This window comes from Rosa rugosa, chromosome 2, assembly GCF_958449725.1.
Source record: "Rosa rugosa chromosome 2, drRosRugo1.1, whole genome shotgun sequence".
NCBI classification, from domain to species: domain Eukaryota; kingdom Viridiplantae; phylum Streptophyta; class Magnoliopsida; order Rosales; family Rosaceae; genus Rosa; species Rosa rugosa.
Window position 1 is genome coordinate 14,834,845 of NC_084821.1, and position 54,164 is coordinate 14,889,008.

A 54,164-nucleotide genomic window follows, 5' to 3' on the forward strand; every position below is an offset into this window, starting at 1 on the left:
CGAAATTGGAGTTGGCTATGAGAACTTAGGCCACGTTTGATTCCGGAAAGTAAGCATCAGGAAAGGAAATTTTTTCCTTTCCTGCGTTTGGAATGCAAAAGGAAAGAAAATCATTTGCTGAAGAAAGGGAAAATAAGAGGGAAAGTGGTTCCTTCCAAATCCCAAATAAATCACTTTCCCCCATTATTTCCTTTCATTTATTACTCACAACATATTATTTTATTACATTATTTACAAACTTTTTAACAACTTTCCTGATAACTTTCACCAAACATCGGAATAGAAAGTTGTTCGGAAATTTCATTTCCCTTTTTATGAGAAAGACGAAGGAATTACTTTCCTTTCCGTGAACCAAACGAGACCTTATTGTCACTCTCAAGATTCGTTTTCTCACAATGTAGTCCGAGTAATTTATCGACTTTAAGTGGTAGAGATTGGCTAAAATGAGGATTTGATTTTAAAGTGTTGAAGAAAAAGGGGAAAGTGGAATAAGTGGTTCACCTGGCGCAACGGCCCTGGTGGCTGGTGCCCTAATTATATGTTTTTGTTTGCTGTCCTAGTATTGATGCTTAAAAAGAAAAAATCTTCTGTCCAACCATCTTAAGATGGCTTCCAAATATAGGTCGTAAGAGTGCAAGACTCGAATTCCATAATCGTTGTTGTCAACATGGTCGGCATCAATTATGCTCATCATCATCTTATGCTGTAATAGTCAGCCATATTTAATATTTATCTCCCATGTAATTTGCTCAATAATTATATTAAACTATAGGTGGCTGTCTGTGTATATTTTTCTCTAACATGTGTTATATAGTAACATACCTTTCTTTTCTTTCTCTCTTAAAAAAAAAAACCTTTCTTTTCTTTCTTACATGGATTGATTAATTATAGTACTTGGCAGGAGACAGCATTATGAGGGACATCGATGTGGGTAGGGTGAATCGATGTGGGTAGTTGCTTGTAATATGGAGAAGATGGAAGAGGTGTAAATTAGGTTTGTTTCTGTCCTTGGTTTTTGAGGGACATCGATCGATGTGTCGTGTTTTGTTGGTTTTGGTTTAGACAAGGAAACTCATAATTGTTGCTTACGAAGTTACCTTGTCCCTCCAAATAGTTTAAAATTCATAGGAAGTGTGTGAGTTACAATGAGTTTGTTATGTTTTGGAGAGATGATTGTCTAAAGAATACACATTTTCTTGATAACTTTTTGATCCTCACTAATGTTTATGGTTTATCTATCTATACTATCATAAGAGAAGTGGTTTTGCTAGCCAAAATTTAAAATTTTGACAAAAATAACTCTAAAAAATTAAATTACTTTGAGAATAAATTAAATCACAAGAGTAAATACGACAGTTACAAAATAAATTTTTCTTAAAAAAATAAAAAGAAATTATCTCACAGCCCACTTTTCTCTCTCATTATCTCTCTACAATAATTGTTTTATTAAATTCTATTCTTTTTTATTTTCTCAAATAAATAAAAAACTATAACACATGCCGACATGCAGAGCATGTATGGAGAAGAGAAAAGGATTTGTTAGCCAAAATCAAAAATTTTGACATAAATGACTCTAAAAGATTAAAAAAAATTGAGAATTAATTAAATCACATGGGTGATTATGACAATTATAAATTATATTTCTATTAAGAAAAATAAACAAAATAAATCTCACAACCCACTTTTCTCTCCTACTAACTTCTTTAAGCAATAATTGTTTTCTTCCATTATCTTTTCTTTTTTATCTTCTGAAAATATAATACTTACACATGCAGAGCATGCGTGAAATAAGGCTAGTTAATTATTTAAGTCATGTAAAAAAAATTACATGTAATCACTTTGGGTAAAATTGAAATTGCTAGGGTTCGCATCATTCATTCATTATATATATACCTATATAAAATTTATCACGTTAAATGTGCAAAAAGTATGAATGTTATTATTTTTTAATTCATCGTACAAGTGTAACAGTTAATGATAAGTGTATTTGTGACTCTAAAAGCTTTTCTGGTACTATGAATTGAAATGTTCACCGTATATGTTAAGTAATTGAAAAAGAAAAAAAACTATAACTATCGACCAAAATGTTAAGTAATTGCAAAAAGTACGAATGTTATTATTTTTTAATTCATCGTATAAGTATAAGTGTAACAATTAATGATAAGTGTATTTGTAACTCTAAAAAACTTTTTGGTATTATGAATTGAAATATTCACCGTTTATGTTAAGTAATTGAAAACAAAAAAACAAAACAAAACCAAACCCTATAACTATCGACCAAAAGGAAGAACTAACTAGATTTTATATGTTTTGGAAAGGAAAGGAATAAATACTAAATACTATGGGATGCTCATTGGTTCGCATGCATTTCTAGAAGATGTGGACTGCGGGACAAAATTGTGGATATTGACATGGTTAGGCTCCCAGGTGACCAATCATTTTGACCTTTTCAAACCATATAATTCCTCTTAAGCCCCTGTCTGAAGGGGCCCCACCCTCTGCCGTACTAACTAAGCAACAAAAATTTGCAGTCGCGCTCGTGATCCACTCCGACTCCTTCTCATATAACGACAATAGGCTCTCATTCCAAAACACAAGAATACAACATAATCGCACCAAAAATATTAATATTAAACCAACCCCACTATTTTAGCAAAATACTATAGAGCTCGAGAGCATCACAGTAGTTTCATTTTAGAGAAAGACCTGCGTGGGGTGGTGCGGCAGACTAATCACTTTCCAGCAGGGGTCTTTTGAGTATTGTATATTTAAGAAGCAGGGGCAGTTTCAGAAAAGAGGAAAAATTTTCTTTCTTCTAATTGGATGGCCCTAAAGCCATGTGGTGGGAAAACCCCTAAACCTAAGAATTTCTCTTCATTTTAATGAGTTATGTTTATATGAGATGCCTTTTATTATTTATTATATTTTTTACGAGAAGTAGTTTCTATGTAATACAAAATTCAGATTATATATTTCTTGTTACATAGATATGTTCGAAAGCATTGAAACTTCATAATTGAAAGTCGATATTAGTTTATAGAGAGGTTAATTTTGTTGCAAACAAGCTTACTGATCTGGGTCATGATTTGTCCAATACTTCAGCTTGGTTTAACTGTCTTCCCCTCTCTGTGTCCCCAACGTACGGTTGGATCAGCTGGGAAGGGAATGTGTTCTAGTTTTATTTTTTTTTGTATAAAAAAGAAGAAGTCAAAATTAGTTATTTTCTATTGTAGTACTTATCTATGGACTCATAATTTAAAAATTTTAATATTTTAGAGCATTCTAATACCCTTGGCCGCGTTTGTTACACAGGACTGTCATTGCCCACCTTAATTTCTATAAGAGTCCAGGACTCCTCTAGCCTGGCTTATGCTATTCTAGTACTTGACTCATGTTTGGTGATGACAGGGCTATCATTGATACTTCCTCTTCAATGCTGCAAACTTCTTCGAGAGTTTAATCATCTCCAGATGAGCGTTCTTGTGAAGTTCCTCAAAATCTTGGTGAAGTTCCACTCCGGAAGCGAAGAAAGACTCTCCGACTCCATCGAAACCCTTCCCCAGGATCGCAATCATCTCAGATTTGGTCTGAATCTGAGCTTCATCTTCGTCTTCATCTTCGTCTTGGTCTGAATATGCAAGTAGAAATACAATTAGTCAAGATAGTTGATAATTAGCATGGTAGCAGAGAGAAGAGTGAAGAGTTGGAGTGACTGACAGTATCAGGATGCTGGTCTGCTTTGTGCTTAGTGATGCTCTCAGAAACCCAGCTGCCATCGGGCTTGACGGAGATGAATCCTGACAAGTTCTTGACGGCTATCACCACTGCCTCCCTTAATTGTTATAGTAGATAATAGATATTAGTGAATTGGCCCAAATTGAAAAAGAAAAGAAGAATTTGGATTACCCTTTGAGAACCAAATCGATTTGCTTAGGGGAAGCGGTATCGGCGTCGGGGATCCGGAGGCCAACGGAGACCTTGTCGCCATCATAGAGCTTAGCGAGCCTGTCAGCGATGGCGAAGAGAGCAGTAGAATCAGAGGTCTCGACACCCAAGACGTCGTCGCCGTCAGAGAAGATCAACTTGTGCAGTTTGTAAATCACCAACCCGCAGATGATTTCGAACCCTAGAAAATTGGGGGTTGGACTGGCAGATGGAGATTGCGATTTGCCCAGTGGCTGATCCGAAATGAAATTGGGGGAGAGAGAGAGAGAGAGTGAGAATGATGAATAGTGGAGTAGAAGGAGGCTTGCACAATCCCATGGTTTTTGGTGGGTTTGTGGTAGAAGGTGTTGAGACTGCTGTTGGGATTAAAAATAGTCCTCCTTGCTGCCAAACATGGGATAACTGGGATTAGACTAGATAAAGATGTCCAATCCCATCTAATCCCATGTAACAAACACCACCTTAGCATATTTATTAAAAATTATATCATAAAACAATACGAAGCTAAATTGATAATGTTAATATTTGAGACACTATATAACACGCCGTTATTATTCTATTATTTGTTCGTTATTGTTTCTCCTTTCTCGTAACAATATGGCCGCCTAATTTTTCCAAATTCGTCACATTTAAATCAAAATTTCAACTCTTAACACCCAATCAGTTCCTCATTCTTGACTCTCTCTCCCTCTCTCTCTCTCTCTCATTCTCTCGGCAAAAACTTTTGGATGCGATGAAGTGTTTCCATTTCACCAACGGCGAGAGGCGCGACGACGACGACGCCGAGCCCGGCGTCGTTTCTCGCGCGCCGTCCAAGGTCTCCTGGGCGCGGTCCCTCAGCGTGGCCTCCAGCAGCTACGACAACACCAACTACAATCGCCGCTCCGAGTTCGACTCCGACTCCCGCGACATGTCCGACTCGGCGGCCTTCTACGACTTGCTGAGTCAGCGCCGGGCCAATGATCTGAGGGTGTTCGCCTTCTCCGAGCTCAAATCGGCCAGCCGCGGGTTCAGTCGGGCCTTGCTGATCGGCGAGGGAGGGTTTGGGTGCGTTTTCCGAGGGATCGTTAACGACGACGGAGCTAAAATGGACGTCGCTATCAAACAGTTGAATCGTAGTGGCTTCCAGGCATGCCCTTTAATCCCTTTGATCTTCATTTTTTTTTTTTTTTTTGGACTCTGTTTTGGTCAACCTTTTTATTTGATTCGACCTTTTCCCTTTTTCTGGGTGATATTTTTAGAGCTTTATAGCACTGTAGTTTCATTTATGAAATCCATTTGTAATTTTTGTGAATTATTGTTTTCTCTTCTTTATTTTATTTTATTTTTCTGTAAATTTTTGAAGTATGTACCTGATTAGTTGTGATTAAGATTGTGTTTTTTTTTTTCAGGGTAATAATAGTTTTGTTAGTGTTTTTTTTTGAAAAGTTTAGAGGCTATGGAATTGGAATGTTGGTCTAAAAAGTATTTTGACATTCTAGTATTCAGGGGCATAAGGAGTGGATTAATGAGGTAAATTTTTTGGGGGTTGTCAAGCACCCGAATCTTGTGAAGCTAGTAGGATACTGTGCAGAAGATGATGAAAGGGGGATCCAACGTCTTTTGGTTTACGAACTTATGCATAATAGAAGCCTGGAGGACCATCTGTTGGTTCGGTGCCCATCACCGCTCCCATGGATGACGAGATTAAAAATTGCTCAGGATGCAGCGCGCGGGTTGGCGTACCTGCATGAAGAAATGGATTTCCAGGTACATTGTTATGTTTGAATCAAAATTACCATTGTTTTTGGTGCGTTTGAAACTTTGAATAAATACTTGTGCTCATCTTTTCGTTATTCTAGTCTTTTGTCTTGTACTTTGTGTGTGTCTTTTCAAATGGCGATTGATATCTGGAAGTAGATACCTCCCACCACTTATCTCATGTGCTCTGGCATATGTTTTTGTTTATGTTACTTGCTCAACTGCTTGATAGTCAAAATGATTTGGATCTGCCTTATATTGCTGCAGCTTATATTCCGCGATTTTAAACCGTCAAATGTTCTGCTAGATGAGGGCTACAATGCAAAGCTTTCAGACTTTGGACTCGCAAGGCAAGGACCTCTCCAGGGAATGACTCATGTATCAACCGCAGTAAGTTTTATTATCTTTTAAGCACAAATCCTTCTTTTAAAATGTATTGAGTTAGGCATATCAACGTCTTCAATTGTTTGTATTGAATCGTTGGCTCTACTAGGGAAATATTAATAGGAAAAGTACAGCTTATCTGAACATTTTAGGCCTCTTGCGAGTTTGAAAATTTCTAAGAGTTAATTCTTTGCCATTTATTTTGACATGCAACCTATTATATATGGTGTCTAACTTCTTTGCTTGTTGCTGTGAACCTTTTAACTGCTGTTACCTGGAATATATTACTTACAATGAACATGTTTCTTAGGTTGTTGGAACGGTAGGGTATGCAGCTCCAGAATATGTACAGACAGGGAAACTTACCGCTAAAAGTGATGTCTGGAGCTTTGGAGTGGTTCTCTACGAGCTCATCACAGGAAGGAGGGCGATGGAGAGAAATCTGCCCCGGAGTGAGCAAAAACTTTTGGAATGGGTCAGACCTTACGCTTCAGACTCAAAGAAATTCCACCTTATTGTAGACCCACGACTTGAAGGACAGTATTGCATCAAATCAGCTCAGAAGCTGGCATCATTAGCTAACAGGTGTCTATCAAAACAACCTAAGTCTCGCCCGAAAATGAGTGACGTGGTTGGGATTTTGGGAACTATCATCGATGAGCAAACATCTCAAGATGAAGTTGTCCCTCAACCTGTTATCGAAACTGACGAGGCAAGGGAAGAAACTTTGGAGGTGGCTGAGATTGAATCTACTACCAAACAAGGAACCAAGAATCTGAAAAAGGTTTTCGATATAAGAGATATGGTAAACTTTAGAAACAAATCTATCGGGAAGTTAGATTGGAGAAACTGGACCCCTGGGTTGATACGAACTTGGTGATAAATTGGCCAGCTTGCGGCAGAAAGTGTAGAGGAGGCTGAGACTGAATCTAGCAAACAAGAAAACAGATATCCAAAGAGGGTTTTCTATACTAAAGCAATGGTAAACTTTAGAATCAGATCTATTAAACTGGCTTGGTTCATAAAGCTATCGGCCAGCTTGTGGTAGAGAACGTCCATGTGCTTGGCTCCTTCCAGGAAATGGAACATGGACCCATATCTACCTTCGAATTGAAGACAGTATAGATTACTTGTCGTTCTTCAAGAGTTATGGAGGTACCGGGCTTTTCCCTTGTTTTCTTTTTTGCTTGATGACTGTAAATAATTATGGACTGGGAAGCTGCACATTGGAGGCATGCATCCCTTCTGTTGAATACACAAAATATGACGCAAAATTCATTTTCTCCATGTATGTAACTAGTATCAGTCTTGTCAAAATGTGTTCCATTATTTGGTGGTTTACAAATTGCAGAGCACTTAACAAATGACGAGCAAAATTGATGTTTATGCTTACAGCAGAAAGTTGTGCTCCATATTTGCTCTGGACGTTTGGGTGATGATGCTTATCCTAGTTCTTGGTGGCGCTCTAGTCCATGGTGCTGATGCATTATATCAATTTTCGTCTCTTCTGCTGGGTCAATTTCTGGATCTGGGCTGCAGTAATTAAGACCTTAAGATTATTTTAAGATTTCACAAGGCTTGTACAGTATTGAATTTTCACATTAGAGTTTTGCCGGGAAACCTGTGGAGAGAAAAGAACAGAAAGGCTTACCAGTGCCACAGATTCAATCATTCAAACTACTTCCTTCTCATAGATTCGACACACAATTAGGCTTTTCACCAGGAGCACCAAAAGAAAAACGAAACAGAGCCCTAACAGGTAATCTCTAAAAGCTCATTCAAAAAGCATAGTACAGCAAACCTATACTGATTAAGGAAGCCAAAGAACCCACTATATAAAAAATGAAACAAAATACAACCCCATCACGCAAGAGAAAAATGGATGGCCAATCAGTCGTACAGAACCACTTTGCATCCCTACTTTTCCAAGCTACTGTTACAATTTGGTGGTTTAGAAAACACAACATTCTGGGCATCGCTCATTTTACAGGCTCTGCTCATTTTACAAGCTCCGCTAGTAATTTGTCAGAGAGGGTTGAAAACATTAGCCAGAATAAACTATACAGTCACTGGATAAACAGTGGTATATTTCAGCTCTTGCTATTTTGTTCAACAAAGCAGCTCAAGCATATAGGGGCGAAGCAGATGGCCGAGGATAAGCAACAGTATTCCTTGCTTTGTTAGCTTCTTCTATAGATGCACGCCTTGCTTTGCTAGCGTCATCTGCACTTCGCCTGCGCATCCTGTGTGCATGGCTTTGATTGCTGGTGGGGACATTAGAATCCTGCAGTTGCTCCAGTGCTTTGACGACCTCATCCATGGTTGGCCTGAGCTTGGATTCTGTGGACAGGCATCGTAATGCGAGGGTAGCTACCTTATAAGCTCCATCCATTGAATACTGGCCTTCTAGACGGTTGTCTATGACGCGAAAGATCTTGCGCTTGTTTGCCAGGAAGGGTTTAGCCCACTCAACCAGATTGTGTTCCCCAGATGGCCGATTCTTGTCAACTGCTCTCCGGCCAGATAACATCTCCAATAAGACAACTCCAAAACTATAGATATCACTCTTGGCAGTAAGATGACCTTCAGATAGTGAAAAGTGGAGCCATTAAGAGATAGAGGCATCAATTCTGATATATGGTAATCAAGAATAAAGAGCGAAAGCAAAGGGTAAGACTCTTAAATTTAAGGGTTATTATCACAAATGGTACCTGAACTATACCTCAATTTTATTGATGGTACCTGAACTTCAATTTTGATCACAACCAGTACCCGAACTTTTCAATTTCATTTTAAATGGTACCTAGAGCCACCTCCGGTCACTATTCCAACTAAAAACGGCATGGAAGGCGATCATAGTGATGATTTTTGATGATTTCAAGGGTTGCGATCATATATAGTGATGATTTTTTGGTAATAGACTTGCCTTGAACTTGTTTTTTTGTTTTTTATTTTTTTAGATTTGAGTTTTTTGGCCGGAATAGTGACCGAAGGTGGCCTTAGGTACCATTTAAAATGAAATAAAAAAGTTCGGGTACTGGTTGTGATCAAAATTGAAGTTCAGGTACCATTGATAAAATAGAGGAAAAGTTCAGGTACCATTTGTGATAATAACCCTAAATTTAATGGTCAAAAGCAATTGGGAAAAGAAAATGTACAAAAGATAACCGGAGATTCCAAACAAGCATGAGCAATAGAATTCAAAGTAAAGTAAAATTATACCTGTGGCTAGATATTCTGGGGCTGCATATCCATATGTGCCCATCACCCTAGTAGAGACGTGGCTTTTATCACCTGTTGGCCCATCCTTGGCCAAGCCAAAATCTGACAGCTTTGCATTGTAGTTCTGGATGATACAAAAGGAATTCTCAGAATAGCTAACATGGAAGTCAGACGATCCCCTGATTCCTTTGAATAATTTAAAATAACAACATCGGTAGATTCATACCGAATCAAGCAGGATATTAGACGTCTTGAAGTCTCGATATATCACCATTGTTTCAGCACTATGCAAAAAGGCCAGCCCCTTTGCAGCACCAAGGGCAACCTTCATCCGGAGGGTCCAAGAAAGAGGTTGAAAATAAGAACCTCCTGGTACAACAGTTTAAAATTGTTAATAACATTACATAATCAAATCCATTCTGCTTCAAAGGTATCCAGAGATATCTCTCAAAGAACTTACTCCTGAACAAATGATTTTCCAGGCTGCCTCGAGGCATGAATTCATATACCAAAAGGCGCTGCTCATCTTCCAAGCAATAGCCAATTAGTTTCACAAGATTAGGATGATGGAACTGCCCCAAATAATTCACTTCTGCCTATCAAAAACAAACGAAAACACATTATATGTCAATCATGAACTGAAGAGTAATTGCAGTTTACATGAAAATGCTAAACTTAGATTTGCCAGAAGCAAATGCCAAAATGAAAGTACCATCTTAGAAGACTTGTTGAAACTTAAAGCACCAATGCCTTGATGTGGGCGTAACTCTACCTTAACCAACTACTAAGAGGTTCTCCATGAAAACAAAGATAAACAATCAAGTACAACAATGAGCTTGATGTATTTGCAGAAAAGAACTTACCAACCACTCCCTATGACCCTGGAAACTTTCTTGGTTAAGCCGTTTCACAGCCAAAACTATGCCAGTCCCAGGCTTTGCAGCTGTAAATGAATTTTCATCAATCCACCCTTTAAAAACAGAACCAAAGCCGCCTTCTCCCAACACACTATCAGGACGGAAATTCCTGGTGGCCAATTTGAGGTCAGAGAAACTGAAGCTCCTCAAATTGGTTGACTGCAAGATCTCACCCTCCGTCCGAGGAGTTGGAGGTGCTGAAAATGATGAGACCTTGCTGCTTGTACTGCCATCAGTACTAACAAACTTTGAACCTGCACAAGTACATGCATAATGTACATAAATTTTACAGTCACCACCAATGTATGGATCTAAGAATCCTCATGCTTGCTTAACTCAATCCCTCGTACCAGATTTGATAAAAAAGAAAAAATGTATTGAGAAGTTAACGGAATGCTAACATTTCCTCTTTTTATTTTTCTGTCTTTAAAGAACAGCAAAATCATCAGAGCAAAGGCAAAGGAAAGCAAACGAAACCCTTTTCCAATTTGTACAACTGAACCTAGTAGCAACTAAACAGAGAAAGAGGTAATTATGAAACAGAAAAAAAAAAAAAATTGAAGTTTGGGGGCAATAATTTCCAAAACAGGGTTGGAATGAAAATGATGCTACTATTCTCAAAAGACCACATCCACCCAGTAAAAGTAGTAAACAAATAAACAAATTATAACTGAAATTGCCATAATTAGATAGAATCCAAAATTCCCAAAAACTCATTCCCACCCAAAAGAGAAAAGCCATAAAGATCCATGAAATCAATTCATACTAATGGCCAGAGATATAAAAACAGAATGATCAGAAGCTGTGAAGTTTATGTACCTGTGTTTAACGGGCTCTCAGCTTTGATCTGAGCGCTCCAGCAGACCCCCATGAACACAAGAAAAGTAGAAACCAACAACCCTTTCTCTGAAATCTCTGCCTGCAGATCATAGATTGCCGCAGGTCACTAGGCTTGAAAAGTACTCACAAATTGAACAGTGAAACTTCAAACCAAAACAGATCTAGACCAATAACCTTTCTAGCAAAACCCAACAAAAGTTGGGTATCATCCACAAAAGATAAGCCTTTCAAATGAATCGGTTCCAATAAAGAAAGAAAAAGAAGTTGATTTTTATATCTAAACAAAGAATAAGCAGAAACCCATGAACGAGAGAACACAAAGAAATCGACAACCGACCTCTTTTTTCTGGTCGAATCAGAGAGAGACACAGGAGAGTGAGGTGGGTTTGTGCTTTTGGAGTTGGTCTAATAATGGCTGCTCACAATAAGCTCAAAGAGAAACAGAGCAAGTTGACTAAAAAGCTTTTGATTTGAGTTTGATACGTAAAAGATGGATAGTTTGGAGAGTGTTGGGTTATTGGAAAGGCAGAGAAGGAAGGTGGGAAAGAGAGTAGTGCATTAATGGCGGGTTGGTCCCGCTCTTGAGCTCAACGTTTTCACTAAAACAACACTGTTTACGGTTGTGTTCTCTTCTCTCTCTCTACAATTCTCAGTTAAGTTAGAGAGAGAGAGAGAGAGAGAGAAGGAGCAGATAAGCCTCCTCACGTTGTCTGCTATTATCTCATTGGAGCCGTTGGATTTGCTTCCAAAAGAAACCCATTCTTCTATGCGGATGCATGATTATCAGTATCTCGGGGTAATGGCTTGGCTTAGCAGCTTGGGAACTCTCAACTCTGATATTTAGTCATCTATGCACACGTACGATTTAGAATTATATAACTTTATCTTTAAAGACATTTCATGCAAAAGGATGAAAATTTCAAATTTGGGTTTGTCAATCATATGACTAAAGTATTGACACAATAAATCAATTCGATAAAGTGAGTAGTGACAGATTAATTTTATAACAAATTAGTTCACGATTATTCAAATTAGCCTACAATTACGAAATACTAATTTAGTAAGAGTACGAAATACTAATTTAGTAAGAGTAAGAATTGATCTGAATGTACTTTTTGAAAGAAAAAAATTATGAGAGAAATCAAATTATATATGGCTTGTAAGGAACAAAGAGATAAGCTTTACAATAGTCTTTTTATCACATGCAAAAGTACAGATAGTCCATAAATTCATATATATATATATATATGTAGAACATGTGCAAATTCTTCAACAATAATTAAAAAACTCCAAGCACACAATTCTTTAAGAGTTGTGGCTCAATGTGCAACTTCTAGAATTGCTTTGTACATCTTTTGTTTAAATTCCACACAACGAATCTAGGTAAAGTTATTTTTTCCAGTAATTAATCACATACAATGAATGTATGTAAAATAAAAAAATTATTAAAAAATAGTTGTAATAATAAAATGTGAGAAATGATATTACATATATCCGTCGAACAATAGAAATTTTCATGTCAATGACCAAACAAAAATAAAAAATGACTTCATTAAGACAAAACCCACAAAAGGATGCAGAAAACATTGCTGTCAAATATTCACAGGTACAATGACCCAAGCAAATGGAAAATTACTTGCATGGCTGTGATGAAAAGTGATGAAAACCATCCAAATTACGTGACTACATGTAGTTATCACATTTCAACTTTGTTTTTCAGAGATGGGAGCAATAAAGTTTCTTGTCTAGATGCTAGGGTTCAATTCCTTTTTCCTATAAGGCTAGAAGAGAAGAGCTAGGGGTTCATTTCCAAAGTGTTCTTCTACCGGTCAATAACTAAATGAGTGAAGTCCGTCAGTTAGTTATATAGTTAAATTTTGTGCTTTGTAACTATTTTTAAGGGGTAGTTGATTTGTTTTTTTTTTGGTTGATCTCAATTTTAAGTTGTTTGAAAAGTTTTTGTTCAATATTATCACTGCATGTATACAATTCAATCACATTTGGAGAGACAAACTTTATTGTGGATGCAATAACAATTATATAGGCCAAAATGTGGGAATGTCAGTTTGAAATAACTCTTTACCGTTATCAACTTATCAAGCCTATATATAATTAGCTTACTGTAGATTTTGTATGGAAAGGCTCTTAATTTTATGTTCCTTTTCTTGTAATCAAAGGGAAAAAAAAAAAACTAAATTTTATTAAAAAAAAAATTCATTATCTTTTTTTAAACACCTAATGTCTTGTAAAAAAAAAAAAAAAAAAAAAGAGGAGACTTTTGAAAATTCAAGTAAGAACAATTCAGACATTCCTTCCATATAATTAATTTTCATCTTATTAATTCTTCTGACCCGGACTTACAATAGTTATACTATATATTGATGGGAAGTTCATACTATATATAGTTGGTCATAGGTTAATAACAGTCCATCAAATTTACACAAACATGTTGGTGTCAGTCAGTCTATCAGAAAAAAAAAAAAAAAAAAAAAATCAGCTCGATCTTTCTTATCTTGGATAAAAAGTATGTTAGTACAATAAGATTCATTCATGGTGATCATGCCTGCATATATTACTATCATCATTATTAATTGACTCATATGAAACCCACTCTACATCTACGACTGATGGACTGGAATGACTAGGTCATCGCCATCTTTGGAAAGCAAGAAATAATTCCCAACCATGCATCACTTCCCGTGAAACCCTAGCCTTTGACAACCATTTACTGCACGCTTAATTAAATCCAAATTTTTACTTTTTCTCCTCCTGCCCTAGATGACGCACTACCGTTTGTGTGGCTTACGTCATCGCCCTTTGTCAGGCAATCGAATCACGGCCGTTGAATATGTTGACCTTTTCTTTTGACCTCATCTCACATGTTCCATGCCCCAGCAAACCTGAGCTGTGATCTTCAGCCCGCCACCCACCCTCTTCCGACTTTGGGTCCATAAAGTCTCGGGGATGGGACCCACTGGCCCCGCGCAAGGCATGTTTGCCAAGTGGCGTGCTGCCACCGATTCTAACGTGAAGAATTTAGCTCGGCTGTGGGGGGAAGTGAGCCGTTTGAGCCGGCTGTTGGAAACCCTTAACAAGAAAAGAAGGGATTGGAAACCCTTAACAAGAAAATAAGGGATCTCGCCCTCGCCCGTACCCAGTAGCCAGTAGGGTTAGGGTTCATCTCTTCATCGTCATTCTAGAGTAAAATATTAGGTTAGTTATTGGGAAAATGAGAGGTTGTTGGCATTTCCTGATTTTCAAAGTTTTATTTACAGATACAACTCTAATCCAAAGTCACTTTTTCATGTCATTTCACGTTATTTTATAATGAATAATATTTAGCTGATCATATATACTCAGTCACTCCTAACAAATCACTACGCGTCTCTCCTACATTGTAATATGTGTCTTTTTTTTTTTTCCAAAATTCTTTCTCTTTCTCTGACCATCAGATGTTTCAGATCCATTGAGAGAAAGAGAGGGCATGGAAGCATTGCAGAGTGAGATGTAAATTTCAAGTCTTAATGCTTTATCAATCTTCGAAGAAAATAAACAATAATTAAAAGCCGCGAATGCGAGATTCATTGAGAACTTTGTAACCAACTGAGCTACTAACATCTATCTCGCAATTATAGCAGAGAGACACAAATTCACATGTTGTGTTGTTATAGGAAACTCTTGTGAGTTTGTAAGTTAGAAAATTGTGAAAGGAAGAATTTGATATCGAGGGAGGAGTGAAGGTTGAAATTGAGCAGAGAGAGAAGGGCGTATTTTGATGATATGGATTTTAGGTAAAAATTGGGGGTCAGGGAAGAGAAGCAATGGCTGGATTTTTCTCGTTAGGCAGAGGAGGTGGTTGGAGCAGTCACAATCTAGAAAACCGGAATCAGAATCAACATGAATCAAGTGAAATTCCGCCAAAAATGTTTTGGTACAAGAATGAAGACGGCATATGCCATTCAAAGAAAAAGTGATACGTGTTTAGTTTTGGACTTCTGGGAGAGACACGATAGGCATGGTTAGAAATGGTTTACCATATATGGTAACTAAGTATTATCCCTTTATTATATAAGCAATCGTAATTCAAATGTTAATTTTTCAACATCATCAAATTAAATTTGCAACAAATCTCAAATTTTGGTACAAAATCTAAGACCTTTTTTATTTTTTTGTTGGAGAAGGTTGGTGAGGGTTACAAATTCTAATTTATGTGATACACACATTAAACTTGCCAATATCCTCTATAATTTAGCTATTGATTTTCAAACAACATGGCATTACAAACCTCATAATAATCTAAACCACTTCTCCAACAGGGTTGGGGGAGTTCAAAAATAATTTCATTTTCAATGGAGGGAGTGAGTTCCTTTTTTTTTTTGTCCTTTGATTCTGGACTGCAATTTTTTTTCCACCTCACCCCTAACATCAGTGAGATTTGAACTCATGATCTTCATGATATTAATTAAACTAACTAACCAAAAGGCCACAACTCACCAAGTGAGAGCGAGTTAGTTGAGAGAGAAGAAAATAAGAAAAGGAGTTAGAAGTAAAAAAGGAGTTTGATGAAAGGTACATCTTGGAAGATGAAGATGGATGGGGAATGCGAGATTGCGAGGAACTTGTCATAAATTTGTAGTACTCGTAAACGAGATTGACGGGGCAGTATAGCGATAGAGTCAAGATTCAGTACATTCTCACAACATATTTAAACTCCACTATCTTGTCCCTACCCCATCTAAATGTCACTATGCTGCTAATCTTATTATATATTATATTAGATAGTTATATATTTCGTAGTGGTTTTTATGCTTTGAATCTTCGATTGTTGCCAACCGCCACCAGCCCACCGCCATCAAATCTGATCACCGTCGAATTTTCCTCCTGTTATCCATAGCAATCAACTTGAATCAAATTTGGAACCAATTGAAATAGTTCCCAGTTCTTCTACCCAACAAATAAGTCACGCAATTCCTAAGTTTATATTTCCAATTGACACCCTCACCCCTTGATTTCTCGCTAATTCCTTCAGGAATGTATTTTCGACAACGATTTGAAGTTCTGGCAATCACTCATTCACTCTCCATTCATACTTTCAATCCAAATTTGAACCGTTTTGATTTATCTTTAATATGAGTTTAAGCCTGATAATTAATGTCATTTGAATGATAAGGAAAAAAATGAAAATGAAAATGAAAAAGAAAATAAAAATAAAAATAAAAATAAAAAGATGTATGAATAGTTACACTAGCCATATACACCGAAATTAATTAATGTCAAATTAGGCTTTTTTAAATGTTACTTTTAAGCCTGAGGAAGAAAAGGAAGCTTCCTGTGCATCCCTCTTTGACATCTAGTGAGCTAGGCTATCCAGCTGCCCTTTCATTGTTACATGTAGGCATAGCTAAGTGATGCCCCCAAAATAATTCTTATAGAAGTATAGAACTATAGGATCTAGTTTTTTTTTTTTTGAGGAGCACTATAGGATCTAGTTCTACCAAGTGGAACAAACACATGTGCTTTGAGTTGCTATTTTTGTTGGCCTAATTAAGCAGATGGAGGAGACCACTATCCACTTGGTGTTTGTTTGTGTTATTAGTAGTACTACTAGGACATTGACATTAGACCAAGGAGTCTCCCCCTTACTGTTGATGAGTTATTGATGAAAGTTACGATAATCTCCTTGTTTTCCGTGAACTTCAATTTCAATCTCAATCATGTTTGAAGTTCCGTAATTTTTTATTTCTATATAGGAGTAATGAAGTCTAGCTATTCAGTTCAACGATTAGTTGTATGAGGTATGCTTAAAATATCAATGATAATTTAAAAGATTAAATACTTGTTACTCCTCAAATTTTTGCCTGAAAAACAGTTTAGTCCCTCGCCTTTTAAATTAAACTGGATAGTCTTTATTCTCTCTAATTCTCACACAACAGGTCCCTAACAGGCCTAAAATGACTATTATACCCTCATTTCATCTTTTATTTAAATTTTTTTAATTTTTCTCTCTTTTTATTTTTATTTTTTATTTTTCCTACTTCTCTCTCTCTCCTCCTAAAAACAAAATCCCTAAAACTCTCTCTCTCTCTCTCGCCCCCCCCCCCCCAATATCCGGTGCAGATCACCGCCTTCGTCGCAATGAAGATCAAGGCCTTGCGTGTTGTTATCGGATCCAAGCGAGGAATTTGGGTTACCCGAGGAACTCATGGCCTAGTTTTTGCAGAAATCGAAGCTCACCGTCACGGGTAAATCTCTGAGTGATTTCAAAATCGTGCCGCAAAAGTGATTGAACGAGAGGTTGAGCATGCATGAGAGAGACTTGAGGTCGCTGAAATCCTCTAGCACCGATCCGGTGAAGCCGTTGTCGGAGAGGTATATTGCAGGAGATTTTCCATATCGAACCAAATTCCGGTCGGAATTTCAGAATTTCGCAAGTGAATTTGTTTCCAGCGAGTATCAGTCTCTGCAATTGCTTATAGTTTTCCAGACCTTTGTCTAAGGAACCAGAGAGGGAGTTGTTGGAGAGGTCGAGGTTATGGGTACAGTGGTGGGCTGGGTTCTGGATTAGGCACCAAGTCGGGTTCTTTGGCTTTAGGTTAGTGTTTGTTCCTGTCTAGCTTTCTGTAGAGGTGATAATGTGATGGATTGATGTTGATATAGCAATTGGAATTAGGATACAATTTGTTTTTTGAATCATATGATGGCGGAGGAGTCGCGGCTGACAAGGGATTGGGAGTGGTGAGGGGAGTCGACGGGGGTAGACTGAAAAGACGTGGTGGTCTTCTCGCCGTTGTGGGAGTCGCGGGAGGGGCTTTGGACGTAGTAGACTGAGGAACAGGGGAATTGGGTCGGGGACGATGGTTTGCACTAATGGCAGAGTATGCCTACACCAACTCTCAGAGAGAGAGAGAGAGAGTAAATAAAAAGAGAGAAAAATTAAAAATAGAGAGAGAAAAGGAAAAAAAAAAAAGAAGGAAGTGATGGTATAATAGTCATTTTAGGCCTGTTAGAGACCTGTTGTGTGAGAGTTAGAGAGAATAATGACTATCCAGTTTAATTTAAAAGGCGAGGGACTAAACTGTTTTTCAGGCAAAAGTTTGAGGAGTAACAAGTATTTAATCCTAATTTAAAATATTCATTTGACAATTAATTTGAAAGTTTGTTTTTATTCTAAAATTCTCATTGGAGAGACTTCTTTTAACCAATTTTTGCGAACTTGATCATTAACTTATTGAGAATAATAAATCCTCAAAAATCATACATCTCAACCAAAATTCTTTGTGAGATGGATGTTCAATTGTCTAGAATTGACGATTGTATACCTACCATACCTCGCCAACAATGCCGTCGATCAATCGTAGCATTACTTAACCTAAATTTTTCATTATCATCTTCTATTTGGTTCAACTCCTCTCAAATCGAACAACCAATTTTCAATTAAATCTGACTAGATGTAACTTATTTTGATCCAAGAGTCCCAAACAGTTTTTTTTTTTTTTTTTGGCAGAGGGACATTACAAAGAGAACAAGCAGACAAGGAAACAAACAAAAATAGAAACATAGGCAGAAAGACTAGAAAGCAAAGAAAAGCTGGAGACAAAGCTCCAGCAAGCACACCCGAAAAGGAGCAGAGCTAGGGGGGACCAGCTGCATCAAAGAGCAAGATGCGCATTAGGGAGGGAGGGGGATTGGAGTCCCAATCCACCTGGCACACTCTGCGTGAGGCCCAGGCTGCCACAAGATCAGCTGCAGCATTTGCCCTCCTACTGGACCAACGCTAGTTTACACGGTTAAAACGAGAGGTCTTTGTTCGGATGGACGAAACAATCTGAGAGGCTGACCAATCAACCGCAGATAAAGGGTTTTAAAAAGCTGAGATCAACACCAAAGAGTCTGATTCCAACTGAAAAGAAGAGAGAGGCATAGAGGAGGCAAGGTTGAGGCAAAGATTAATTGCCAGAGCTTCAGCTGCTAAGGAGGAAGAAGCAAAAATCGACCGGGCCAAACCTTTCACAAGAATCCCTGAAGAGTCACGCAGAATAGCTGAAAGACCACAAGAAAGAGTGGTTGAATCCCATGCTGCATCTGTGTTAATTTTCCAAGAGCCAACAGGAGGAGAAAGCCAATGAGAGGAATCCTCAGAACAACGGATGCAAAGAAGCTTGAGGCTTAAAATTGTAGGAATTGTCAGAAATTCCGATGAAGCCATAAAAGCCTTTTATGCCACCGAAAGAGAGTTCAGGGAGATATGGTTGAACACACAATTGCAACGCTCTTTCCAAATGAACCACAGTAAGAACACCACATGAGTTGGAAATTGAGAATTTGCCGGACTAAGACCACCATTAGAAATGAACAACTCAGCGAACCACCTGTCCAAAGATGTAATGTTTTGAGAGTCAATGCGATAAGAGAGTGGATGAGCAAACTAGGTCTGCCTGGCCCATGGGCATAACAAAAGAATGTGTTCTATAGTTTCAAGATGAGCCTGCAACAGAGGGCATAAAGGAGATTGAGCTAGGTGTCTTTTGTGACGATTATGATTTGTAGCCAAGACATTTGACAGAGCCCTCCAAAGGAAATGTTTCACTCTTGGAGTAGCTCGGACTTTTCATAACCAGATCCAGACTTTAGAATCAATAGAATGGGATTGATGAGGGTGAGAGGCAAAGTTTTGTGAGGTACCTGAGGCTTGAAATGTATAACCCGACTTAACAGAATAAATTCCCGAACTAGTGGGAGCCCAAATTAGCTTGTCATGGTCTTCCTGGGAACCAAAAGTGGTTGCTTAGATGGCATTCAAGGCCTCCATAGGGATGAAAGTAGAGATAGAATCTAGGTTCCAAGAGTTGGTTGATCTATCAATGACATGACAGACATTCATAAAGTTCATTATAGGAGCATCTTGGGCCCTGTATTAGAAGAGGTTACCAGTGGGGCATCTAGGGATCCAGTTATCCCTCCAAAAATCAATTTGAGTACCTGAACCAACCTGCCATATGCCTCCACCCGAGATGAGTTGCCTACCTTCAAGGAGACTAGACCAGGCCCAAGAAGGGGAAGAACCACGGGTTGCCTCAAGGAAAGTGGATCGAGGGAAATATCTGCATTTGAGAACTCTTACCCACAAAGCATTCGGACTTGAAAGGATGCGCCAACTTTGCTTTGCTAGCAAAGCAATATTGAAATTCGCTAAATTCCGGAAACCCAAACCACCGTCTGATTTTGAAATACTGAGAGAAGACCATTTTTTCCAATGCATTCCAGGGGATGAGGAGTTCCCCCACCAAAAGTCAGCCAGCGCCAATTTTATTTGATTTGAGAGATTTGCTTGAAACTTGAAAACAATCATTGGGTACATCGGAACTGCCATTGCAACAGATTTGATCAAAATCTCCTTGCCCGCTTGAGATTGAGTTGACTTAGATCAACATGTTATCTTCTGAAGGATGTTTTCTTTAACATAAGCCAAAGCAGAGAGCTTTGATCTACCCCAAACAGTAGGAAGACCCAAGTAATGGCCCAGATTTGGGACCGATTTCATGTCCAGAACCGAACTGATTAGATGAACTATCTCTGGTTGGGTGTTGTGGCTGAAGAACAAAGTGGACTTTTGCTTGTTGATAGATTGACCCGAAGCACAGCAATACTGATGAATTGTGTCAGACAAAACCTCACAATTGGACAAAGTGGCCTTGAGAAAGAAGATTGAGTCATCGGCAAAAAAGAGGTGGCTAACCAAAGGGTCGTTAGTGTTAAGCTTGATAGCATCTAAAAGACCTGCGTTATATATCTTTCTAATCATTGTAGATAACACATCATTGATGAACAGGAAGAGAAAGGGGGAGAGCTGGTCACATTGTCGTAAACCTCTTGTCGGTCTAAATTTCCTGCCTGGAGAGCCATTGATAAGGAGAGTCATTGAAGTCGATGTTACACAATTCATAACAAGGCGAACCCAGGTATGGTGGAACCCAAGTTTAAACAGCACCATCTCTAGAAAATTCCAATCCACTCGGTCATAAGCCTTGTTCATGTCGAGTTTAAGAGCAAATTCCCCTTCTGTACCGGATTTCAAGAGTTTGGGATGGTGGAACAACTCTTGGGCCACCAAGATATTGTCCTGAATTTGGCAACCAAATACAAAGGCTGACTGGTTTTTTGAAATAAACGCAGGCATGAAATGGCTCAACCTGTTGGAGATGATCTTAGTTAAAATCTTGTAAGCAAAATTGCACAGAGCAATAGGCCGGAACTATGAAGCTAGCTGGGGAGCTTCCACTTTAGGGATTAAAGCAATGAAAGTGTTGTTGAATTGCTTAAGAATGGTAGTCGATTCATAGGATTGGTGTGTCGCAGCAAAAACAACCTCCTTGATAATGTTCCAATATGTCTGGTAGAAAGAACCAGAGAAACCATCCGGGTCGGGGGCTTTGAGAGCTCCCAATTCAAAAACTGCTGCTTTAACCTCCTCTAGGGAGATGGTAGCCATAAGAGAAGCATTCATCTCATTAGTGACCAGCAGGTCAATGAAATCCAGAACTATTTGGACATGGTCAGTTGGTGTGGCTGTGTACATATCCCTAAAATAACTGTTGAGATGCTGGACAATCAAAGCCTCAGTGGTTAACCACTGGCCAAGATGGTTGTTTAACCGAAAGGATTTTGTTCCAGCTTCTGCGGAGTAAAGTGCTTTGATGAAAAAAATGAGTATTGAGATCCCCATGGGCTAGCTAAGAGATGCGGGATCTCTGCTTCCAGTAAACTTCCTCAAGGGACCAAAGAGTAGCAATGTGATTAGTGGCAGTAGAGATATCCCCCTGAATTTCTTCTTAATCAGATTCCAAAAAGGATTGGATTCGATTGAGGCTTGAGTTTACCTATTTCCTAAAGTTTGGGAAAGTGCTTTTGGCCCAAGAATCAAGGGAGGATTTGCAGCTTTGCAAATTTCTTGCCCAAGAAATGCAAGCCAAATGAGGAAGACAGGGCTTCCAATTTTCTTACACAATCTGATAGCTAGCAGGATGAAAAGTCCAGAGATGTTCAAAGCAAAAAAGAGGAGGATTCTTTATTTGAGCAGGAGCCGTGTCAACTAATATTGGTCGATGATCAGATCCCAGCAGAGGAAGATGGAACACCTGAGACCGAGATTGGTTAACCATCCAGGAGTTGTTGGCCAAAGCACGGTTCAACCTTTCCTTAATCACCACCTTCCCATGTTGAAAACAGTACCAGGTGAATTCAGGACCCTGAAAATGGAGATTCGTCAATTGTGAGTGATTTAAAAAGTCCTGGAAGAGTTTGATTCTCCACTGAGATTGAGGAAGACCACCCCATTTTTCGTGGAGCCAAAGGATCTCATTAAAGTCGCCCAAGCACAACCAAGGAGCAATATGTGGAGAAAGCAGTGTACAGAGAACGCCAGAATACATTTTTCTGATTAACATGGGGTTCCTCATACTTCCAAGAGAGATTACAAGAGAAAGCCTCCAAAACAAAAGTTACCGAAGTATTAATAAAATTAACTGAACCAGAAATACAAGTGACATGGATAGAGTTGTCCTAAAAGAGAGCCTAGCCGCCACCATTGTTAGCTGTTGGATTTACCACAAAAACGTGGTCAAAAAGCAGCTGTTTCTTCCAGAAATTAAGAACAGGCTCATGTTGTCGAGTTTTCATAAGAAAAAGCATCGAGGGGTTATGGTGTTTCTTCAACCACCTTAGGTTTTTCCCAGTCAAGGCTGCCCCCAAGCCCTGACAATTCTAGGATAGTAGTTTCATGGTGACCCCGTGGCTGCATCTGGCCAGCCACCGGTGCCATGATCAAAAGCTTAATTCGGATCAAAGTTTGTAGTCCCAAAGGTTGAAGGAGCAGAGGGATCCTGATCTTCAGACACATGTGTCAGGAAACAAATCGGAGTTATCGGGTCAGGGAGAATTTGCAGAGGAGTACGAGCCTGGTAGGGATTAACGAAGTGTTGCATAGAGGTCAACGTTGGAGGTGAAGGCGGGGGGACCAGGGCCTGATAAGAACTGAGACTCAGGTCCAAAGGAGGGATGGTTGCCTGGTATGTTTCAGCCAAAATGATTTGCACAGCAAAAAGTCCTTCAGGAGTAGAAAGAGTATCCCTGAGGATGGTTTCTGATAGATGTGTTGAAATAACAGAGGCTTCCATGGTTGCACGATTACGCCCTCGACCTCGTCCTCCTCGGCCTCTAGTACGGCCAAACCGGCCCCCGGCTTCGCACTCCGATCGAAGAGGAAGATGCTTGCTTTATAAGGGGGGCATCAGAAGCTGGATCAGGGAATGCTTCAACAGGGGAGTAAGGAGGAATAGGGACCCCCGGTAAGATTCCAACAGAAGTGGTGGAGGTGGAGCTTGATTTTGGCTTTTTGATCCGTCGGTCAGAAAGAAGAAAAGAGTCATCAGTCTGAACCTCGTAAGGAATGTGATGAGTGGAACAGCCAATTATTCATAAAAGTAAGTGCGGAAAAAGTCATAGCAAATAGGTGATGAAGAAGTCACTTATTGGTGCCATGACGCACGACCCAAAGACCTTTGTTTTAGTCTTCCATGGAAATTAATCTTTTGAGACCGTACTCAACCAGGTACTACATGGATTTTTGTCTATAAATGAATGAATGCTGGAGATGACTATAGAAGTCAACCCACAAAATGCCCCCAAGTCATTAAATCAATGGTTTTGTTATCAAGCAATACAAACAAAATAAACAAATAGTGTATACCATTTCCCTAGCAACTCATGTTATTTTCTATCATCGAAAAACCTCATTTTATTTTCATCAAAAGTAAATTTGGTAAATAGATTTGCTTCATTTGTTCATGTTTCCATGTTTCCAAACCAATTCTGTAATCCCCCAAAAAAAAAAAAAAAAAAAAAAATTTCATGTAGGGTTGCTTGTGAAACTCATATAACGAATAATCATTTCGAGATATGTGACTGTGAAATCCATATCAATCAATGAACAACTTAGCGATCATGAGCACCTGCATTGACAAAATTAAATAACCCACTGAGAGCGTGTGTGTGACTATGAGACTATATCAAATCTATGAACGACTTGAAATTGTGGGTATGACTAGCACTTGCCTGTACTACATAGTCACAATTATCATGATTGCATGCTCTAGTCGTCTCTTGGATCGTACTAATATATTGGAAAGTTGTAATGAGTGAAAAGTTTGGTGTAGACTCTAGAGTTCAATCTGTAAAGGGGACTTTGAATTTAGAGGCAAAAAAGAGTCGCATAAAGCTTATTTTACCTGAAAATTTCCATACAAAAGTTTACCTGCAAATGTGGAAGGAATATGGTGTCGGTAGAACATAACCTGGAGAGGAAAAGAAAACGTGCATGATCATTGTGCTTCTGCTTTTGCTTTACTGGTTTGGGTTGGATTGTGGGAACTGGCAGCAATTTATATATTTAGCTCAAATTGTATATTATGGTCACGGGGGTCACTCCATCATCAATAATTTCTGAAACTTTAGGGTTGAAATGTTAAATGCTACTCGGAAGAACCAAGAGCGCTAAATTACAAAACTGCAACGGCCTATGGTTCAATGTGATGGGAGGAATATTATGAATGCCATACCTCTGCTGGATTGGCCCATGCCCATGTCGATGAGGTATACAATACAATGTTTCTCCTGCCCACATAGTAGGGGAGCAATGGATTCTATTCTTCATTACACAAGAATCATATCCCAATTTTTTTTTAAAAAAATACAAAATCAAGATATACACATACTTGGGGATAGGTCTCAGAAACACAACTGGACGTAGAATCAGATATACACATAATCAATATTTATTTATTTATATTTTTTATTAATTTATTTTTTATAATTTTTCAGTGTCCATACCAAATCGTTTTCCTCATACAAGTTCCCAGTCTAGGAATTCTTACAAGCACAAGTTTTTTTTTCTTTGCAGTTCTTACATTGAATGCGCTGGACAGCCACACGTTTCTTTCTTTCTTGGCTGTCATATAATCTACAAATTCATTACAATTACAAGTTTATTGAAGCTAGACAAACACAAATGAGCATTTCTGACCTCAATCATCCTTCTTCACTGTAGCAGAATTGATAATGTCAATGAACTCCGGCTAATCAAAGAAAACATGCATAAAAAAATCAGTACCAGGTTGAAGGGAAACCAAACAGACAACTGAGACAAGGAACAGAGAAAAAACAACCACCTTAAGGGAAGCTCCGCCAACCAAAAACCCATCAACGTCTGGCTGTGTTGCCAATTCTTTGCAGTTTGCTCCATTTACAGAACCTGAAGATGGCATGCTGTTAAAGTAGAATATTACACAACTAACAGGTAATTATGTAGGATGATTCTCTCTTCTCTAGAATTGGTTTCATTGTGTATATTTGGGGTTACACATTTGACGAACTGCCTTCATTCATTTTCCATGTAGACAGAGAGAAGTATAAGCACCCAACTTGCAGAGGGTGTATCATTTTTGGGTGTCTCAGACCAAAAGTTGAAGCAACCAGTCAACTAAAGTTGGTTCCTGGTATGTTCTTGGATCGTACATGTTTTCGAGTTCAGAAATCAACATATTTCAGATTCGACAGGTGACTCAACAATCCACATAGACAACTGAGTCAGTTGAACTGACTTGTGGTAGAAACTAGAAACCACTGAATAAAAACCAGCCACACTCACACTATGCTTCTCAATCAGAACAAGATCACCCTTGAAGGCTCTACACTTATATTGTTCTGATGATTAGTTAGTAATTTAATACACTTACAATCAAACACATCTAGAGGGAGGATGTTTATGGATAGCGTCATGGCTTATAGATGAAGAGTACCTCCGTAAATAATTCTGGTTGATGTAGCGACTCCAGCACCAACATTGACTTGAAGCCATTTCCTCAATTCAAAATGGACCTGATAAGAAAAAACACTCTTTAATGAACTTGACACCTAAAAACTGTTAGGTAATATATAAAACCTTGATAATATATAAAAGAAGGCTACAGTGTTGCAGATTCTTTACAAACCTATACAAAGGATTTTCAAAATGAGTTCCACATAGAAATACAGCTACTGTAACACTGCTGTTGCACCATACCATGAAACATATGTGTACAAATGTAAAATCGTTAGGGGGATATTGAACATCCAATGTTTTACTTTTTGGAGAGTGTTGATTATTCAATGACCGTAACAGTTCTTGCTACCATAAAAGAATGCATAAAGTAGCAATGAAAATGCATATAGACTGAGCTAATTACTCATAAGATTGCTCAAAATGTAAATCTGTACATTAATTATTTGAGATTAAGCACAAGACACGTTTCTGTCTATAGATGAGGCTTCAGGTTCAATTTCATCTCCCCAAATTCTGTTAGCTGATAGTCTGATACGAACAAAAAAAAAAAAGGGAAAAAAAAAAACAGAATTGCACGAGCATGCATATACCAATGCAAAATGCACAAAAGCTACTTGCAAGAATAAGGAAACCAAGGACACAACAGAACACAAAAGATGGGATAACATCTGATCCAACAATACTTACTTCCTGTGCCTGAGCAGGGGTTGCAACCTTCCCAGTGCCAATGGCCCAAACTGGCTCATATGCCAAAACAATGTTCTCCCAGCTTGATACTTTATCTGGAAGAGAAGAAGGGTGAATCAGCTGGTAACATATTCAAATTTTTTAGAGCAGTGTAGAATAAATGAAAGGGGAAAAGTTAGACCTACTAAACCAAAGACAATAAAGAGGAGTACATAATGAACATGAGAATCTTGCTGCTTAAAGAGTACCACTGTACCTGCTATTGCTTTTGTTTGTGCAGCAACGACAGCCACTGTAAATCCTGATTCTCGCTGCTCAAGAGTCTCTCCAATACAAGCAATAACTTTCAGCCCTTGAGAAAGTGCATATCCAACTTTGTCCCCAACAAACTGCATGGACAAGGAGAATCACAAGATCGATAATTGATTGTGTAAAGTGGCAATGCACCACATGCTAGAAAGCAAAGATGCAAAGGTCAAATTGCACCCCTTATTACCTCATTGGATTCATTTAGAATCTGTCTTCTCTCAGAATGGCCGATAATGACCCAGGGAATCCCCAAATTGACCAGCATCTCAGCACTGAGCAAACAAGAAACTGATCAGTTTATGACAAATTACTTGCTGTCTAAACTGCATACCTCTAAAAGTTTAACATTAGAAACAAACACACCTAATCTCTCCAGTAAACGCACCACCTCTCCGAACCCAACAGTTCTGCGCCGCAACTTGGAAATCAGACCGCAACAAACTTTTCACATAAGCAAGAAACACAAAGGGAGGGCTCACAACAACCTCTGCAATAAAAGAAAAGCACAGCTCCATCAAACATTGAAGAACTGGACAGTACACTACAAGTTCTTTCTTTTACTTTGATGTGAACTATCACAAATGACAAAATCAAACTATAGTAGAGCAAAAATCAAAACTTACCCACAACATCTTCTGAAGGGACTTCAGCTTCATTCAATGTGGTGACAATCTTCTTCACCTCTGAAGTTGTCCCATTCTGCAAAAAACAATAGACCCAAAACTACTTATCAGATACTTAATCACAAACTCAATTCCAAAACCACTGCTTCCATGCTATCGATCAAAACTCACCAAGTGAAATCAAGAGTCTATAACATTTCCAAATGGAAACAAAAGTTGAAAAACAAAAGCAAGAAGGGAGCATAGAATAAGAGACATACGCATTTCCAGTTGCCACCGACGAAGAATTTCCTGCCCATTTTTGTGTTTAGTTGATGAAAAGGTAAAAGTCGAGGTTTTGAGGGTTTAACTGTGCGAGTCTAGAGTGACCGAGAAGAGAAGATCCACCTAACACAAGTTGGGTCGGGTTGAGCCTGTCCTGATTTTGCCCAGTCCATATATACGTTCTACATTTGCATATTACGGCCCAGTCAATGGTTTTCTGATTAATGTATTGTTCTAGACTACCCTAATTTTCACTTCCTATTTGCACATAATGTTAAGAGAGTATATTTGGAAAAATTAAATTGTTTTTAGTCATTTAATTGTATTAAATAATTTTTAGAATTTACAATATTATTGATGAACTATACATTTATTTTCCGTGATGATGATGATAAAATTTCTACTTCGATAACTTATTTACAATGATGAATTCAAATACAGTACAGTTTGGATTGTTGATGAAAACATACATTTGATGTACAGTTTGTATTGTTTAGATACTTTGTTTCTATTTAAATTTCTTCAAAACTTCTGGGTTTGACGGCAAGTGCCTCTATCACTAAATGATATTCTAATTAAGTTTCTTCAAAACTTCTGGGCTTGACCGCAATTGCCTTAATTCTTTCTGAGCTAATATAAGTCTGTTCATAGAAAATTGAACAACATCAAATGTACGTTGTTGAAAATTTATGCATTTTTTAACATACTAATACTAAATAAATGAACAATTTCTACTATATAATAATATATGTAAAGGTTTCAAAAAGGACTCCCTAAAATTGAAATATTCAAATTCCTGACCGATCTTGCTAGCTAGGATTATCCAATCTCTTTACTAACATGCTATATAGGTTGGTCTGATCAGGAATAGACAGAGCGTTTCCTACTCGTTCAGCTTCTGGTTGAATATACTGCAGCTCCCTCGGCTCCTGAATATGGGTTTGTTACTGAGCTGCAAAAAAAAAGGTACAAAAGTGCATCACATGTTAGATGTGATCAATATGCATTTTCTGATTTTCTCTTGCTTGATTAGAAATGAATGTAGGGTTCACTAATTGCTCTACTATAGGTTGAACAGGAAATACAGAATCCTGTGCTACCTCAGCTCTTACTGTACTGCTCGATATTGGTACATTGTTATCTACAAAATCAAAACCGTTATTCATCACCTGATAGATATCGTAAATATGTATTTTCTGATTTTTTCCAACATATATAATATGAACAAATTATTAATCAATTGGGACCAATATTTTCAGATAATGAATGGCAATTTTACTACTAAACCTACCAATAAAGTTGATAGGATTCCAAACCTCACTCTTATTAGTTATGGCCATTAACAAAAAAGTTACTAATTAAACAAAAAAATGATATTCATGTGTTTTTTTTTTTTTTTTTTGAATAAGATATTCATGTGTTAGATATAGGGGAAATGATTATTTACCCAATTTCAGCTTAAAAATTGCCCACTTACCCAAACACTCTAAGAGATTATTTCCCTAATACCCAATTTAATATTTTTTTATTCTTATTTATTTATTTTTGGGACAATTTTGCCCTCTCCTTCTTTGTCACTTAGTGAGAGAAGTCATTTGAGACCTTGCCGAACTCCGGTGACCAGTGGTCGGCCGCGGACTCCGGCAACTGGTGACCGAAATCCGGCAACCGGTGACCGGAATCCCGAATCCGGCTACCGAACCGGTGACTGGATGCCGGCGTCTGATTTTATGACCCCCCCAAATAATACTCAGTCATCATATTATTGACCCCCAATAATCATATTATTGCCCCTCAATACACATATTCTTGCTCCCCAATAACAAGTTTATTGGGGATCAATGATTAGTGAAAAATGAAGATGTTTTAAATTTTGAAAGCTTTCGGAATTTTATTCAAATAAATAATTTTATTATTGCCTCCCAATAATCTTATTATTGCCCCAATAAACATTTTATTGCCCCTCAATAATCTTATTATTGCCCACTAATAATCGTTTTATTGCCCCCCAATAATCTTATTATTGCCAACACATATACAACACAAGCTGAATTGTAAACAAACAATGAAAAAAAAATGATTTGGGCACCCAGGAAGCTCGTCGACCGGAATCGATTGACTGTATATGCTTCTTCGTCGAGGCCCAATTGTTGACCTCGTCAGCCCTAGACAGCAAATTCAAATCTGAAACCCTAGAAAGCGGACCCCTCCGGTCGTCTTCAAATCCACTGTAGGATCTTCTGCCAACTCCTCCCCACGACCCATCAGTAGCAGGCATCGGAAAAACGCTCGCCGCCGACCTTCCCTGGCTCTCCCTTGATTATGACAAACCGAACCCAATTTCAAACCCGAACCCGTTGTTCTCCCTCACGTTCTTTGGACGACCGTAAATTTTCGATCTGCAGACATGGAGAGAGAGAGAGAGAGAGAGAGAGAGAGAGAGAGAGAGAGAGAGAGAGAGTCTGGGAGGAAAGAGAGGCTGAGGGGAGTCAAGAGAGAGAGAGTATGAGGACAATACTGTCAATAGATATTAGATTAGGTAACTGAGGTTAAAAAACTCTTGGTGGAGTAAGTGGACAATTTTTAATCTAAAATTGGATAAGTGGTTCTTAGTTTTCATTTAATATAGTTTGTCGTCTTTCCTTTTAAAAAAAAAAACTAATCTTATTGGTTTATTTTAAAATTACACTTTGTTCTTAGTTTCTCATCTCTTAACCAAAGATTGATACTTTTATAGTACACATTATTTTTTGTTACACTAGAGGCGATTCAAACCCTTGATCTAGCATAGTCCTAATTAATCATCAAACTACTTCCCCATCGGGTGGCCACCCCCCACCCCTCTTTAAAAAAAAATTAAAAAAAAAAAAAAAAATCACTTGGGCTAACCCTCACTCAGGACAATGCTATCTCAATAGTCTTATTTCAAACCAGAAATGAATGGTGTCAGAAAAGAAATCTATGAAGTATCAAAATAAATAATAAAATTATGCTTCTAGTAAATCATTGATTCGATGAATAAAGAACTGCTGGACGAACTAATCTTAGCATCATCTTCCTCTTCATCTTGATCTTCAAAAACTTTTATCACTCTCTATCAGTAAATACACAATTGGAGAAGATGATGGATTATGCACAAACTAAATTATCAGGTTATTTTTATAGGCAATCTTGGTAGGTTCTAGAATGAGCGGTTTTAGGAAAAAAAAAACAGGGAGCTATAATGTTGGTTTATTAAAAACAACGGGTTGTAAAATCAAATATGTCTATTTCCAATTATGTTTTTCATGGGAAATCGCAATTGAACTTTACAAGTTTCATATTTAAAGAATGACTAGTTTTTAATAAAACAAGGGGCTATATCGTTAGTTTATAAAAAATAATCTGTAAAATCAAATCTGTCTAATTTTGAAAACCCAGTTATCTTTCTCATGGGAGAAAATTTCAATTAACATTCATAAATTTACATAATGAAAAACATTGTGTTTTACTAAGCTACATCATTACAAATGAATCTACCCGAATCTTTGTCCGGCAAAATAAATCAGCACACATAATACTACACTACTACATTTGATCGCGTATAGAAATATAGAGAAATAAACGAGTGCAGAGTAGAATAAAAGGTAGAGGCCATCTCCTTTTTTTTTTTTGAATAGAAGTTGATTGTTATTCAATAAATCAACAGCCAATTGGCCATAGCTTACAAAACTTACATAAGCAGTCCGGCAAGAAAATCCGGAAAACCTATCCAAGCTAAAGCAAACTAATTAAAATCAATGGGAAGCTCACATTTAAGCAAGCCTGCCCAAGCATAAGAAAGTTTCGCCTCCTACGGAAAGAAATCATTCAACTAGCCCTCACTTGCCAGTCACGCAATTGTGGTACAAGCAAGAAACTAGAAACGTCATAGAAGACTCATAGAAACCCTAATCACACTCAAACAGGCTTAAGACCCCAATCAAAGCAATTAAACAATAGCCAGCTCCTTCCCTGGCGAGTTGGAGCTGATAGTTGCACCATCATTGTTACCTTCATCTTTCTCATTCCTCAAAGTACGCTTATTCCTTCGTCCAACAGGACGGCCTTTTTTCTTTGGAGCTGTCCCTAACGAAATCGGAACCTCCACCAACTCACCAAGGTGAAATTCCGGAGGTATGAAAGCCAACCTAGGCTTAAAACTCTTCTTTTTCACACCCAAGGTAAAATGTTTTTCTGAATTTACCCCAACAGCAAGGCCATTTATATTGGCCCCATCAGCAAAGTAGTCTGGCCCAGTCCCATGCAGCCCCGGCCCAAGGCCATGCTGAGCAATCCCAGTCAACCCACCGGTCAACCCTAATTCAAAATTAGGGTTTGCCGCCGAATTTTCCGGAACGCGTACAGAGCTCCTCGCGGCCGGCGAACCCGATCCCATCACCAGCGTTCCAGCCACTTCCGTCACTCCAGAAACCTCTGGCGCACCTAGTCCCACCGTCACCAGCATCTCTGACCCAGCAACCAACCCAGACACCGCCGCTTCCGACGCCGCCAACCCACCTAGGTTTGCATCCACCGCGCGGTCCGACACCTCTGTAGTTACTAAAATACTCCTCAATTAAGTAGAGGCCACCTCCTTAATTACTCTGTAGTTACTAAAATACTCCTCAATTAAGTAGAGGCCACCTCCCTTAGGAGCAGGAGGAACCCCTTGAGTTATATGAGTGATAAAAACAATTAATATGTGGGCTCCAAGTCCAAGTCCAGCACCAAAATAAATAAAATTAGAGGAGAAGGAGAAACCTTAACCACTCTAACCATCAATCAACAAGTCGTCACCAGCAACCAAATCCCTACCTTTGTTCTTGACGCTATCACTGCTATATTCTCAGATACTGAACCTCTGATATCAAGATCTAGGCTTGAACTCATAACCAAACACATAATTAGGTTTGACTGTAACACCTAAATCCACATAAAACGAAAGAGTGATTAAACATATTCAATCTAAATCTAAACTTTTAGTGAGTCTCTTATTGTTATTATTACATTTCTTTATTATCTAAACATCAATAGAAAACGAATTTAATGGCAATGCAAGAGGGAGAAAGAATTTAGTGATAGTGCATAATTCTTGATTTTTCAAAGCCAGATAAGTAGGAATTTTAGTGCAGTAAGTGAGAGTACCTTGACTTAATTTTGTGCATTGAGTCGAAACCGTAATAAAAAAAGCAGTTTTGATTAACATTTATAAGGGGCATTGACAATAAATTTTAAAGGGGTCGTGACCAGTTACCCAAATTAGGCCAAACAAGAACTCAAACACTCCACCAAGAGATATTTGTGCCCACTTACCCAATAGATGAGGTAGTGGTCTCGGAACCGGCCTCTATGGAGGGTGTCCAAAAACCCATTCCTCCTACAGAGGATGTGCAGGTGGAACCTAAGGTTTACAAGAAGAGAAGCAGGAATGGAGGTTGTACCCCCCTCCCCGAAGAAATTTAAAACTATCTTGGGGGGTAAGCTTCTTACTCTTCAAGCAGATGCTTTGGGTTTGGTGGAAACTAACAAAGAGAGTGAACAAGGCATCCTGAAGAAGAAGGTTGGTAGGCCTCTGGGGAGCAAGAATAAGAATCCTCGTCCTCAGAAGATGGTGAGTAGGACTCCTCTACGCCTTACTTACCCTACTATTGAAACTGGTCAAGAGCTTAGCCCTGTAGAGAAGGGCAAAGGTAAGCTCTAAGCTTCCTTTCTTCAGTACCTAGCAGTTGAAGCTTCAAGTCTGTTGCTATTTAAATTTAGTTGCTCTAATGGTACACCAATTGAGGTCTTAGGCGATTAGAGTTACTCTAGCAAGGGTTTAGGTAGTGTTGGATTTGCCTTCATTGGCTAGGTCAAAAGTTGTGCTTATTTGTCAACAGTGAGGGTTACCTGTCATGTGTTTGGTAGCTTAGACCATCTAGTATTTTTGGTATGATGTACGTGCCTTTTGGCCATGGATAAATTAATGAAATTATCCCTTTCTCTAAAAAAAAAAAAAATAGTGCAACGAAGCTCTTGGGTTCCGAAAACAAACAAATTACAAACTGTGCCACTCCCCCTACCCACTAACAGCACGACTCGATTAACTTTACCTTTTCAACTCTCTCTCTCTCTCTCTCTGGATAAACGACCACGATACTCACCGAACACCGGCGATTAAGATTCAAAGTCTGGCAGCAGTTGTATTTTCTCCGGCTTCGGAAATATCGAAAGAGGTAAAAATTGAATTACCGATTCGTTTTTCAGATTTTCAGGTTTTCAGCGAAATCAATTACATAAATCTTCGATTGAAGCTTGTTGATAGCTTAAATTTGGTTCATATCTGTGAAATAGACTTTGCATGTGCAAAAATCTGTGAAATCTAGGGTTTCTGGTTCATACGTGTGAAATACTGTTATGAATGTTGTTTTTTGATTATAAACTGTTAATTTAGTAAAATGGATGTTCATTGAAAGTATTGTTTGGACCCAAAATGAACATTTTGGCCTGACAAGGCACGTCTTGGAGAAATTGAGCCAATATCAGTGGCTCAAGCTATATATTGTCAACAAGCTCGAAATATATATTTAGAGGCTAAATAAAGCCTACTATGGAAGTATGACAAGTCAACTTTAGCATATTTTCCTACTTCGGCTAGGAAAAACCGAGCTAGACAAGGAAGGAGGGGTGGCAGACTAACCAAATGAAATCAAAATGTGCTGAAACTTTCCAGATCCATTGTAGACAGCCCAAGGATCATTTCTTATGAAGAGTGCAAGAGCTTTTTTTGAGTGGAAGACCTTCAAACAATCAGCCCAATTTTCTACAGAAGCAAAACTGGAAAACTGGACCTGTAAGAGGTCCAGCAGCATTTTCGGCCCAACCACATGGAATAAAAATCTGAAAATTTGTCAGGATGATCTACACTCATAGTGGAACATTTCATATGAAGAAGTCGAAGGCATATAATGAAGTCTTGTTGGAGAAATAATTGAAGGAATAAAGGGGCAGAAACTGACCTAAAACCAGCTCAATATTCACATGTTCATGTTTCCTACCCACATGAAGAAAGCTAGATACTTTTCTCTTTTTCCTTGGATATATTTTTCTTCTACAATCTCTTTAATAGATCATCACCACTTCCATGTTGCTGCACCTTCATGCTTTGCTTTCATTTCATCTTTTCTCTATCTTTTCCATATTTTACAAGTGAACTTAGATCTACTTTCATTATTTTTCTTCCACTCATCATTTCACTCTTCTTTTTCTTCCCTATATAAACACCTTCTCCTCTCATTCTAAGACACACATTCACATACACCCATTCACATACAACAACAACATCTCTAAGATGATCTAAGTTCTCTCTAGAGCAAACCTCTCTAAGAGCAACTCATCTCATTCTCTTTCTCTTACCGGTGATCACACTCCTAGTCCTAGTCTTCTCAGAAGCCGACTTTCAGTGCCACTAAACCCTCTGTCAACGTACTTCGGTCCTAGTCTCCTCGGGAGCCGATTGTAGTACCACGACCAAACACCAACACATACACACATTCACAACATCAAAACATCTCTAAGATGATCTAAGTTCTCTCTAGAGCAAACCTCTCTAAGAGCAACTCCTCTCCTTCTCTTTCTCTTAGCGGTGATCACACTCCTAGTCCTAGTCTTCTCAGAAGCCGACTTTCAGTGCCACCAAACCCTCTGTCAACGTACTTCGGTCCTAGTCTCCTCGGGAGCCGACGGTAGTGCCGCGACCACAACGGTTACAGAACCAGCCAAGCAAGGGTAACGCCCTAGCAACCCAGCCAAGCTAAAGTCACGCTTTAGCAAGATCTCAACATTTCCCGGTGATTGTCGCTCTGCTCGATCTACAATATTGAGTATCGATTGTGTTAACAAGAAGAAACTTCAGCAAAGTCCTCACCACGAGGCACAAAGAATCCCACGACGAGGTTGGTGCTCTCCTCGTCTACAATCGCTTGATAGAAGTCAGGTCAAGGGACACCCCCGACGACCGCACCCGAACGGTGCTGGCACGCCCGCGCAAGAAAAGAGACTGTTGACCAGCTGCAGCAAAATTGGAGCCAAACAAGTCTATTGTGGAGTCGAAACACTAAAAAAAAAAAATATGATTGCCCCCAATAATATGTCTATTAGAGGCAATAATCACTACACTGTTTATTAAAGTACACTAATCTGTTATTGGTTGAAAATTGAGTGTATTTTTAGTGGTCTATTAGGGGGCAATAGAAAGATTATTGCCCCCCCCCCCCACCTCCCCCCCAAATAATATCTTAATTGTGGTTCATTAATCACTGAAATTAGGGCTTTGTAAAGTCTTCTGTTGCTTTGTGTTTATTAAAGTAAACTAATCTGTTATTGATTGAAAATGGAGTTTATTTGGTGGTCTATTGGGGGCCAATAGACAAATTATTGCCCACCAATAATGTCTTTATTGGGGGTCAGTAATGTTATAAACTTGATTTTGAAAGTCTAAGATGGTTTATTGAGGGGAAATACACAGAAAAAATCATTTTGGTTTTGTTTGCGCGCAGAATGGCAAGACCAAGATTCAACCTATTGAGCGATTTTGAAGAGGAACCAAGCAAGGAAGCTGGGCATAGCATGAGGAAAAGAATTCTAGAGAAAATCATGACTCTTGATGAATCAAGCAAGGAAGTGAAGATTGAAATCCTGAACATGATATCACTTCTAATGAGTAGTAAAGTAGGATCTTTATTTTGAAAGTAGGAATTTAACTTAGAAATTCCAAAAGTAGGGATTGTACATTCTCGTATTGAACTTATTTTCCAATTATGGTGAAATGACATGATTTGGATGATATGATATACTTCTGTTGCCTTCAAATTATTACAGGTCCTTTTCAAAAAGTTGTTGATAGATTCATTCCTCAAAATAATCATGTATATTGGGTGGTCACAAAAAATTTATTGTCCCCCAATAATCTTTATAAAGATGATCAAAAGTAACTCATTTGGGTTTTAATTAATTTACAACATGATGAATATATGAACTCCACTCATCAGACAAATAAGCTATCCACTGAACAAGTTTTGCTGCAACTTTCACCAATCTTTGAAACAGAATCTCAACACAATCTAACTTATATACCCTAGCACCGCAAAACAGCATCTGGAAATCACAATCGGAATGAAGAAAACAAACTTCACAACCAGGAACTGAATACTGAAGCTCAATAACATCACTTGGTAAAAACTGGAACCTATGGAAAATGTCTCCATACAAGTCAAAATAGCTCATACATTGATTCAGAGGAACTATATAACCTTTGCCAGAATAAATACACCTAGAAACCAAAGGATCACCCATATTACTGCAAAAAATAGCAAAACAAAGATATTATTGCCCCCCAATAATATGATCAGAACTACCAAAACACATCACAGCAGTACCAAATTACTCTGAACACAAAGGAAAAAATCACTGAACAACAATTATAGAAACTTCATAACACTTAAGACACATTACTGCCCCCCAATGAACAGATTATTGCCCCCCAATAATGTAGTTAAAACTACCAAAACACTTCAGAAACTGTAACAAATTGCTCTGAACACAAAGTAAAAGATCACTAAACATTAATTATAGAGATTGAATAACAATTAAAACACATTATTGCCCCTCAATAGACAGATTATTGCCTCCTAATAATATAGTCAGAACTACAGAAACACTTCACAACCAACTCAAAGTTAACACGAACCTTAGTTTCACCAAAATCAGTTCGAAGTTAACACAGAAATTCAAAACTAACACAATGTACCCAAAAAGACTTAGAAATTCAAATTAGAACTACAAAAATACTTCACAACCAGTTCAAACTTAACATGAAGCTCAGATTCACCAAAATCAGTTTGAAGTTAACACAACAATTCAAAACTAACACAATGTACACAAAAAGACCTAGAAATTCAAATCAAACTGATTAAACCGAGCTAAAATCAAACTGATTAAAGATCGATGAAGAAAAGAAGCAAACCGCAATGAAGGAACACAAACAAGAGCTCGATCTCGATCAAGAAATCTCAGAGCTTCTCTCACTAGAAATCGCAGAGCTTCTCGCTCTAGAAATCGCACAACTCATCTCTTTAAAAATCGCACAGCTCCTCTCTCTCTCTAAAATGGCAGAGGTTCTCTCTCAAAAATGGAGAGCTTCTCTCTCTAAAAATCATGCCGATCCTCTCTCTCTATAAAATCGGGAGCTTCTCTCTCTAAAATCGGAGGCTTGTCTCTCTATATCTCATTTTGTTAAAGATTTGAATCTTAACAATTACAAAAGGGCAAAACTGTCAAAAATTTTGAAGAAAACAGGTCTACAGAGAAATAGTTGGGCAATTGGGTTTAAAAAATGTAACTTGTTTAAGTGGTCAAACTCTTAGAGTGTTTGGCTAACTGGAGCTAATTAACCCTAAATTTGAGTAAATAATCATTTCCCCAATTTTAAAAGCAACCCAAGTCTACTTTTAAAAATTGTTGTGAATAAAAACACATGGTAGTTCAGACTCAAACAATAAAACACCGAAAGAAAAAAAAAAAAAAAAAAAAAAAAAAAGGAGGTTGTTCGCTAAGTATATGAAGTCTAATGGAGTCCTACTGCATATACTGTTGAACGCAAAAATTGAAGGAGCATATACAGACTAGGAATGTATTTGTACTCCAGAACAAACATCTTACATCCCTCCTGTAAGCTCATACATTGAGTCCAAGAGCATTCCTTTGGACTAAAACTATCATGGGTCCAAAAACTAATAAAATGACACTGAATACAGAGCAAACAAGGTATGAACAGCCCTGTAACCCAAAATGGTCAAAAACCAAAATGCAAACTTCCAGAGCCTGCTTGTCACATGATACGATTCATATGACCCAAAAGAGTTACCGTGAGGGCATATATTTCTTTGATTGACGGCATATGCAAATGCGAGGATAACATTGGTCAGTGACTCTGTATAGGTCTGTCGACAAAGAATAATTGTCATTGGTGGGTACAACCTCATGATGCACAAGGGTGGTTCAATGTGTCTTCATTGAGTGTGGCCACTATTGCTGGATGTGAAAACTGTGAATGCAGTAGCCCATTCTTTGGCAGTGGACTCGGGCACCTTTTGGTCACCGATAAAGGGTGTCCAGGTCCACTGAGAGGAGTCTGTGAGAACCCATTCCACCTTCGCAGGCACATCAAAAAAATCAAAGTTCACAGCAGGTCTGGGCTTTGTACTAGACTTCCTTTGCTTTTTGCTCGCAGAACCTTCCACGGACTGCCAGAAAGAAGATAGATGACAAAACAGGGTTAAGAAGACTATAAAGCAAAACTTAGTCACCTCCGACCATTAAGCTTTTGATTCTAACTCACCGTTTTGTCAGAACTAGCGTTCTTCTTGAGCGTTCCTGTTTCCAGAAAGTGAAGGACTTCTTTCTTTGACCGAAATCGACGACCTGATACTGGATCATGGTAATACTGCACAAGACAAATGATTTAAGCCTTCTTCATACTTTGATCATGGTAAAATGCAATCTTTGATGGTTTAATAGTAGCATTTAAATTGTGGAAATGGAACTCTCGCATACAATGGAAGTTGCTAAGGAAATAAAAAGATCACCTAGCAATAAGAATTACAGGCGCTCATGCCACTTGGGACAAATTTTTCAAAAGAAAATCAAGTACAATCTCATAGTATAAAGTCCACCAATGAAGTCTTTCCCACTTCGTTGTAGGAATAGAATTGCATAGAGACGAACTAAACCACAGGCCAGAAATATACTTTTCCCTTTTTTTCTGGTTACCCCTCTTTTGTGTTTCCTAATAATAACATGAAGCTCACCAATATATTGATGGTTTATTCAAAAACCATGTAAACAGCAAGAGAGTTAATGCAGCGTGCAAACTACTGATGGGCAAAAGTTCAACTACGAATTGGATTTTTTGCTCTCTAATCATAGTTTACTTAAAACAGTGCGCATTAGGGGGATCCCTGGCAGTACTGGTTTAGTTAACATCAGTTGGATGTACCCTCCACTTTTTATCAAATTTTGATTTTTTTGATCCAACTCTTGTAAGAATGCCCTCCATGTATGTTAAAAGTTAAGGATAACTCCCACCCCCGGCTCCCCTGTGCCCACCCCCAAACACACACACACACACACACACACACACACAAAACTATTTCAAGTTTATCAATATCTCTAACCACTCCATCTAATACAGACCAAAAGAAAAACATTTTATCTATAATACTGTATTATGTTTAGTACTTTTCTCAAACACATTTATACTAAAAAGGAAAAGGTAGACCTTTTCCATTGAAAAATTGTCCATATTGAATCAACATTTTGTGGATTATAAGAATGATGAGAACTTTCTAAAGATTATCAGGGAAAAGGAAAATCAATAAATAGTTGTAAAGAGGTTTCATTATGCAACATGATACCAGTGACTGAGAATGGCTGACTTATTGCATTCCTGTTCTACATTGCCTACCCTCAGTGGTACACTTTAACCTTAACATGGTGGTGTGATCACTTATCTTTTACACTGGTGCCTATTAATTCTACCCTCTTCTTTAAATTTATATATTTGTTTATGCAAGAAATTGTAAGTCACCACCTAGATAAACAAATCTCACCAAGGCTACAAATAATATGGCTTCTGTGGGTGTCATGACTAAAATGAAATCACAAGATCTTGGCCAAGAAAAACTAAAGAGCACGTTTAACTGTCCACTTAAGACATGATCCTAAGCATAGCCAAAAGATTCAATCATAACAAGAGTAATTAAACAGTAAAAGAATGTATTTGATGGTATGTAAGGCAAGAAATGCTATCAACATTGTATCAATTTCGTTCATCCATTACACTAGCAAACAAAGCCACCAGGGGTCTGATCAGAAAACTACCTTGTAAATTGATGTCTTTGATCTATAACAGTGAACAATTATGTCATGAAAGCTCAAATTGTACTCAAGTAGTAGATAGCTCAATAATAAGTTCTTGTCCCCCTAAACGCAGTGTTAGCAAAGAAAAGTTCCACCACCCCCACCCCCCCCCAACCCCAAAAACACCAAACCCCCACACCACCACCACATCATAATGACATTTTGGTAACAGGTTCAACTCATAAGCAGAACATTTCTACGAAACAGGTGCTTTTCAGGAAACCAAACCTCCCAACGATAGAAAATGCCTGAGAAGATTTCTTTAAATCAAGGCAATGAAACCCAAAGCAGGATTATACTAATGTTTATAACCTTTTATGACTTCTGGACGTCTTTTAAAAGCGAAAATATAAAAAAAAAAAAACGACACGGTAGAAAACAGAAAATTTTCCTTGCTCATTAATACTCGAGTATGGCTTAAAATTATGTGCGTGTACCACATGTACATACCTAGAAGGCTAGATACATATTTGGAATAGCAACCAGTCGAAAGTCAACAAGTTCATTACTAACTCTCAATCTTTGAAACAATATGCTACTATCTTCAACAATGCCAGTAAATTATCTCAATCCGTAAGCAACTCTATAGCATCTATCATAAAGAAACATTGAACGAAGCATTACACAGTTTCTAAATAACAACCTTTCCAGCTTTCCATTATCCTCATTTCCAGGACTTGTTTACTTCAGCCTTTCCTAAAATGATCACCTTCAACTCTAAACATAGATAACCAACCCATAAACCCCTAAACTCTATAAAGCTTTCCATTTACGAGCTAATATAGAAACTAAATAACTACTCATCCTAGTTTGCACACTAACACTACTGTTCCCATAAACCCTAAATCAATGAAGTTTTCCATTTCTGAGCTAATAGGAAATTGAAGAACAAGTAATAAACCCAAAGCTTACCCTATCTGTACTTCCAGCTGTAGCACCGGAGCTCCGCACTTTATACTCCACTCTCCAACCGGCCGGCAACCAATCCATAGCCTGAGGATCCGACCCCTTCGCCTTAGCCCGGCCCGCCGACCCGTCTGCAGTGACATTACTCGTGCCCGGCGTCACTGAGTCCACACCGTTCGGTTGAGCCTTCCCGGTTTCTTCCATATCTGAGGTGGGGGTGGTGGTGGGGTCGATGAAGGCCCCCGATTGGAGGAGGGGATCGGCGCCGTCGAGGGTTCCGTCAGGTGGAGGATTCAGGTGGTGTTGATGAGGTGGACTCGGAGTCGGATTCGGGTTCGGGTTCAGATCTTTACCGGGGGCTGACATGCGGGACTATCTGAGCTTTCCGTTGGAGTAGGACCGGTTTGACTCTCATTTGGTTAGTTGGTGCTGTTTATTGTGAGGCAAAGGTGTTATAGTGGGCCGGGTTTTCCAGTCGGATTCAAGTTCGGCCGAGAAACTTCTAAAACAAGATTATGAGGATAAGGAAAAAGATGAAGTGTGATTATTGATTCTAAGTTGACTCAATCTTGGTTCAAATGCTTAATTTGGTATGAGTGAAACAAAATGGAAAGTGAAAAAAATGGAAAAGAATAGTTTCTATTTTTTGCATATTAAAGAGTTGTAATCGAATGAACTTTTCTTGTTTAAATAACGATCTTATTCATGCATATGATGCATATACTTGCTCATTTATATCAATTTAAAAAATGAGTCAATGTGTTGTTTGCAAATAAATTTTTTTTTATTTTTTTTATACACGCATCACAAATTTTTTTGTTAATTTTTTCTCCTGAACTTCCTCTTATGCCCTATTCATAACATATGGGAAAAAAAAAAAAAAAAAAAAAAGTGATGAGTTTGCTTGACGGTGAAGGAGGTTGCAATGTTGATGAAGGTTGGCTAGTGTTTTTCGATGAAGGTTGGGGTCCTAGAGAGATTAGAGATTCACGGCCATGACAATTAGATTGAACAACGAGATCTTGTACTATAGCTATGTTTCATGATTCAGCTGGATTATATTATATTTGTTTTGGATACTCTAATTTATGATTCTCAATGTCTCATTAATCTTCTCTTCGATCTAGTCTCTTTTCTATGCCATGGTCTCTGAGTTTATTTATTTATTTTTTCGTATGTGAAAATTTACGTTTGAATTCTTTATTTGTATTTATAATCTGAATCTTATAAGTTTGTAAGACAATAACATAGATTATATGTATGGACGTAGTGCTATAAGCAATGAACATTGATCCCAGAAATTCTCTGCAATACTGATTTGGGGAAGATGTGTGTAGTTAATTTATTTCATCTTAACCTATCAAAAATTTTCAACAATTATACATCTCATCATTTTCTCGTTGTCCATCTCCTTTTACCATTTTTGTATAACTTATTCATTTGATTATAAAATAACGAATAGTAATATATTAAAAAATGATAAATTTCGCATCTCTCAACAATAGTAGTCCATATCTAAGTTTTTTTTTTTTTTTTTTTTCTTCTTCCTAGATTAATCTTTGGTTTCAAAGGTAAAGATGTATTAAATTGTTCTTTCTTCATATAGTCCCCGTCTCCCTGCGATGTAACCAAAGTAGGAAGCATTGTAATTTGAGCCAAAGAAATACGAAATAACAAGTTTAGCAACAGACGAGTTAGGTCCCGAGGGTGGGGCACAACATCACAAGGCTGAACGTCTTCAATAAAGAAGAGAAAGAGTTCTAGCCGCCGCAATAGGAAAAGTCTAGGCAAAGCATTAAATAACACAAAAGCAAAACCAAAAGAGAGATAATTCTTCTTCTTTTTATATTCATAGTGAAAGTACCAAATACAATGGGGAGGGGGGCACATGGGCTTAAACCTTGACACAACAAAAAAGAGTTGGGTTCCAAATAATAGCATGAGCATCCACGAATCCTATTTATGTAAATATACACTAATTAAATAACCACAAAAGGGTCATATTCTGAAGATTACAAAAACTATAGCCCTAAGGAACGCGCCTAACGTGTCTGTCGTCTGCAAGAGAGAATTTGTTCCTTCCGGCGGCGCGTCCTAGGGACGTGGTCGTCGGACGGGCCACTATGGGCTTTACTGGCTTGATTTCTTTCCTTTGGTGTTGAGGAGGTGACGGTGGTGGTCGAGTTTTAGCCATTGCTAAGACTGAACCACTCGATCCCGGTCGGATCCGATCTGATCTGAGATCGAGTGTGTTCGACGGTGGGATAGGTAGCATGGCTTGGTAAGGGGTGGTTGGGGACAGGCGGTTCAGAGGGAAGGGATGGAGGATAAGCGTTGTTGCTTCAACGACGTCGATATGTGTTTCTGGTGTTTCAATCTGTGTTTCTGCATTTTGGCCGTTTGGTTTCAGATCGGTCAGCGATCTGTCTGTTATGGTGGCTGGGATCTGGACGGAGATCGGGACAAGGCGGAGGCGCGGTGACGGCGGCAAGGTAGCGGCAGCGGCGCTGATAGGTCTGTGGTGGCACTGGATTGGGCTGGACTTGTGCTTGTTCCTTACTGAGACTAGTGGTTATTGGGCCTGGGCTTGGGCTCTGTTTCCAAATTTAGTTTACTTTATGTTTTATCTTTATTTATTTATAGTTAAATGCGGCTTTATGCTGGCAATAAGTTTCTATCATTTTTTGGTAGGGCGATGTGGGGTTGGTCCCGGTATGCACACTCAGTGTGCCTTATCTGGCCTAGCAAGGCGGCGAGCCGTTTACTTGATTGAATGGACGCAACCTCCTAGTGGCAGGATGAAATGGAGTGTCGCTGGATTTGTTTCCGTGCGGCAACATAGTAGGAAAGCTGTGCTATTTGTAATTATGCTTATTCTTCATAGAGTTATCTTTCCGTTATGTCACCACTTTGTTAAAGCAAATAGAGTGTCATTCCGTGCACTCTTTGCTAACTGGTGCATGTTAGAATACATCGATTTTGTGAAGACTCCTGGTATTATTTTGGGATGTTATTTTGATGCTTATTGTAATCTGGGGTTCAGGCTTTATGTCCCCCCCATGTATTCTGCAATGTCATTAATTAAGACTTGAGGGTAGGCGCACCAGCCCCCTTTAAAAAATATATATACATACACTAATTAATAAAGAATTTTATGCTGACTACACTATTGTTTAATTATAGTAATGATCATATATCGAGAAAATAACTCTTACTAAAGTCATAAACAATTGATTCAACTTTTCTAGTATGTTGTTGACTGTATATAAGCAATTACAACCTCAATAAGTGGTTCAGTGAATGTGCTAGGTGTCTTCACGGGAACGTTCAAGATATGAAACCTCATATTTTGTGTTCAAAGCAAATGCAAATTTTTTTTTTTTTTTAGTAGTGCGAGTTGTAACCCTTGTTCTTCCGATACTAGGGCATCAGTCTCCAATATAGTTTGTCAAGCCCATTGTTTTAGACCTTTAGCACCTTTGCAAGTTGTACCTCTATTCCTTACGTCTTCTGACAAACATTTGCCCCTTATTTTTTCAGTTACCATAGATCATTTATCATACCAGTATTTCAAAAAACTAGTATGTGGCAATTGCACTTGTTTCTTTACGTCCATCACCACATATTTGCATGATCTGCGGAGCCCTAGTAGTGTCATTGTACCTGAAAAGAGATGTTCCAATCCCGTGATACCAACTGGATCCAGACCTTAAAAACTCGACCCGGCCCATTAACAAGAAGTCAAGCAGCTAGGAAAATCAAATACCGCGCTTCGCCAGAGCAGATCAGCAGAACGAACTCGAGCAACAACCAAAATGTCACCAACGAACGAAGCTCTTGTCCTCATCCAAAAAATGGTGAAAAGCCCCCCACTCAAAGCCTTGTCAATCTTCAACTCCTCAACTCTCCAAGGCTTCAACCACACCCACCACTCCATCTCCTTCATTCTTCACAACCTCATCTCCTCCAATATGCCAATGCACGCCCAGTCTCTCATTCTTCAACTCCTCTCCGGTCGAATCTCATCCCCATTCTTCACTCCCTCGTCTCTCCTCCACGATTTAACTCAACCCAAGTTGAGCTCAGTCCCCACCTCTGGTCATCTATACGAAGCAATCATCAACGCCCACGTTCAGTCTCAGTTGCCAGAGCAAGCCCTTTACTATTTGAACAAAATGGTTGAGCAAGGCCTCGTTCCCAGATCAAACACTTTCAATAACGTATTGGGTTTTCTTGTTAAGTCGAGATATTTTGAGAAGGCTTGGTGGGTGTTCAATGAGTTTAAAGGCAAGGTGGGATTGGATTTGTATAGTTTTGGGATAGTTATAAAAAGTTGCTGCGAGGGTAGTGAATTGGATAGGGGTTTTGGGGTTTTGGATGAGATGGAGGAAATGGGTTGGTCTCCCAATGTGGTTATATACACTACATTGATTGATGGGTGTTGCAAGAATGGTGATTTAGAGAGGGCAAAGAAGATGTTTTGCAAAATGGGGGAGCTTGGTTTGGTTGCTAATCAGTTTACATATACTGTGTTGATTGATGGGCTTTTCAAGAAAGGTCGGAATAAAGAAGGGTTTGAGTTGTATGAGAAGATGAAGATTAATGGGGTTGTTCCTAACATGCGTACTTATACTTGTTTGATCAGTGGGTGTAGCAACGATGGAAAAATGAATAGTGCCTTGAACTTGTTCGATGAAATGCGTGAGAGAGGAATGGCCTGCAATGTGGTCACATACAACATCCTAATTGGTGGGTTGTGTCGAGAAATGAGGGCTTGGGAAGCAGAGAAGTTTGTGAATGAGATGAAGAGGGATGGTATTAGTCCGAGTATAGTTACTTTCAACACACTGATTGATGGGTTTTGTGGTCTTGGAAAGTTGGACAAGGCGTTGAGTTTGTTTGATCAGTTGAAGTCGAGTGGACAATCTCCGTCTCTGGTGACTTATAATGTTCTGATTCAAGGCTTTGCCAAAGCTCGAAACTCTGCTGGAGTTATTGATTTGGTGAGAGAGATGGAGAACAGAGGCATGTCTCCTTCTAAAGTGACGTATACAATTGTAATTGATGCCTTGGTTCGATCTGATGACATGGAAAGAGCATTTCATGTGTTCTCCTCCATGGAGAAGGCTGGTCTGGTGCCTGATGTCTACACCTATGGGGTCTTAATACATGGATTATGCATGAAAGGTAATATGATTGAAGCATCAAAGCTGTTACAATCAATGAGCGATTCACATTTGGAGCCAAGTGATGTCATATTTAATATAATGATTCATGGCTACTGCAAAGAGGGTAGCTCTTACAGGGCACTGAGGTTGCTCAAAGAAATGAGAAAGAAAGGAATGGTTCCGAATGTGGCTAGTTACAGTTCGACCATTGGAGTTCTTTGTAATGATGGGAAATGGGAAGAAGCTGAAATACTACTTAAAGAAATGACGGACTCAGATTCGAAACCATCAGTTTCTTTGTATAATATAATTTCTAGAGTGAAAAATGATACACCGGTGAAGTTATCAACCTAAACCTATGATATTGTCAGTACAGCACAAATGCGGCGGAAAGAAGGTATTACCATTGCCTCTTGAAGCTTGTTGGCGGACCACACAGTACTAGCTGGACATGCTTCAGTTAGTTAAAATTGATGAGCCTCCCTAAAAACTTCCCCCACAAGTAAGCTTCCCAGTCAAAAAACTTCTTTTCATTCCTTTCAAATTTTTCCTTATTATAAACTGCACAAGCCTCAGTTTACAAACTTGACTATTATATAATGAAATTATTTTTGCCTTCTTTGAATTGCTCGAGAGTTGTGTGCATATGTCAATAATATTGAAGGAGGAACAGAGCTAAGATTCTTTCAGGTAGGAATTAATCTGAGGTGCAAGTTGTAGTTGGATGGAAGCTGTAGACTTGTGCGATAAAATTAGGATTCGAATACCATCATGTTCCAATTACCATTGAACTCTTTTTGTTTGCTACTGACATAATGCAAAACTCTTTTGTGCACAGGGGTTATCAGAAACGGATGAAAAAGAAACACTTGTAGCTTTCTTTGAGGATGAGGTTGCTCATGGTTCTCGGGATATATGGGAGACTTAGGTTCGATACCATGAGCTAGATTGGAAAGTCACTGAATCAGAGATGACCTCATATATATATTCCCAAAGAAGCAGCTCCAACAACAACATAACTCCGTTGATCAAGCTCTCAATTCTGACCAAGTTGCTGCCACTGCAAACACAAAGCCGGATGCCGCTGGAGCCTTCACTTCTGCAAGAGAAAGCTGCAGTTTCGACCCCACGGAATGTGCTATTTGCTTGAAGAAGTTCATGGATGGGGAAGTTTGTCAGATTGACTCGATTCCATCTCGAGTGAAGCATACGTTTCATCAAGAATGTATTGATGAATGGCTTGCAAAACCAAGCCACTGTCCCCTTTGTCGTGAAGAAGTCTAGTTTCATTCATAGGTACAGAGAAGATTACATTAACTAATCCTTTTTTACAGTGGGAGTTGCATCATCAATTAATCCTTCTTATTTTCTACACGTTGGGAGTTGCATCAACCACAACTTGTAGTGTCTACACACACTACTAAGCTTGGCAGATCATACAAATATGTTGTGATAAACAAGAAGAACATGTGCATTTTTACATACTAATCCGCTAATAGACACAAGAAATAGAGATGCCAATAAACATTGCATTAGTAATGGAAGAATCATCCTACTACGATTTATCGATTTCCTTCTTTCAAATCCGCTAGAAAAGCATTTTTTCAATTAAAGCGAACGCAAGTAAAGAAAGTCACTCCACAAGCTTCTTTAATTCAAACTCAGAATACTTAATTTCCAAGCATCCCTGGCTAGATTTGAACTTTATACCTTTACTCATTTACGTCAAAAAGAACAACCAAGTTTACCCAGATTTTGAGCATACAAAAAAGTCACCAACGGTCGGTATAGTTCATTTCCACAAAATCAAAGCATCGCTTTCCGTCCAAAAAAACGATAACATAAACCGAAAGTAACGTATGTACGCTTCGAAAAAAAAACCAGAACACGCAAACAACTCACTTCGCCACGTCTGCCCACTCCGTCGACCAAAACGACCAAAAGCAACACGAAAAGTACCAATCAAAGCCGCACCAAGCGGGTCCCACTCCCTCCCTCCCTCAGATCACACACAAAACCTTTCAAAATGAACATATGCTTGCTTCCCAGGTAGTACCACTCAACAGTCTTCTTTTACAAAAGCCATGGAGTCCAAGAAGCTTCTCCTCCTCTTCCTCTTCTGCCTTTTCCACTCCGCCTGCCACGTCATCCTCACCGCCGCCATCGGCGTCAACTACGGCACAGTAGCCGACAACCTCCCGCCCCCGTCCCAGGTCGCCACCTTCCTCAAGACCAAGACCACCATCGACCGCGTCAAGATCTTCGACACCAACCCCGACGTCCTCCGCGCCTTCGCCAACACCGGCATCGCCGTCACCGTCACCGTCGGTAACGGCGACTTCCCGCCCCTCGCCAAGCTCCCCGCCGCCCAGTCATGGGTGGCCGACAACATCCTCCCCTTCTATCCCCGCACCAACATCAACCGAATCGCCGTCGGGAACGAAATCCTAGCCACGTCGGACAAGGACCTTATCGCGCATCTCCTGCCGGCTATGAAGGCGCTCCACTCGGCTCTCAACCTCGCCAACATCACCGCCATTCAGGTATCGACACCTCACTCGCTCGGCATTCTAGCCCCCAACACGGGCCCACCGAGCCTCGGACAGTTCCGGAGCGGCTACGACAAGATCATATTCGAGCCGATCTTGGAGTACCATCGCCAGACCAAATCGCCGTTCCTCGTCAACCCATACCCGTTTTTCGGACTCTCACCTGATACGCTCAACTACGCGACTTTCAGGCCAAACGGCGGCGTTTTCGACAATGCCACCGGCATGAACTACACCAACATGTTCGACGCCCAGATGGACGCGGTTTTCTCCGCGATGAAGAAGGTCGGGTATGAAGACGTGGATCTAGTAGTCGCCGAAACCGGTTGGCCCTCCGCGGGTGACCCGAACCAACTCGGTGTGAGCTTGGAAAACGCGGTTTCGTACAACGGGAACCTCATCCGCCACGTCGGCTCCGGGAAGGGCACGCCGTTGATGCCGAACAGGACGTTCGAGACTTACATTTTCGCGCTGTTCAATGAGAACCTGAAGCCCACGCTGTCGGAGCAGAATTACGGGCTGTTCAAACCCGACCTCGACCCGGTTTACGACGTGGGCCTTTTACGCAACGGGCAGGTAAATTCGTAATATCGTAATAATGACGAGTTAATTGCCTGTAGCACTTTGCTTCTTCTTCTTCATATCTGTTCATGTGGTAGCCGTTCAATGCATGACACGTCGCTGGATCACAACGCTTGGAACCCTCCATATTCCAAGTTTGTGCTCTGCGTCTCTGACACACTGCGTCCCAGCTTTTTCAAAAATGAGTCGGCGGTTTTGCTTACGACAAAGCTTTTACGCGTCGTTGTCGTTTTGTGTGTAATGACCGTGCGTTTCATATTTTATCTAATTAGGCACCGGGCCCCACATCCGGCCCGGCATCAGGCCCATCAGCGAGTACCGCAGCAGGCCCAGCAGCGATGGGTCCCACGCCCGATGTAGTTGCGCAACCACCGTCGTCGACGGGGAAGAGGTGGTGCGTGCCGAAACCGAACGCTACCGAGGCGACGCTGCAGAAGAACATAGACTACGTTTGCAGCAGCGGAGTGGACTGCAAGCCCATACAGAACGGTGGGTCGTGCTTTGAGCCGAACACTGTGAAGTCACACGCGGCTTACGTCATGAACGCCTATTACCAGGATCATGGGCCACAGGATATTAACTGCGATTTCAACGGCACCGGAGTGGTCACCACCGCTGATCCCAGTAAGTTATATATTTCAGCAAAAATTAATAATAGTGGAAATTGCAAAATTAAAAAGGCTAATAATTGGGTGGCGCGTTGCAGGTTACAAAACGTGCACGTACCCTAACAAGGCGGAGAAGGAGGCAAAGTCGGTGGCGGGAAGCTCAACGAGAATGAGATGTAGCAAAGTGGCTCTGTCCTTTCTAATGGTCGGTTGTGGTGTAATGTTTAATATTTAGGGAAATAGAGTCGAGTTTTTTATGTTGTTTTAGGGTGACTACATTTGTAGTGGGGACTATAATTCTAGAGGTGGCAATTGTTGGCCATTTTTTGGGTGCTAGGGCATGAGATTTGAAGCTAATAGCTAGTAATTATCTAGGGTTTGGACCATTAAGATGTTATTTAAGGTACACTCTAAATTTTTCACACATATAATAATAACCTGTTTCATGTCTCTCTGCCTGTAACGTGCTGGTTTTGATGATTTCTAGTCAATTTTAGGGTTATTGCAGAATGGGCCTAGCTTTGGTTGATTAGGCATTCCAGTCCTATTAAGGTGGCTAGAAAACAGCTCATGTCCAGAACTTTAGGTCCATTTGATATTGCTGCCAAAAGGTCATAAACACTGTAAAAAATTATAAAGAAAATTAGTTACAAATTTTTTTGGGAAAAAAATACAAACAGTACTCCAATTATGGCCCATTCTAAATTTTCATACCAAACTATCCAAAACTATCACATTGGTACCCAGGTTATCCAGCGCGACCCAACATTCATACACGCCGTCTATAACAGCGTTAAATGTGGCATATTTTCAGGGGTATTTTGGTCTTTTCGTGTGTCTTCACCTTAATTTTTATTTTTTATTATTTTTTTAACTGAATTTTTTATTAGTTATATTTACGTATAAGGGAATATCAGCCCTTCATTTCCACTCACTCTAAAATCCCACGGCCAGAAAAATAAAACCACTGTTTTTGGCTTTCTAATCCATTTTCTCTTTCTTTGCCAATAGAAATCTAGTTCTCTTCATCTCCTCTATCCATTCTGAAACCAGACCTTCCTCTCAGCCATAAACCACCTCCCTGATTACATCCATCATCACCGTCATCACCAAATCTCTTTACAACCCCAGAGGAAAAAGAGAGGTATCCCCACAGATCCATTATTCTATTGACAATTTTATCTTGATTAATTCATCAACTGGGCATAAGAAGAAAGGAACAAATCCAAACTCCGAAAACTACCAATCCATTTGATCCAAATTCCACAAACATCTAATCCAAATTCAAAAAGATTAATCCAAATTAAGAAGAAACAAGGAGAAGAATGGGGAAAACCCGACATTGAGCCCAGAAAAAAAAAAAACAAAACCCGCTTGCCTTCTTCTTTTCCGATCACCTCGCAGCCGTCTCCAGCCTCTATCACCCACTTTATACAACAAATCGGGGGAGAGAGAGAGAGAGAGAGAGAGAGAGAGAGAGAGAGAGAGAGAGAGAGAGAGAGAGAGAGAGAGAGAGAGAGAGAGAGAGAGAGAGAGAGAGAGAGAGAGAAGGGACTAAAGAATGGGGCTGGGTAAAGTAAATGACACAAATACCCATCAAATACGCCACGTGGCATACGTGTTAACCCCGTTATGGACGGCGGAGAATAGTCACTTCGGTCACTCAACTATGACTCATTCGACACTTTGGTCACTCAAGTTTCAAATATATCACTTTGATCACTCAAGTATTACACTGTCATTCACAAAAGTCACTTTGTTGTGAGAAAAAATAACCTTTGGGTGACTTTTGTGAATGATAGTGTAATACTTGAGTGACCAAAGTGATATATTTGAAACTTGAGTGACCAAAGTGTCGAATGAGTCATAGTTGAGTGACCATTTATGAAATTCTCCCTAAAAAAATACAAAAGAATATAAAATGTATCGGATACTTATAATCACTTAAAAATGATTTTAAAAGACATTTGTCAAGTGTTATCTAACTAAAAGGTATTTTTGCCACATTTGAAAGCACTTTTAAGCTTTTTTAGAAGCAATCCCAAATAAGTGTATCTTTTAAATTCTCGTTATTGGCATATTAACGATATAAATTTCTATTAAATAAATGGGTAAAAATTCCACATGGTACTTAAACTATTGCGAAATGTATTTTTTGGTCATAAGCGCTTTTGAATTCATTAAGAAAAGGGAAAATGGTCCGTACGATACCCGAATTTTTCCTCCTTATAACTTTTGGTACCTGAACTTCAAAAAATATCACTATGGTACCTGAGGTTCTTTGCCCGACCGAAGATTGGTACATATGGCCGTTACCTCCGTTACGGAACTTGCCAGCTGTCAAGTTTTGAAGGGTATTTTCATCCCTTCATGTCTAAAACTTTTTTTTTAACTAAATATATTTTCCCTTTCTCTGCAATAATAATAAAATAAAAAGAAAACCGTTCTCTTCTTCTTCCTTTAGGACCTTCACCGAAACCAGACTTGGGTTAAGATGATTTGATGGAACTTGTGATGCAGAACAAGAGAAATGAGAAATGAAGAATATACACACCAAACGATGCCGTATGCGCCTTTGCCGATGGGCATGATGGGGGGCTTGTACTTGGCGGTGACCTCGAAGATGTTGCTGAAGATGTTGTACTGGATGAATCTGCCAGCGTGGCTCGGCGTCGCCGGAATGGCCTCCGCCCCCATCTGATGATGAGGTGCCGGTGGCTGCTGGGTGAGGCCCGCCTCTTACATCACCGTGTCTGCTGATTGAGCTCCTCCTCCTCCTCCTCCTCCAACTGAATTCCATTTGATTGATTGATTGATTTGGCTTCTTTTTTCTATTTCTGGAGTTTGGGTTTGTGTCAAGCAGTCAAGGAAAGCAGTAGCTCACGATGATCATATGCAGAGAGCTAGAACAAAAATTCAAAGACTTTTAGATTTGATTTTCTGGAAATTTTATGAAATTGGAACGGGGATTACTTTTGTTTTTGTGTATTGATTTAATAGAAATGTGGTGGTGTGTTTTGATTTCTGGGTTTTGATTGATTTCAGTTCTGGGTTGTTTTTGTTTCTTCAAAATGCATCTTGGATCTTTGATCTGGAAAGAGGAAGAACGAAGAACAGAGAGAGAGAGAGAGAGAGAGAGAGATTTGGCTTGGCGAGTGGGGCAATCGGACCCCGACACCAACTAGCGCCGGAATCCTTCAGTCTCTACGATCGGTATAATCCCGACCTCTACCGTCACCAACTGCCACCATCAGGACTACCCTGTCCCCGTCGCACCAACTTCTCCTTATCTGCGAAAGGGTTTTATGTATAATTTCAAGGAATCAAGCAAGATCGATTTTTTTGTTCTTGGTTACAATACAATTGAATTAGGTCCTGTTAGTTGTTGGGACACACATTTGATTAGAATTGGCTACGATATGGATTGGAATGAAGAAAGTGATGGAATTCTGGTGGTGGTGGAGACGGCGGAGGTGGAGATGGAACCAAATGCGTTGGAGGTGGAGAAGCCTCTTTCACTCTCTTCCTTCTCAATTGCAGAGGTGGAGAAGCCTCAGCCCCTTAACC

At 39.2% G+C, this 54,164-nt stretch overlaps 8 protein-coding genes and 1 long non-coding RNA gene across 14 annotated transcripts; 3 read left to right on the forward strand and 6 right to left on the reverse strand.

Annotated features, from left to right (window-relative positions):
- Window positions 1–3,301: 3,301 nt before the first annotated feature.
- LOC133730410 (uncharacterized) lies at window positions 3,302–4,392 on the reverse strand. Its single transcript, XM_062158009.1, has 3 exons — window positions 4,360–4,392; window positions 3,907–4,178; window positions 3,302–3,832 (listed from the first exon to the last, which is right to left on the reverse strand). Exons 1-3 carry the CDS (start codon window positions 4,390–4,392, stop codon window positions 3,673–3,675), a joined length of 465 nt encoding a protein of 154 aa, XP_062013993.1. The 3' UTR covers window positions 3,302–3,672.
- A 201-nt stretch (window positions 4,393–4,593) lies between these two features.
- Window positions 4,594–7,737, forward strand: LOC133734480 (serine/threonine-protein kinase PCRK1). 4 transcript variants are annotated; one of them, XR_009858333.1, is made up of 5 exons: window positions 4,594–5,074; window positions 5,434–5,694; window positions 5,953–6,075; window positions 6,380–7,224; window positions 7,421–7,737. XR_009858333.1 is itself a non-coding variant. In XM_062162119.1 (4 exons), the coding sequence occupies exons 1-4, from the start codon at window positions 4,679–4,681 to the stop codon at window positions 6,947–6,949; spliced, it is 1,350 nt and encodes a 449-aa protein (XP_062018103.1). In that variant the 5' UTR covers window positions 4,594–4,678; the 3' UTR covers window positions 6,950–7,397. The 4 variants fall into 4 exon arrangements, 1 of the variants encoding a protein (XP_062018103.1); XR_009858332.1 differs by having other exon boundaries at window positions 7,465–7,737; XR_009858334.1 differs by having other exon boundaries at window positions 7,468–7,737.
- Window positions 7,738–7,873: 136 nt separating this feature from the next.
- LOC133734481 (probable serine/threonine-protein kinase PBL9) lies at window positions 7,874–11,754 on the reverse strand. 3 transcript variants are annotated; one of them, XM_062162121.1, is made up of 7 exons: window positions 11,386–11,751; window positions 11,028–11,127; window positions 10,155–10,462; window positions 9,752–9,887; window positions 9,518–9,660; window positions 9,292–9,415; window positions 7,874–8,652 (listed from the first exon to the last, which is right to left on the reverse strand). In XM_062162121.1, exons 2-7 carry the CDS (start codon window positions 11,077–11,079, stop codon window positions 8,192–8,194), a joined length of 1,224 nt encoding a protein of 407 aa, XP_062018105.1. In that variant the 5' UTR covers window positions 11,080–11,127; window positions 11,386–11,751; the 3' UTR covers window positions 7,874–8,191. The 3 variants fall into 3 exon arrangements, with proteins under 3 accessions (XP_062018105.1, XP_062018106.1, XP_062018107.1); XM_062162122.1 differs by having other exon boundaries at window positions 11,223–11,751; XM_062162123.1 differs by having other exon boundaries at window positions 8,346–8,699; window positions 11,386–11,754.
- Window positions 11,755–20,472: 8,718 nt separating this feature from the next.
- LOC133730411 (uncharacterized) lies at window positions 20,473–21,771 on the reverse strand. The gene is made up of 2 exons (XM_062158010.1): window positions 21,415–21,771; window positions 20,473–21,168 (listed from the first exon to the last, which is right to left on the reverse strand). The coding sequence occupies exons 1-2, from the start codon at window positions 21,769–21,771 to the stop codon at window positions 20,473–20,475; spliced, it is 1,053 nt and encodes a 350-aa protein (XP_062013994.1).
- Window positions 21,772–24,861: 3,090 nt separating this feature from the next.
- LOC133731977 (triosephosphate isomerase, cytosolic) lies at window positions 24,862–27,954 on the reverse strand. The gene is made up of 9 exons (XM_062159429.1): window positions 27,803–27,954; window positions 27,543–27,618; window positions 27,283–27,406; window positions 27,107–27,191; window positions 26,867–26,999; window positions 26,611–26,705; window positions 25,901–25,979; window positions 25,271–25,353; window positions 24,862–25,177 (listed from the first exon to the last, which is right to left on the reverse strand). Exons 1-9 carry the CDS (start codon window positions 27,839–27,841, stop codon window positions 25,127–25,129), a joined length of 765 nt encoding a protein of 254 aa, XP_062015413.1. The 5' UTR covers window positions 27,842–27,954; the 3' UTR covers window positions 24,862–25,126.
- Window positions 27,955–28,268: 314 nt separating this feature from the next.
- On the reverse strand, window positions 28,269–29,133 carry LOC133729626 (uncharacterized). Its single transcript, XR_009856439.1, has 3 exons — window positions 28,907–29,133; window positions 28,647–28,758; window positions 28,269–28,447 (listed from the first exon to the last, which is right to left on the reverse strand). It is a non-coding gene; the product is annotated as an uncharacterized LOC133729626 (long non-coding RNA).
- A 9,336-nt stretch (window positions 29,134–38,469) lies between these two features.
- On the reverse strand, window positions 38,470–42,248 carry LOC133731811 (methyl-CpG-binding domain-containing protein 5-like). Its single transcript, XM_062159231.1, has 3 exons — window positions 41,697–42,248; window positions 39,205–39,309; window positions 38,470–39,109 (listed from the first exon to the last, which is right to left on the reverse strand). Exons 1-3 carry the CDS (start codon window positions 42,054–42,056, stop codon window positions 38,876–38,878), a joined length of 699 nt encoding a protein of 232 aa, XP_062015215.1. The 5' UTR covers window positions 42,057–42,248; the 3' UTR covers window positions 38,470–38,875.
- A 3,239-nt stretch (window positions 42,249–45,487) lies between these two features.
- Window positions 45,488–48,746, forward strand: LOC133732041 (pentatricopeptide repeat-containing protein At4g11690). The gene is made up of 2 exons (XM_062159497.1): window positions 45,488–47,360; window positions 47,697–48,746. The coding sequence occupies exon 1, from the start codon at window positions 45,506–45,508 to the stop codon at window positions 47,210–47,212; it is 1,707 nt and encodes a 568-aa protein (XP_062015481.1). The 5' UTR covers window positions 45,488–45,505; the 3' UTR covers window positions 47,213–47,360; window positions 47,697–48,746.
- A 125-nt stretch (window positions 48,747–48,871) lies between these two features.
- On the forward strand, window positions 48,872–51,047 carry LOC133732042 (glucan endo-1,3-beta-glucosidase-like). The gene is made up of 3 exons (XM_062159498.1): window positions 48,872–49,983; window positions 50,262–50,613; window positions 50,696–51,047. The coding sequence occupies exons 1-3, from the start codon at window positions 48,943–48,945 to the stop codon at window positions 50,830–50,832; spliced, it is 1,530 nt and encodes a 509-aa protein (XP_062015482.1). The 5' UTR covers window positions 48,872–48,942; the 3' UTR covers window positions 50,833–51,047.
- Window positions 51,048–54,164: the final 3,117 nt, after the last annotated feature.

Excerpts from the sequence above, each read along its gene's own strand:
- LOC133730410 (XM_062158009.1), bottom strand. The coding sequence starts at position 4,392 with ATGGGATTAGATGGGATTGGACATCTTTATCTA. Across the intron at positions 4,179-4,359 it reads GGATTGGACATCTTTATCTA|CCACTGGGCAAATCGCAATC; the intron begins GTCTAATCCCAG and ends ATTTCGGATCAG. Across the intron at positions 3,833-3,906 it reads ATCGATTTGGTTCTCAAAGG|GGAGGCAGTGGTGATAGCCG; the intron begins GTAATCCAAATT and ends ATAACAATTAAG.
- LOC133734480 (XM_062162119.1), top strand. The coding sequence starts at position 4,679 with ATGAAGTGTTTCCATTTCACCAACGGCGAGAGGCGCGACGACGACGAC. Across the intron at positions 5,075-5,433 it reads TGAATCGTAGTGGCTTCCAG|GGGCATAAGGAGTGGATTAA; the intron begins GCATGCCCTTTA and ends TCTAGTATTCAG. Across the intron at positions 6,076-6,379 it reads TGACTCATGTATCAACCGCA|GTTGTTGGAACGGTAGGGTA; the intron begins GTAAGTTTTATT and ends CATGTTTCTTAG.
- LOC133734481 (XM_062162121.1), bottom strand. The coding sequence starts at position 11,079 with ATGGGGGTCTGCTGGAGCGCTCAGATCAAAGCTGAGAGCCCGTTAAAC. Across the intron at positions 9,661-9,751 it reads GGAAAATCATTTGTTCAGGA|GAGGTTCTTATTTTCAACCT; the intron begins GTAAGTTCTTTG and ends CTGTTGTACCAG. Across the intron at positions 8,653-9,291 it reads CCCAGAATATCTAGCCACAG|GTCATCTTACTGCCAAGAGT; the intron begins GTATAATTTTAC and ends CACTATCTGAAG.
- LOC133730411 (XM_062158010.1), bottom strand. The coding sequence starts at position 21,771 with ATGGGGATCTCAATACTCATTTTTTTCATCAAAGCACTTTACTCCGCA. Across the intron at positions 21,169-21,414 it reads ATTGGAACATTATCAAGGAG|GACAATATCTTGGTGGCCCA; the intron begins GTTGTTTTTGCT and ends TGCCAAATTCAG.
- LOC133731977 (XM_062159429.1), bottom strand. The coding sequence starts at position 27,841 with ATGGGCAGGAAATTCTTCGTCGGTGGCAACTGGAAATGC. Across the intron at positions 27,619-27,802 it reads TCGGTGGCAACTGGAAATGC|AATGGGACAACTTCAGAGGT; the intron begins GTATGTCTCTTA and ends TGTTTTTTGCAG. Across the intron at positions 26,706-26,866 it reads ACAAACAAAAGCAATAGCAG|ATAAAGTATCAAGCTGGGAG; the intron begins GTACAGTGGTAC and ends CTTCTCTTCCAG.
- LOC133731811 (XM_062159231.1), bottom strand. The coding sequence starts at position 42,056 with ATGTCAGCCCCCGGTAAAGATCTGAACCCGAACCCGAATCCGACTCCG. Across the intron at positions 39,310-41,696 it reads CAGCTGGAAGTACAGATAGG|TATTACCATGATCCAGTATC; the intron begins GTAAGCTTTGGG and ends TGTCTTGTGCAG. Across the intron at positions 39,110-39,204 it reads ACGCTAGTTCTGACAAAACG|TCCGTGGAAGGTTCTGCGAG; the intron begins GTGAGTTAGAAT and ends TCTTTCTGGCAG.
- LOC133732041 (XM_062159497.1), top strand. The coding sequence starts at position 45,506 with ATGTCACCAACGAACGAAGCTCTTGTCCTCATCCAAAAAATGGTGAAA.
- LOC133732042 (XM_062159498.1), top strand. The coding sequence starts at position 48,943 with ATGGAGTCCAAGAAGCTTCTCCTCCTCTTCCTCTTCTGCCTTTTCCAC. Across the intron at positions 49,984-50,261 it reads GCCTTTTACGCAACGGGCAG|GCACCGGGCCCCACATCCGG; the intron begins GTAAATTCGTAA and ends TTATCTAATTAG. Across the intron at positions 50,614-50,695 it reads GGTCACCACCGCTGATCCCA|GTTACAAAACGTGCACGTAC; the intron begins GTAAGTTATATA and ends GGCGCGTTGCAG.